At 38.5% G+C, this 72,089-nt stretch overlaps 1 non-coding gene and 1 pseudogene across 1 annotated transcript; both read right to left on the bottom strand.

The window, feature by feature from the left end:
• Positions 1-24,666: 24,666 nt before the first annotated feature.
• LOC123570783 (U5 spliceosomal RNA) lies at positions 24,667-24,784 on the bottom strand. The gene has a single exon (XR_006695028.2). It is a non-coding gene; the product is annotated as a U5 spliceosomal RNA (small nuclear RNA).
• Positions 24,785-36,032: 11,248 nt separating this feature from the next.
• Positions 36,033-37,338, bottom strand: LOC102130664 (nicotinamide/nicotinic acid mononucleotide adenylyltransferase 1 pseudogene; annotated as a pseudogene).
• Positions 37,339-72,089: the final 34,751 nt, after the last annotated feature.

The raw sequence follows: 72,089 nt of genomic DNA, 5'->3' as shown, positions 1-72,089 counted from the left end.
AATTTGGAAAATTGTTCATAATTAGCAGTTTCTTAAATGTCTACTCATAATCCCCAACATGCTGCTTTCCTCCTTCTTTAACATAGCTATCTGTATTTCAACTCAATGTCATAAGAAAGAGCTCTCCAATCAATTTCATTATGCAGTTTAGCTTGAGAATACTATTAATTCTAGGCTTTAGGAAATGTAATATGAATATATGCCCTATTACTATAAGTACTCTTCGATGTAGCTTTTCACAAGGACTGTATTTATATGGCTCTCTTCATCCACAAGAGTTGACTCTTCTTGGCAGCAGTCATTTTCTACACACACACACACACACACACACACACACACGTACACACACATTTTAATTTAATAATAAACATGACAAAATGCACAGATGCTAGGTGTACCATTTAATGACATTTGCTTATTGTGTACACCTCCATCCCAAAATAGACAAGATATTTTCATCAACCCAGGAAATTTCCACACTCCCCTATCTAATCAATCCTGCCCACACCCCAAAATGAGGCAACTGCTTTCTGATCTCTATCACCACAGATTTGTTTCACCTATGTTTTCCCTTTTTTTTTTTTTTTTTTTTTTTTTTTTGAGACGGAGTCTCGCTCTCTCTCCCAGGCTGGAGTGCAGTGGCGCCATCTTGGCTCACTGGAAGCTCCGGCTTCCGGGTTCACGCCATTCTCCTGCCTCAGCCTCCCGCGTACCTGGGACTACAGGCGCCCGCCACCAAGCCCAACAAATTTTTTGTATTTTTAGTAGAGACGGAGTTGCACCCTGTTAGCCAGGATGGTCTCGATCTCCAGACCTCGTGATCCACCCGCTTCGGCCTCTTAAAGTGCTGGGATTACAGGCGTCAGCCGCCGCACCCGGCCTGTCCTTCTTATAAATTCAACCATTTCAAATGTATTCTTTGTTTCCAAACACCTTGGTGCTTTGTGCAGCTTGTTTCTGAGATTAAGCCATATTGTCACATGTATCAGTTGTTTTGTTTCTTTGTATTGTTAAATAATATCCCATTTTGGGAATATATCACATTTTGTTTAATTATTATCCTGTTGAAGAACATTTGGATTTTTTTAAGAGTTTGGGTTTTATGACTAAGATTGCCATAGACATTCTTGAATGAGTGTTTGTTGGCCATTTCTTTTAGATAAATATTTAAGAGTGGAATTACTGGCTCATAGGATAGCTGTATCGTTACCAAATAGTTTTTCAAAGTAGTTTTTTTTTTTTTTTTTTTTTAAATCATTTTACGCTTCACCAACAATGTCTGAGAGTCCCAACTTTTTTACATATTTGCTAGCATTTTCATCATCATTCTTTTAAATTTTGGCCATTTTAGTAAATATGAAGTGACATGACATGGTTATTTTTGTTTGCATTTTCTTAATAATTGACATTGAGCGCCTTCTCATGGGCTTATTGATTATTCCTATGTTTTCTTTTGTGAAGTGTCTGTTTATGCCTTTTGTCCAGTTTTATTGGGTTGTTGCTGTTTTGACTGTAGATTTATAGGTGTTCTTTCTATATTGTAGAAAAAAGCTCTCTGACAGAATATGCACCATAAATATTTCCTCCCAGGCTGTGGCTTGCCTATTCATTTCCTTAATGGGATATTTTGAAGAAGAGAAATTTCAATTTCAATGAAATCTAGTTTATCAATGTTTCCTCTTATGGTACAGGTTGAGTGTTCCTTATCTGAAATGCATGGGACCAAAAGTGTTTTGGATTTAGGGTATTTTCAGCTTTGGGGATGTTTGTGTATACATGATATATTACAGGGATGAGACTCAAGTCTAAACACAAAAATATCACTTATGTATTATATAGACTGTGTACCCATAGGCTGAAGGTAATTTTGTATAATACTTTTAATAATTTTGTTCATGAAACAAAGTTTGCATACACTGAACTACCAGAAAGCAAAAGTGTCATTATCTCAGCCATTTGTGGATTGACCGATTTTGAATATATTCTTTGTTTCCAGCTACCCTGGTGCTTTGTGTAGCTGGTTTTTGAGATTAAGTTAGGTATGCTGACAAAAAAAAATTTGTTTCTTTTTCTGAGAAAAACCTTTTTTTCTTTGGGGATGCTGAATAAACTGTATGTTGTGTGCCTGAATTTTCACTGTGACTTGTCACATGAGGTCATGGCGAATTTTCCACTTGTGGCATCATGTTGGCACTCAAAGATTTTTGGTTTTAGAGCATTTCAGATTTTGGATTTTCAGATTAGAGGTGCTCAACCTGCATTGTTTTATGTCCTATCTATGAAATATTTGCTTACTCAATGATCATGAAAATATACTTTCATCTAAAATCTTTATTCTTCTATCTTTTACATTTGTATTTATTTGTTTTCCATCTCAAATCAATTTGTGTTTATGCAGTGGGATGAGGTTGAGATTTATTTTATTTTTTCCCTGATGGATATCCAGTGGTTCAGCATCTTTTCTTTCTTCAGTGAATTTATTTGGTGCCTCTGGCAATCATGTTTGTATTACATGATTTTATCTTTATGGCTTCTGATGATAGAACAAATTCATTGATTTTGCTAATAATCACAGACCTCTATTCTGAACCAGGCACTGTGCTAATCCCTAAAAACACAGAGCTACAGGATCATGGTTCCTACCCCTAGAGTGGATTGGTTAGGTCTAAGCCACTGAAATGTTACCTCAAAGTAGTTCACAACTCAGGATATCTGTAATCCCGTATAGCTGGGATTCTATGGTATGCAAACTTCAGAGTTGATTAATTCTGAGGTTCAAAAGTGTCATCAAGGTCTCAGACTTTTTTCTATCTCTCTGCTTTGCCATCTTCACTCGGATTGACTCCATTCTTCGACTACAAGCAAAGATGGCTGCTGAAGTTACAAGCATTGAAACAAGCCAGAATTATACTCAGAGGTAGAAGATAACTTACTTTTCTTTTAGCTTCTAATGAGGCACAGTGTAATTTGGGGGATGGCTAGATACCTGAAAAAAATAGAAAATTATTAGTAAGCCAGACAGGGAAATAGATGGGTAGAAAACCTCTAGTGTTATAGTATGCTCCTTATAATCAATTAGGAAAAATGGATATTACCCAAGTAAATACACAAACAGGCAAGGAATCAATGCAATTCCAGTGAGCATTAATATATATTTTAAACAAGATTCTCTGACACAGACTAAATGGGGTGGAAGGGCAAGGAATTTCCACTTAAGATAGAATGCTCAAGGTAGGCTTCTTGGAGGCAATGGCACCTAAGGGGAGATGCAGCGGAGAGGATGAGCCCATTGTAGCCACATCTGGAGGAGGAAGGTTTTTGTTAAAGGGGACAGTGAGTTCAAAGTCTCTGAAGGGAGAAAGCTTGCCATCTTCTAAGAACTGCAAAAGGCCAGTGTGTCAGGAGTCCAGTGAACAAATGGGAGAGGGGTACAACACCAAGTTAGAGAAATAGGAAGGGCTATTTGTCTGGGACCTTGTGGGCCTTGTTGGCTCTGGGGTCCATTTGAACATTTGTATTTTATTCTCTGGGAATTTGGAATAGGAAGTAGCAGAAGGTATTTCAGTCTAGAATGATCTCTTGAGAGGTAGGAATATTAACTGGGGAGCTGGAGTAGGGGTGGGAAGGGTAGGGATAATCTGCCTGGTCCATGAAATGAGAAGCAGGGAAAGTGCAAAGAGAAAGAGAAGAAGCAGATGTGTAGAAAGAATCTGAGGTGAGGCAGACAGGGAGAAAAAAACCCTGATTGCTTTTAGCTTCTTTGTTCCATTGCCTTCCATAAATCCCTGCTCTAATCCTTCCTTTAAATTGCATGAATGAGCTGGATTCATTTAGTCAATTCACCTTTCTTGCTTAAGTTAACTTGAATTGAATTTTATTACTTGCAACTAAAAAACCGTTAATCAATATACATATAATTTCTGTGAGTTTGACAGTCGAAGAAGCAAGTTAACTAAAATCAAGTCATCTATATAAGTCAATCTCAGCTAAGAACTGCTTTTCTAGATTTGGTTTTTATTTTGGAGGAGGAACTAAAACGCTGCAAGAGTTAAAAAAAAAAAAAGAAAAGAAAAAATTGAACAAAAATGGAAATAAAGCCCCTTATGACCATAACTAATCCATAACTAATTCCTTTCATACAAATATGTTTTTCAAATGTCCATAACAACTATTCTGTTTACATTCTCTTTTCTTATGCTTATTTTGCCCACATTTTTGAGATTTTGTCACTTTTTTTCCATAGCATTCCTCTCCCATCTCGACAAGTTATTAATAATTATCAGGAATTTGAGTACATGAAAGATTAACCATTTCTACTGCTGTGACCAGACTAAACATGTCTTAAAAGAACCATAAATTTCCTTTCATTCTTTGTTATTCTTTTCATCACATTAACTGGAGAGCTGGTTCTTTTGTCACACTTGAAAACCCACACTTTTTTTCTCTTTACAGGAAAAGCTTTCATATGTGTTCTTGAATTCGCTTTCCTAATTGTTTCCTTCTTTCCTTTTGAGTCTTTTCTATACCTGTTATTTGGTTAACATGTTGAGAGTTCCACCTCTCTGCATCGCCTCTCCCAATCCTCTGCTTCTTTCAAGGCCTAGTCTGGTTTACTCTTCGGCTGAAAACTTTTGGCTGATTCAACGTACATGGATTTTTGCCTTCTCTGATATTCTCTTGTGCTTCTCGGCAGAACCACAGTTTAGAATGTAACATTTCTCTCTCTCTTTTTTTTTCTCTTTGAATATATGCATATCCCTTGTCTCCTCAGGACAATGATAAATTTGGGAGAATGGTATCTCAGTTTTACTTGTTTGAGTTAGCATTAGGCTTTTCAGTATAAAATAATAAAGCTAAATACGTTGGATTAACAGGGTAGAGGTTGATTACTCACTAATGTAAAAGGAACCTGGAGCTTGCAGTTTTTGGGTGGTATGACCGCTCCCCTGTCTTCAAGGACTCAGATTCCTTGCTTTCTTTTGCTCTACCATCCTTAGTATATGTCTTCCACCCTCAACATTGCTTTATTATTCAAGATGACTATCACATTTCCAGCCATCAATTCAGCATTCCTGGAAGGAGGAAAAAGTAAGAGGAATGGACAAAATGGCTGTTCTAAAAGCCCCCAAGATGACTGTGGTTCTTCTATAGCACTTGGCACAGTGACAAGCATCATGTAGCACTATGTGCCAAGAATTGTGCTTAGTGCTTTACAAATACCATCTTCTATACTCTACCCATTCACTATGTGAGATAGACACTACTGCCCCCACTTTATGCATTGGTCATTTGAGGTTGGAAAGGCTACATGTTCCAAAAGCAGGAATTGATTGAATTAGGATTCCGAACCAGTTTTCCCTAACGCTAAAGATGGTGAGAAGGAACAAACAGTAGCTTTTTCAAATAGGCCAGTGTCTAGAAATAACGGTACACAATCTTCAGAGCTGATAAAACATTTGGGAAAACAATAATTAGAGGAAATATTCCGTAAAGGAGACCGTGCTTCACTTAGAGCTGGTAGACTGGGTCATTGACTCCAGACTCTGTGATCCATTCTAGCTGTGTGAACTAGAGTAAAAATTTAACATCCTTGGGTCATATTCCTTATATTTGCACAGAATAGATAATGGACTGTTGGAAAGACCTGCTGTAGGCTCAGATAAAGCACTAGTTTGTGAACAATCCTGAGCGATGAGAGTCCTGTCCTCTGGGTGCCATATCTGTGCTGATATACATTCTATGTCCCTATACTGTATTGAAATGCTTCCCTCCCCCTCTTTCGTTACTGTCCAGCTGGAACCGGTAAATGTGACCTTATTTGAAAATAGGGTCTTTGCAGATATAATCAACTTAAGATGAGGTCATACTAGATTAGGGTAGGCCTTGAATCTAATGACTTGGTCTCCTTATAAGAAGAGGAAAATTTGAACACAGGCTTTCAGAGAGATATGGGGAAAAAACCATGTGATGAAGGAAGCAGAGATTAGAGTGATGCAGCTGTGAGCAAAGGGCCATTGAAGACTGACAGCAACCACCAGAAACTAGGAAGAGGCAAGGAGGAATGGTTCATCACTTGAGTCTTTTGAGATTTTAAACTTCTAGCCACCAGAACTGTAAAACAAGATCTCTGTTATCTTAAGTCACCCAGTTTGTGGTAATTTGTTATGCCATCCCTAGGGAACTAATATATTCCCCCTGTAGATGCAACATGTGAATCTCTGAACCAAAAGGTGAAAGTAGGATGAACTCGCTCACCATCATCCTCCACTAACTCACTTGTGGAATTTACATCTCCTGCCCAACAGCTTAAGGTTGTACCACATTAGAGATCTTGGTTCCTGGGGTGGGAATGATGTCCCACCAGGGGACCTACTAGTTCCACTTTAAAGCTACAATTTTAAACTTAAAGCTGCAGTTACAACCTATTCTTTTTGGACACTTCATGCCAGAGTACCAATAGGCAAAGAAAACATGGATGATATTGGTGGGATAATTGATCTTGATTATCAGAAGGAGTTACAATTGATGAAACAAGTCAGAAAGGAGCATATCTGGAATGTAAGGAGTCACTATGGCATTAAATGGTTTTCTCTGTCCACTGATAATGATGAACAAGTAACTATTACAAGCAAAGCCTGACAAGGGCAAGGCAATTAGGAATGCATATCCTTTACAGATGAAGGTCTGGTTTACCCTAGTAGGCAAGCAATCTAGATCAGCTGAAGTGGCATCTGATGGTGAGGAAAATATGGGATTGGTTATACTGGCGGGACAGAATGAACATCAATTTTTACTTCAAGACCTGTTTGTTCCACTAACTGTCTTGCATTCATTACATGCAGAGATCGTGGCCATTCACAACCCTAAATAGGACTAAAAGTTTGGACTTAATAAAGATCAAAGTAATAAAAGGAGTGGCCGTATGGGACACCTTTTGTGTGCCATTCAAACCCACTTAGTTCTATCTGTCATTTTAGCCTTTGCTGCAGCAGCATGTTCCACATAATCTTTGACTAGCTTTGCATTGGTGAAACCTGACAACCCTTCTAGTTGGGACTACACTGAATACCTCTTGCTTCCTTTCTTAAGGTTTTGCTGATGCCACAATCTGCGACAGTTGCAGAAGTTGACTTGACATTTATGCCCTTCAGGCCAGTCTTGGCAACGGGCAAGAGACAATGGGTGAATTTGTCTCCCAACCATACCCAAAGTGTACAGCTTTGTGACTCACTTCATAAAACCCTTCAGAAAGTCCCATGAGATTGAATCCCAGTTGCCCCTACCTATGGCCAAATTAATTTGCTGTATTGGCTTTTCCTCTCTCTTTCTCTTTTACTCCCTCTGTAACTTATTTTCTCTCCAAGGCATCACTTCCCAAATAAATTACCTGTGTGTCAGCCTTTTTCTTAGCCTTGGTATTTGGGGAAACACATGCTAAGTAAAACAAGATTTAATATTTATTCTGCCTGAGGCATAAATATCTCACATTGTTTTGATGTTACATTGCTCAGAATACTTGCAGTTTAACGGTGAAAAAAAATCTATATTCAAAAGACTGACTCCTCATATGTGTTTTTAGATATTAGTGACCCCTGATAAGGTACTTTTGCATTGAAAGATTTTTCTTACACTTTTTAACCAAGGCAGGACCTTGAACTAACTTATTTAGTCTTCATTCTGGGTTTTTGACCAGCTTTTATCATCTAAATAATAATAAATCCCAGTAATTTTTTTGTTTTGAAGAGGTCACAGCTTGAAATAAAAATGCCAAAACCATATTCATGTTAGACTGCTCTACTGCCTTTCACAGTAGGTTTTAGAAAAATGTGCTTATATTTAGCAACCTGACCTCTGACTTCATCCCAACAGGGTTTCACCCATTTTCAGTTATATTAGGCCTTCATGGAAGAGAGCAAACTCCTTCCTGGAGTGACCACAGCTGTATCACTAGTTGTATGTTTATTTTATACAGAACTTAAAACACCCCATTAATTTGGTTCATACTGCTTTGAGAGCTAATTTACTACACTTTATCTGACTTACTTCTATTTTTCAGCAGGGAGCAGTGCACCTTTTTAAATAATCCATGAAATTCAGTCTGAGTAGAGTAGTGTCCTGCAGGAGGTAGCATTGCCTGGCAGACAAGTCCCAGCACCCAGCAGCTTGGACTTCCTTCCAAGTACATGTAAAGGCGTCCCTTGGAAACTCTTAAAAATATTTTGTGGGGGGATGGAATACACCAGTATAGAAAGGTTACAGGTCCTGCGTTTGAGGAGGAGTTAAGAATCAGAACAATTTGCTATGCATGTGATTTTTTTTTTTCGATATTGATTCATCTGTTAAGATCTGTGTGAACTCAGTTCACATTATTATTCTCATTTTTAAGTAAAAAGGTTGAGGCACAATCAGGGTAAATTATTTTCTTGAGGGCCAGTCGTGGGAAGGTGGTAAAACAGGAGTAAAACTCACAATCTCCAACACAAAATGCTATGTTAGGCAATATTTGATCCTGAGCAGTGTTCACTGGCTGGAGTTTCAAATCTTCCAGTGTCTTCTTTCCTACCTATTTTGGATAGATTCAATTCTTTGCCAGTCTTTTTTTTTTTAATATTTTTAGGGTTTGTTTTCTCTCTGTTTTTATTTCTGTTTTTCAAAGTTTCTCCCACTCTATCACAAGGCATCCATTCCTACTCATGGAACAGGATAGACTCCAGAGTTTAGCCACATGTGACTGCTGAATATTTACGTATGGCCAATGGGAATTGAGATGAGCATTAAATGTAATATACCTTGGATTTCAAAGGCTAACTATAAAATATTGCAATCATTTTTATATTGATTACATGTGGAAATGACAATTTTTTGGATATATTGGGCTAAGTATATTATTTAAATGAATTTGAACTGTTTCACTTTACTTTTTAAAATGCATCTATCATATTTAAGTCTTTGAGGAATCACCACACTGTCTTCTACAATGGCTGAACTAATTTACACCGCCACCAACAGAAATACCATTCAACCCATTAATCCCATTACTGGGTATATACCCAAAGGAATAGAAATCATTCTGTCATAAAGACACATGCATGCATGTGTTAACTTCAGCACTATTCACAATAGCAAAGACATGTATAGCAAAGACATGTAATCAACCTAAATGTCCATCAATGATAGAATGGATGAAGAAAAGTGGGACATATACACTATGGAATACTATGCAGCTATAAAAAAGAATGAGATCATATCCTTTACAGGGACATGGATGGAGCTGGAGGCCATTATCCTTAGCATACCAACAAGGAACAGAAAACCAAATACCACATCTCCTTACTTATAAGTGGAAGCTAAATGATGTGAACACATAGACACATAGAAGGGAACGACACACACTGGGGCGTATCAGAGGGTGGAGGGTGGGAAAAGGGAGAGGATTAGGAAAAATAACTAATGGTTACGAGGCTTAATACCTGGGTGATGAAATAATCTGTACAACGAACCCCCATGACACAAGCTTACTTATGTAACAAACCTGCACTTGTACCCATGAACTTAAAAGTAAAAGAAAGGCCAGGCACAGTGGCTCATGCTGTAATCCCAGCACTTTGGGAGGCTGAGGCAGGCAGATCATGAGGCCAGGAGATCGAGACCATCTTGGCTAACACAGTGAAACCCCGTCTCTACTAAAAATACAAAAAAATTAGCCAGGTGTGGTGGTAGGCGCCTGTAGTCCCAGCTACTTGGAAGGCTGAGGCAGGAGAATGGTATGAACCCAGGAGGCGGAGCTTGCAGTAAGCCAAGATAGTACCACTGCACTCCAGCCTGGGCGACAAAGCGAGATTCCATCTCAAAAAAAAATAAAGTAAAAGAAAAAAAATTTGTTTAAAAAGTGTGACTACCAGATAATTAAAAATTACATATATATAACTCACACTTGTGACTCAAATTATTTTCTATTTGATAAATAAGCTCTATAGCTTGTCAGTGAGGAGAGAGATATAGGTTAAGGTTATAAAAACTAAGGCCAGTTAGTAGAGCCCTTGAGAGTACTGAAGACTAAATCACTGAATCTCAGAGTCAATGCAAACTCTGGTTTGCATTGCATAGCATTTAAAACCTCCTTTATTCTGTAAACTTCCTGGAGGCAGAATCAAGGCTTGTCCCATTTACAAGTATAAACAGTGGTACTTAGCTCTATACCTGATGTGTGTAGGAAATCATGAATCCAAAATGGTGGTTGCTGAAAAAATTCAAGGACAAGGTCATGTGTGATGTCCATGGCTCTAGTGGTCAGTCATTTCCATGTTTGATGAGGGGCAGAGGCACTGCTTCAGAAGGCAAGGGAAAGGGGGGAACCATTTTGCTCTTGGTTAATTCTCTCATTGTGATGTCTTAAGGCTCTGACTTAAGCTATCCTTATTTTATTTTTAATTTCTCCCTGTGTATCTCTCTCTGTAGCTAGAACTCCTGATATAAGATACCCCGGAGTATTTTATGTTATTGCGTAGATTGAGGCACCACTGTTATCAGCTCTTCAAAATGTGCTGACAACTGCTTTCATTATTCATTCATTCATTCCCTCACTCACATGTTTCATTTAAAATAAATATTTATTTAGTACCTACTTTCCATACAGCACAGTATTAATTATTGTGATCAGATTAAGAAGACAATATCAGAAGTTGACAGTATAAACTCTATTAAGTAGGGCAGTCTCACTTGTGTATATGTTTTCTCAGTGTGACTTTCATAATGCTTTTGCCATTTTGTAAACATATTCTGTATTTACCTTTTTTGTCTTTATCTGTTATGCTCTTTTCATCACCCAAAAGACCCACCATATTATCACTATTTTGAATACTCAATTTAAATTCTTTTGTTTGAAGCCTTTTTTCTTCCTTCCTCCTTCTCATCCCAATAAGATGTGATTTCTCTTCATGGGTGGGAGTTATAATAAAGGGCCCCTAAGTTGCAGTGTTATGGCTACCATTTTAGGTAAAATTAATTGAGACACTGGAGTAATCCAGTCAATGCATGGTCTCAATTGGCTGCTCAGTAGAAAGTGATTTCTCTCATTTAATTTTGATTTATTTTGTTTTGCCTTACTTTAGATATTCATTGAACCTCTCTTGAGTTTCCTCTGCTGTATCTATCCTGCTAATGAGCACACTGAAATGATTTTTTAAAAATTTTGGCTGGGCTCCATGGCTCACTCCTGTAATCCCAGCACTTTGGGAGGCCGAGGCAGGTGAGGAGGTCAGGAGTTTGAGGCCAGCCAGGCCAACATGGAGAAACCCCATCTCTACCAAAAATACAAAAATTAGCCAGGCATGGTGGCACATGCCTGTAATCCTAGTTACTTGGGAGGCTGAGGTGAGAGAATCACTTGAACCCAGGAGGCAGAGGTTGCTGTGAACTGATATGACACCATTGCATTCCAGCCTAGGCAACAGAGCGAGACTCCGTCTCAAAAAAAAAAAAAATTCGGATAAGATTTTGTGTATTTCTAGAATATTTTTGACTACTTTCATAATTCATATATTTCTACTGAAATTCTTCATGTGTTCATGCAACTTTTTCCACTAGATTCTTTAAAATATTTAACATAGATATATTAAAATTTGTGTCTGATACTTCCAACATTTGTCAATTTCTGGTTACCATCTGGTTCTATTCTTAACAGTTTGCCACATTTTCTTGTTTCTTTACATGTCTAGCAATTTATGATTAAATGCCAGACATTATGAGTAAAAGAACCACAGAAACTAAGGTAAATAACATTTAACCTTAGAAAGGTGTGTCAGACTTGTGGGGGTTGGGTGGGAGTTAGTCCCTCTCGTATGTGGTTGACCTGAGTATGCACTTTGTGGTGGCTTTAGTTAGATTCATTTCACTACAAACATCAAATAATTTGAGGGCTGGAACAGAATCTTTCCTTTAGCAGAGAATGTGATCTGAGTTCCTGCAAGTCTCATCTCCATTGTCCTGCTCTGCCTTAATACACTTGTGCCTCTAGGGTAGGGATAAGGGATCTCTTTCAGCTCTTCTGTCTCTCGTCCAGCTACAGGTGGCTACTACTTCACATTCAGTGTAAGGCCTGGAGAATTTAGAGGAATGCTTTGCTCTCAGGCCTCAGTAGGCTCTGTATGCTTTTCTCTCCCTTTCCCAGCTCTTCTATAGCAGCTGCTGCCCAGATTCCATGTGAGGTCAGGAGTCCCTGGAGACTTTCACTTGATCCTCCAGCCCTGTCCTAAGACCTCAGAAGCCTCCCTTTGGACTTCTTTTTTTTTTTTTTTTTTTTTGGACGGAGTCTCGCTCTGTCGCCCAGGCTGGAGTGCAGTGGCACGATCTCGGCTCACTGCCAGCTCCCCTTCCCGGGTTCACGCCATTGTCTTTCCTCAGCCTCCTGAGTAGCTTGGGACTACAGGCGCCCGCCACCACGCCCAGCTAATTTTTCTTTTTCTGTATTTTTAGTAGAGACGGGATTTCACTGTGTTAGCCAGGATGGTCTCGATCTTCTGACCTCGTGATCGGCCTGCCTTGGGATTATAGGTGTGAGCCACCGTGCCCGGCCCCCTTTGGATTTTTAACATTTTGAAACTATTCATTCTGTCTTTACCTTTCTGATATCCTTCAGCACAACTTAACTGCTCCCCATAGTAGCTGCTTACATCATTTATTTTAAAATTGACAAACCATTTCATGTTCTCTCCAAACAGGGCAAGGAGAGTACAGTAAAACTATTTTGAATGTCCTGGGCATTGTGCTGAACACTACACACACACACACATACACACACACACAGACACACACACACACATATCTTGTTTTATTTTTATAATGACAATATTATAATAACTGGTAATATTACCAGTATTGTACTGATAATAATAACAACAGTATTATTTTCATCATTGTGCAGGTTAAAAAAAACTAGGACTCAAAAAGGTGAGTTCATATATTTATTCAAACATAATTTTGAAGGCTTAATACAGTATTTTTAACGCTAAGATGCCCATTTAAACATTTTTTAAAATTGCAACAAATTTCACAAGAGATTTAATGTGGTAGTAGCTCTCCCCTACCAGAATGGTATTATTGAATAATATCTAAACGTTGACTTGGGAGAATAGGATATAGTGGTGAAAATGCCTCATGCAGACTTCTTGTCTTTATGGAGATGCCAGACCAGCTAATCACACAGATCATGGATAGTGGAAAAGGGATGAAAATCTATATGTCTGCTTCCAAAAATTCCATCTTGACAGTAAGCTATGACGCCCCGTTGATGGCAGTACCCCAGTGGCTGCATTGATTACATATCAATAGCTCTGACTTCACGTTGAGTGCTGAGGTACTGAGTAAATTTTTATTAATTTATTGGCTTAAATTTTTTGTCTCAATCTCATCTAGCTTCAACGACTTCAATTATTGACGATTTCTGCTCTTTTTTCTTGCTTCACTATGTTCCTGACTTAGCTTTTCCATCCTTGGGAACCATTCCTCACCCTAGGTACTATTTATTGTCTGTTTTTGGTGCAGTTATGCTCAGATCCTCTCCTTTCTTTCTGGTGGGAGACTGACTGTGACTCTGTGAGCAGGTGCTGTCCATTAAACACTTTTTTAGTCTTTGTTTTTGGCTCATTGACTATTTTGTCCTGGTGGAGCCACTCAGCCCTAATCAGGCTTCTCTTTCGGTATGTGGTTTATACTGGAAAATTTGGCTTGAGCTCTGGCTTCCTGGAAGTTTGCCTAGTTGGCTTTTGGAGGTAGCACCAACCTCCTTGCATGTGATCTGTGCACATGCCTATGATCTCCCTCTTTTGTGTCTTCCCTGTATCTACAATTCTCCTACCATAACAAGTTAGGAGTAATACATATGGTCACAACAACTGTACGATAAATACTCCTAGGTGTTGTCTTTTGGGAGTGGTGTCTTTAATGCATGGTGAAGTCCTGGCAGTTTTTTTTTTTCTTTTTAGAATCTTCCAAAAGAGAAGGTGCAAGATTGTTATTTCACATGTGCTAGAAACACAGTAACTTCAGCCATCATGTGCCTATGATTGTTCTCTTCCACTGCTTTGACTTTCTGCTGTTTTCACCTCCTTTTGTATCTGTGATACCTAACAAGGGTATTTCACAGCTCAGATGCCTGCCACTGATGTCAAAGTTGTACTGTATCAATGACTCATTGAATTCTAATATGGCCAAACACCGTGCTTAAGTTTAAAAGTACTTGACGTGAATAAGGAAATGGTGTCCTTTAAACATGCCCACTGATGAAAGGGAAAATTCTACCTATCTTTGTGCTTTAAAACAAATTACATGACAAGGATGCTAAAGCAGTGCTGTCTTGTAATGCTGTATAATCTGGTGCAGTTCTCATGAAGAAAGTTGCAGTTTCAGCTGTCTTTTTCTGTGACTTGCATGATTCCATTGGCCCAGGCTGAAGGACAAACTAACTGACAGGTATCATGTTGGGCAGAAAATCGTGTCCTCTTAGGTATACCTGGATATCATAATTGTCCCAAATTTAGGTACCTTACTCTCTCCTTTGGGGAAGGTTTTTCCCAGTTGATTTTTTGGGAGCTCATGTACTGCATACAAATTCTAGAAATACTCAATCCTATAGAGAGGCCATGATACGCAGGAATTCCAGACTGAGCATAGGTTAGATACAAAGTGAAACTCTGTCAACCTCCCTCCTCCACCTTTATAACTCTTTTAGTTGGCAACAAGCCAATTAAAGCTTTTGTCTTCAAGTTTTGCCTTTTATCCAATGGGATAAGAATAACATAATATCTTTTTAATGGAAGAAATGAGAAAATCTGCAAAGTAGATCAAAACATTTTTGCTGTAACTTCTTTGTGTCACTCCAAGTTGCTTTGTGGGACTCTTATAACACTGGCTTTGTATGAGGTGATTAGCATTCACATGTAGTAATCTGTACATATTTGGAATTTGTTAGTATCACATTTGGTGTGTCTGTAGTTTGTAGTTGGTCTTTATTTGTGCTATTTTCAGAAGCAGAACATCACTATATCCCCAGCATCTGGTAATGAGTTGCTTGCAAAAAGAAGTGACTTTTTTGTTGTGCATCTTCAAAAAAACCAATTGAGATGGCTCGAATATAGATTAAAAGGATAAAGTCAGAGTTAATGTATTATGAAGCTAATATTTTCAACATTAAATGTAAAAAAGTAACGTATGGCTTGAAAGGCCTTAAATAGTATGAATAAATTGAGATAAGTTTAATGCTCACTGAATCGGAAATGTTTGAAAAATGCATTAACCATATATATATAAAATACATGAAATAAATATATAAAAATAAGGAGACAAATAATGACATGATTTACAAAATCGCATTGCTACACACACTATGGAATACAATGTACTCATTAAACTTTACTAGAGAATAGTCATAATGAAATCTGACATTTTTATTCATAGGCAATAGATTCAATAAGCACCCTTTTTTAAAAAAAATACACTAATGGTCCTATTAAAAATAATGACTTTATCCTTAAGTGCCCATTGATTACTTAAAAACTCACATATAAGCTAGAAGAATAATTAATAGAAGAATCATTTCAAAGTTCAATTTCCCAATTACAAAGTTTGTTTCTACATTTACCATAAGAGACAATATTGTCACAAGCCACCCAGCTGTAATGTTCAATGTTTTCACTACTTCTGCTATTAAGGTCTTCCTGAGGTCACTGCCTCTCGCTGCTTCTGCAGGAGTGTGTTGGGTCCCACATGCCAAAATGGAGCTGTGCCCTGTGACGCCACTGAAAGCCAGACTGTGCAGGACATGCCCTCATGTGCCCTTGGGAATATTTACTTCTCAAATGGAATTAATGTTGCAGAGAGTTGTGGTTAACTCTTCCCAAATATGATCTGCCTTGACAATCTAAAATTATCATTGGGGGGATCCTGGATCATGCCCAACCAACTCATTCCTAGCTATCAAGACTTTCAGAGAAGGTATAAAAATAGAGGCAAACAGTAGCCCTACTAAGCAGTCTGCTGACAGTCAATTTTTACTAAAAGGCCAAATAGTCTGTATCTGTTGTGACCCTTTATCTTGGGTGACAAGAAATGCCTAACATCCCAAAGATTACATTTTGCTACTATGTGCTATGCTGCTAATTTGAGAAAGAGTGAGAATCGAAATGCTTTGGATAATAAAATATCATTGTGTTGGCTTTGCTACTTTAGATTCTGCACTTCCAAGAAATATCAGTCTTCATTTTGCCATTCTAAAAGTAAACAGGGAGATTCTCCCTTTGCAATCTTCCAAATGGAGATTGCATGCCTACATAATAGCTGTGCATGTGCTTCTATTAAAGGATGTTGGCCATGCCTGTGGCACACTGTAAGCCCCATGCTCACCAAGAATCTGTGAACCAGGAAATTTCTTTTACCCTCAGATATCCAAAACACACATCATGAATGAGATTTGTCATCTCTGGTTGTAAACCTAAAGATTGTCAGAAACTATGTGATAGTAACATTTGGGGTGCTCCAAATTCCAATCAAATCTCCCAGGAATCATTTAAGGGAGGCAGGGCTGAATGTAATTACAGTCGGTAAGGAAAGGCCTAATCCATTTTATTGTAGTCAATCTGGAAAAACAAAAGACAGCAACCAGACTTAAAGCCTAAACAGAGAATTCCAGAGCCAGAAATTGGCAACGTTTGCCTGGGATTGTGTAAAGGAGAAAAACACACCATGAAAGACATCAACCTTCTCTTCACTGTAAAGGAGTTCTCTGTTGTGGCATAGGAATGTTTCGTTAGGCCTATGGCTACCTCTAGACGTTACATTCGGCAACTCTTTTTTCTAAAACAAAAGGAACTATATAAATATTATCTCTACCTGTGAAAACCATCTTTTTAAAAAGGTTGATTTGATACAGACTTTCCCATTACAGTAGCAAAAACCAATTATAAAATAAGCCTGTTTTAGAAATAGATACACCTGAAATTATATTGCCAGTAATTCTTTGCTTTGGAACATTGTAAAAATACTTGTGGTTTATACTTCTGTACATACAAATTACATATTTCATAGAGAATATGTAAAAAATATTGTATCTTTTTTTATAACAAATTATCTTTTAATTCAACGAGGCTTTATGAATACTTACCATGTGCCTCTCTGTAAAGCAGTAGAGACAAAGCACTGATCTTAAGAAGCTTAATAGAAATATGTGTTCAAATGGTTACAGGAAAGGTACCATAAAAGAAGGCAGGGATGTGCTACAAGTATGAAGTCTGACACACACACACACACACACTCACACACACACACACACACACATACACACACCACCCAGAGCAGGAATCTCATGAGACATCAGCAGACACTGATCATTTCAGCAGGTGACTGATAGCCAAACAACGTAAACTCTAACAGGAATTCAAGAGGAAAAGGTTCTTTCCTCATTCAATTATTCATCCATTTCCTAATTTATTCATTTATTCAACAAATGTTTTTGATGGCCTACAGTATGTGAGATACCGTGCTCATTTCACTGTTTCTACTGGGTGGTGGACATGCAATTAGTCACACTATCAAGAGGAAGAGAACAATTTTTAAAGGTCTGTTGTTCTCAAACTTCTTTTTGGTCAGTCTGAATTTCTCTCTCATCTTGGTTTTCCTCCCATGAAGATGTTCAGTGAGATGTCTTGAAAGCATCTCATGCTCCAATCAAAAGCTGAGGTGAAGCCTTGTTAACTATTGCTAGCCTGGCCTAACCCCTTAGGGAGGACTGTTTGTTTGTTTGTTTGTTGTTGTTATTCTAGCTCATTTTCTGCTTCCATTATTTCAGTGTCAAGATAAATAAGGTAAGCAATGCAAAGGGCTGGACTAAGAGCAGCCATTTGCTCAGGCTCTAGAAAAAGCCTTCAGCTAAAGGAACAAAGAAACTAGCAGAGCATAGTGAAGACTAGGAAAGGCTACCCCTACAAATGGCATTTAAGTTAAAACTTGTCCAAAGGAAGAACAGAAGAAACTTGGGTAAAGAGTGGGGAAGAGGAAAGGGTATACTGAACAAAAGGATGTTTGAGAAGGGAAAATATGGCACAACTAAAAAACTGAAGGGAAGTTTAATATGCAAGAAACTCAGGATAGGGTGCAGAAGCAGGTGGAAGATTTTAAGGAGGGAAGTGTCATTATCTAATTTTACTTTGCAAAGATCAGATTGGACACAAATAGCTGAAAAAAGGTAAGACAATTTTCTAGGGAGAAATAACAGCTACCTAGCTTAGAGTTGTTGCAGTAGAGATGGAAAGATATGGACTTACTGAAGAGCTACCTCAGAAAATCTACAGAAATTTATATTGTGAATTGTTTTCTTTAAATTTCTCATAAGGCAGAACCAGAATAGGTGTTGGACAAGGAAGGATAATCATTTGTCTACATGTTGTAAGTTAGGCATTCCTAAAGAAATTGTATCCCCGAATATGATACTTGTAATCTGCAGACCAATGCCTGAAACACTATCATTAATGATTTATTTCTTTTGATAATTGCTATATATTATCTGTTGTCAATTAGATATCTTCATCATGCCCTTCTAAGTTTTACGTGCATTGCAGAAACAACTAGAAGTTACAGGTCCCAGAATCCTTTCCCTTCGTAGTTCTAGGTAAGATTCTTTTTTCCAATACGAATAACTCACATGTCATTTAGAAGGTGAAAAAGGAGAAGCCATTATTCTCAGGACACAATTGTGCCAGATGCGAGGGCAAAGGTGAGATTCACAGTGGCTTTTCAGTGAGCTCTTAAGAATCATTCTCATCACTGCTGCAGGCTGACAGTGCAAACTTCTTAGCAGTTTCCTGGCAAGTTTTAAGAGTCACCCACATTGATGCTTGAGTCTAATATCATCAGTGCTGGCTTCCCTGACCTTTGCTCCTGTAACTTTTCCAAAGATCACACAAACCCGTAATTCTGATATTAAACTTTTTATATCCCAGGTACATTAAATGGCTTCTGTTTTTCTGATGGAAGTCTGATTGAAATAGGTTTCTGTACTAGAAGCGTCCCCAAAGGAACAGAACATTTAAAGTGGGAATCTCCAATTAGTTATTTGACCTGATTAGCTTTCGATCATGATTGTCCATGTCATGCAATGACAAAACAGTTGCTTAAATTGTCACCTTCCGCTACCTAAAGTCAAGTGTCTACAGAAGGTGAGGCTTGAAATCACCAAGTTCTTGTACTAATAGAACTTTATGGTGCATAAAGAGTAGTGTAGATGTGACGACTGGTTCTTCCTGAACTGCAGAATTTGGAGAGAGAAAATCACAAGCTTAAAACCTTATTTATTTATTTATTTATTTATATGAGCTTTACTGAGGTATAGTTGACAAATAATTGTATATATTTAAATAAATGTTTAAGATGGTAAAATTTTGTAAGTATATTTTACCTCCATAAAAACGTTTTAACAAATGTATCGAAGATGTACAACATGATGTTTTTACATACATATACATTGTGAAATGATTGCCACAGTCAGACTAATTAACATCTCTCTCTCCTCACATAGTACTTTTTTATTTTTGTGATGAGAATACTTCTTCCTTTTCTTTTCTTTTCTTTTTAATGCCTTTTCTTTTCTTTTCTTATCTATTTAAGATTTACTGTCCTAGGAAATTTTAATTTTATAATACAGTACTATTAACTATAGTCTCCATGCTGTACATTAGATTTCTAGAACTTAGTAATTCTGCATACCTGAAACCTTGTTCCCTTTGACCAATATCTCCCCATTTTCCCTACTCCCAGTTCCTGGCAACCACCATATTATTCTTTGCTTCTGTGATTTGACATTTTTAGATTCCGTACAGAAGTATGATCACGTAGTATTTGTCTTTGTGCTTGGGTTATTTTGTTTAGCGTAATATCCTCCAGGTTCATCCATGTGATCACAACTGACAGATTTTCTTCTTTGTTAAAGCAGAATAGTTTTCTGCTATATATAAATGTGTGTGTATGTGTGTGTGTGTGTGTGTGTGTGTGTGTGTGTGTATGTATTTGCCACATTTTCTTTAATCATTCATCCATTGATAAATATTCAGGTTGATTCTACATTTTGAGTATTGTGAATAATGCTACAATGAACAAGATTGTGCAGCTATTTCTTGAAGGTACTGATTTTATTTCCTTTGAATATATACCCAGAAGTGGGATTGGTGGATTATAGGGTAGTTTTATTTTTAGTTTTTTGAAGAACCTCTGTACTGTTTTTCAAAATGGCTGCACCAATTTATGATACATTCCCACCAACAGTGGATAAGAGTTTCCCTTTCTCCACGTCCTGGCCAACACTTAGTTCTTGTTTTTTTGATAACAGCCATTCTAACAGATGTGAGGTGTTATTTCATTGCACTTTTGATTTGCATTTCCCTGTTGAGTAGTGATATGGAACACTTTTTCATATATCCATAAATGACCGTTTATATGTCTTCTTTTGAGAAATGTCTATCAGGTCCTTTGCTCATTCTTTAATTAGGTTATTTGTCTTTTCGCTATTGAGTTGTTTGAGTTCCTAATATATTTTGAATATTAACTCTTTATCAAATGTATGGTTTGAAAATATCATTTCCCCCTTCCATAGGTTGTCTCTTTAATCCGTTTTTTTTCTTTCCTGTGAAGAAGCTTCTAAAGTTGATGCAATCATATTTATATAATTTTGCTTTTGTCTCCTGTGCTTTTAGGGCTATATATTTTAAAAAAATCATTTCCCAGGTCAATATCAATAAACTTTTCTTCTATGTTTTATTCAAGGAATATTATAGTTTCATGTCTTACATTGAAATCTTTAATGTATTTTGAGTTTATTTTTTTGTACATGATGTGAGATGTGTTTACTTTCATTCTTCTGTATGTGTATATCTAGTTTTCCCAACAACATTTATTGAAGAGACTGTCCTTTCTGTATTGTGCAATCTTGGCATCTTTTTTTTGAAGGTCAATTGACTGTAAATATATGGATTTACTTCTGGGCTCTCTATTCTGTTCTATTGGTGTATATGTCTATTTTTATGTCAGAAGCATAGTGTTTTGATTACTATAACTTTGTACTATATTTTGTAATTAGGTAGTGTGATGCCTCCAGCTGTGTTCTTTTTACTCAAGATTGCCTTGGCTATAACAGTTTTTTTTGTGGTTTCATATGCATTTTAAGATTACTATTTTTTCTATTTCTGTAAAAAATGCCATTTTAAACTTTAATAGGGGTTGCATTAAATCACTTTGGGTATTATGAACATTTTAATAGTATTAATGGTTCCTGTCTATAAATATGGGCACTCTTTTCATTTATTTGTGTCTTCATTATTTTCTTTTGTCAATGTCTTACAGCTTTCACCTTATTAATCAAATTTATACCTAAATATTTTACTCTTTTTGATGCTATTGTAAATGGATTATTTTCTTAATTTCTTTTCTGGGACAGTTCATCATGAGTATATAGAAATGCTACTGGTTTTTGCATGTTGACTTTGTATCCTGCACCTTTACTGAATTTGTTTATAAGTTCTAACTATTTTTTTGGTGGGGTCTTTAGGGTTTTCTATTTATAAAATCTGGTCATCTGTGCACAGAGATAATTTTACTTCTTTCCCAATGGATGTCTTTTCTTTCTTTTTTTCCTCCCCTTCCCCTTCCCCTTCCCCTTTCCCTTTCCCTTTCCCCTCCCTTCCCTTCCTTTCCCTTCCCTTCCCTTCCCTTCTTTTTCTTCTTTTGTTTTCTTTCTTTTCTTTTTTTTCCTGATTGTTCTAGCTAGGACTTCCAGTACTATATTGAATAAAAGTGGTCAGAATATATATCCTTGTCTTGTTTCTGATCTTAGAGAGAAAATATTTAGCTTTTCACCATTGAGTATGATGTTGGCTGTGGGCTTGTCACATGTAGTTTATGGTCTTGTCTCATACAGTTTTTATTATGTCAAAGTGCTTTCCTGGTATACTTAATTTGTTGAGAGTTCTTATTGTGGAAGGATGTTGAATTTTGTCAAATGCTTTTTCTGCATCTATTGAAATGATCATACCGTTTTTATTCTTCCTTCTGTTAGTGTGGTGTATCACATTTATAGATTTGTGTATGTTGAACTATCCTTACATCTCAGGAATAAATCCCACTCAATCATGGTGTATGAACCCTTAAATGTGCTGGTAATTTCAGTTTGGTAGTATTTTGTTTTCCATTTTTGTATTTATGTTCATCAAAGTTATTGGCCTGTAATTTTCTTTTATTATGGTGTCCTTTGGTATCAGGGTAATGCTGGGCTTGTAAAATGAGAAGAATTCCTTTGCTTTAATTTTTTGGAAGAATTTGAGAAAGATTGGCATTAGTTATTCTTTAAACGCTTGGTAGAATTCATTAGTGACACACTCAGTTTCTCATTTTTTTTTTTTGCGGGTGCGGGGGAGGTTTTACACTACTGATTCAATATTCTCACTCGTTATTGATCTGTTTAGATTATATATTTCCTCATGATTCAGTCTTGGTAGGTTTTATGTTTCAAGGAATCTATCCATTTCTCTAGGTTATCCAATTTGGTGGTGTATAATTGATCATAGTAGTCTCTTGTATCCTTTGTATTTATGTGGCATCAGTTGTAATGTCTTCTCTTTCATTTATAATTTTATTTATTTGAGTCTTACCTCTTTTTTCTTAATCTTGCTAAACATTTGTCATTTTTGCTTACTTTTTCAAGAAAACAATTCTTAGTTTCATTTCTATTTTCTTATTTATTTCTGTTTGATCTTCATTCTTCCCTTTTTTTTCTAATAACTCTAGGTTTGTTCTTTTTCATTCTGTGAAATGTAATTTTAGGTTTTCTCATTTGAGAGCTTTCCTTTTCCTTATTGTAGGCACTATTTCTGTAAATTTCCTCTTTAAACTGCTTTTACTGCATCCCCTAAAGTTTATGGTATCTTTCCAATTTTATTTGTCCCAAAATATTTTTTGATTGCCTTCTTGATTTCCTTGTTGAATTATTGGTCGTTTATGAGTGTGCTGTTTAATTTCCACATACTCAAAGATTTGTGAATGTTCCAATTTTTCTCCCATTGCTGAATTTTAGTTCACATTATTGTGGTCAGAAAACATATTTGATATGATTTTTGTTTTTAAAAATTTGTTCAGACTGGTTTTGTGGCCTAACACAAGGTCTGCAAAAAATGTGTAGTCTGCTGTTGTTTAAAGGAATACTCTGTATATGTCTGTTAGGTCGATGTGGTCTATAGTTTTATTCAAATCCTCTGTTTTCTTACTGACTTTTTTCTCTGGATGATTTATCTGATATTGACAGTGGGTACTGAGTGCCCTATTATTATTATATTGCTATCTACTTTCCTCTTACATTCTGCTAATATTTGCTTAATATATTTAGGTGCTACAATATTGGGTGCATGCATATTTACAACTGTTATATCCTCTTGATAAAGTGACTCTTTTATCATTATATAATGACCTCCTTTGTATCAAGTGAATGTTTTTGACTTAAAGTCTATTTTATCTAAGTATAGTCACATGCTTGCTCTCTTTTAGTTACTATTTGAATGAGATGTCTTTTCCCATTCCTTCACTTTCAGCTTGTGTGTACTCTTAAAGCTAAAGTGTTTCTTGTAGGCAACATACATAGTTGAATACTGCTTTCTCATTTGTTCAGCCAGTCTATGCCTTTTGATTGGAGAAATAATCCATTTACATTTAAAGTAATTATTGATGGGTAAGGACTTACTACTGCTGTCTAGTTAATTGTTTTCTGACAGCCATTCCTCTGTTTCTTTCTTCCTTTATTGGCCTCTTTTTGTGATTTAACTTTTTATTTTTGTAATTGTATGCTTTGATTCCTTTTTCTTTGAGTGTGTTTTCTACAGGTTTTCTTTTTGTAGTTGCTGTGGGGTTTACAGAAAATATTTTATAGTTATAGTCTATTTTATGCTGATAACTTTAATTGCATTTAAAAACTCTACACTTTATTTTTCTTTTCCCCATGTTTCATGTCACTGATGTCGTAATTTACATCTTTTTATATTTTGTATCCATTAATAAATTATTATAGCTATACTTCTTAACACTTTTGTCATTTAACTTAGTTAAAAATAATTTACACATGTCAATACAGAATGAGAACATTCTTAATGTGATTATATTCTTAACTTTACAATGAGTTTTATTTTATTTATTTATGTCTAACTTTTAGGTTTAGTGGGTACATGTGCATTTTTGTTACATGAATAAGTTGCATGTCATGGGGATTTTGTGCACAGATAATTTTCTTTGCAATCTTGTCAGCATCTGTTGTTTTTTGACTTTTTAATAATAGCCATTCTGACTGGTATGAGAAGCTATCTAATTGTGGTTTTGATTTGCATTTCTTTAATTATTACTGATGTTGAGCATTTTTTATATGTCTTGTTGGCTGTGCTTATGTCTTCTTTTGAGAAGTATGTGTTTGTGTTCATGTCCTTTGCCCACTTTTTATTGGGGTTGTTTGTTGATTTGTTTAAGTTAAGTTACTTACAGATTCTAGATATTAGACCCTTATCAGATGCACAGTTTGCAAATATTTTCTCCCATTCTTTATGTTGTCTGTTTACTCTGTTAACAGTTTTTTTTTGTTTGTTTAATTTACTTGGCCCTGATCAAAGCAGGACTTCAAAAAATTTGCTTACTAACTCACATCTGTTCCTCTTCATGGAAATCTTTAATAAAAGGCAAAAGATTTATTTGTTCTGAAGAGAAACCATAATGATAGTTTCCTCACTTGTCAGTTTTTGTTTTTGTTGCAATCACTTTTGGTGTATTTGTTATGAAATCTTTGCCAGTTCTTATGTCCAGAATGGTATTTCCTATGTTTTCTTCAAGGGTTTTTATAGTTTTAGGTTTTACATTTGAGTCTTTAATCCATCTTGAGTTGTTTTTTGTACATAGTGAAATAAAGGGGTCCAATTTTAATCTTCTGCATATGCTATTCCAGGATCATGTATTGAATAGGGAATCCTTTCCTTATTGCTTGTTTTTGTCGACTTTGTTGACGATCAGATGATTGTAGTTGTGCAGCTTTATTTCAGGGTTCTCTGACCTATTCCATTGGTCTATGTGTCTGTTTTTGTACCAGTACCATGATGCTTTGGTTACTATAGCCTTGTAGTATAATTTGAAGCTGGGTAGTGTGATGCCTCTGGCTTTTTTTCCCCCTAAAGATTGTTTTGAGTATTTTAACTCTTTTTAGGTTCTGTATATATTTTAGAGTAGTTTTTTCTAATGCTGTGAAAAATAACATTGGTTAGTGTTATAGGAATAGCATTGGATCTATAAGTTGCTTTGGGCATTATGACCGTATTAACAATATTGATTCTTCTATCCATGAGCATAGAATGTTTTTCCATTTGTTTGTGTTATCTCTGATTTCTTTCAGCAGTGTTTTGTAACTCTTGTTGTAAAGATCTTTTGTTGTAAAGATCTTTCGTCTCCCTGGTTAGCTGTATTTCTAGGTAGTTTTTTTTTCCTTTTGTGGTTAATATGAATAGAGTTGTGTTCTTTATTTTGCTCTAAGCTTGAACATTATTAGTATGTAGAAATACTACTGATTTTTGTACATTGATTTTATATCCCACAAGTTTGTTGAAGTTTATCAGATCTAGAAGCTTTTGGACAGACACCACGGGGTTTTCCTAAGTATAGAATCATGTCATATGTGAAGAGAGATAATTTGAATTCCTCTCTTCCTATTTTGATGTTTTTTATTTCTTTCTCTTGCCTGATTGTTCTGGCTAGAACTTCCCAGTACTATGTTGAATGGGAGTGGTGAGAGTAGGTATCCTTGTCCTGTTGTGGTTTTCAAGGGGACTGCTCCCACCTTTTGCCTGCTCAATATGACATTGGTTTGGGTTTTCATAGATGACTTCTATTATTTTGAAGTATATTCCTTTGTAGCCTAATTTTTGTGGGTTTTTAACATGAAGGGATGTTGAATTTTATTGAAAGCCTTTCTGTGTCTGTTGAGATAATCATGTGTCTTTAGTTCTGTTTATGTGATGAATCACATGTATTGATTTGCATACGTTGAACCAACCTTGCTTTCCGGGGCTAAAGCTTACTTGATCATGGTGTGTTTTGATATGTTGCTGGATTTGATTTGCTAGTATTTTTTTGAGGATTTTAGCATGGATGTTCATTAAGGATATTGACCTAAAGTTTTCTGTTTTGTTGTGTCTTTGCCAGGTTTTGGTATCAGAATGATGCTGGCCTCATAGAATGAGTCAGGCATGAGTCCCTCTGCCTCAATTTTTTGGAATAGTTTCAGTAGGATTGGTATCAGCTCTTTTTTGTACATCTGCTAGAATTCAGCTGTGCATCTGTCTGGTCCTGAACTTTTTGGTTGGTAAGCTTTTTATTACTCATTTAATGTCAGAATTCATTATTAATCTGTTCAGGGTTCCCATTTCTTTTCCTGGTTCAATCTTGCGAGGTTGTATGTTTCAAGAAATTTATTAGTTTCTTACAGATTTTCTAGTTTGTGTGCTCAGAGATGCTTACAATAGTTTATAAAGATTTAAAAAATTTCTGTGGGATTGGTGATAGTGTCCCTTTTGTCATTTCTGATTGCATTTTTTTGAATCTTCTCTTTTCCTTTATTAGTCTAGATAGAGGTCTATCAATCTTATTTATTCTTTCAAAAAACAAATTTTGGTTTTATTGATCTTTTGTATGTTTTTTTTTGTGGTCTCAGTTTCATTAAGTTCAGCTGTGGTGTTGGTTATTTCTTTTCTTCTGTTAGTTTTGAGGTTGGTTTCTTCTATTTCTAATTCCTCTAGGTGTGATGTTAGGTTGTTAATTTGAGATCTTTCTAGATTTTTGATATGGGTGCTTAGCACATAAACTTTTATCTGAATGCTACTTTAGTTGTATCATAGAGATTCTGGTATGTTGTATCTTTCTTTTCATTAGTTTCAAGAAATTTCTTGATTTCTGCCTTAATTTCATTGTTTACCCAAAAGTCATTCAGGAGCAGGTTGTTAAACTTCCATGCAATTGTATGATTTTGAGAGATCTTCTTATATTAATTTCTATTTTTATTGTGCTGTGGTCCAAGGGTGTGACTGGCATGATTTTGATTTTTAAAAAATTTGTTGAGAATTGCTTTATGACTGAGCATGTGGTCAATTTTAGAGTATGTACCATGTGCAGATGAGAAGAATCTATCTTCTGCTGTTGTTGGGTAGTATGCTCTGTAGATGTCTGTTAGGTGGATTTGGTCAAATATTGAGTTTAGGTACCAAATGTCATTGTTAGTTTTCTGTTTCAATTATCTGTCTAATACTATCAGTGGGGTGTTGAAGTCTCCCTCCATTATCGTGTGGTTATCTAAGTCTCTTTGTAGGTCTCTAATAACTTGTTTTATGAATCTGGGTGCTCCAGTGTTGGGTGCATATATATTAGGATAGTTAAGTCTTCTTTTTGAATTGAACCCTTTCCCATTATGAAATGCCCTTCTTTGATCTTTTTGATCATTATTGGTTTAAAGTCTGTTTTGTGTGAAATAAAATAGCAACCCCAGCTCTTTGTAGTTTTCTATTTGCTTGGTAGATTTTCTCTATCCCTTTACTTTGAGCCTATGGGTGTCACTGAATACGAGACAGGTTTCTTCAAGACAGTCTACAGTTGGGTCTTGTTTCTTTGTCCAATTTGCCACCCTGTGCCTTTTAAGTGGGTCATTTAGCATGTTTACATTCAAGATTAGTACTAGTGTGTGTAGATTTGATCCTGTAATCATGTTTTCAGGTTTTTTTTCATTTTTTAAAATTTTTATTATACTTTAAGTTCTAGGGTACATGTGCACAATATGCAGGTTTGTTACATATGTATACATGTGCCATGTAGGTGTGATGTACCTGTTAACTCTTCATTTACATTAGGTATATCTCCCAATGCTATTCCCCATTCCTCCCTCTACCACACGACAGGCCCCAGTGTGTGATGTTCCCCACCCTGTGTCCAAGTGTTCTCATTGTTCAATTCCCACCTATGAGTGAGAACATGAGGTGTTTGGTTTCTGTCCTTGTGACAGTTTCTGTCCTGTTTGCTCAGAATGATGGTTTCCAGCTGCATCCATGTCCCTACAAAGGACATGAACTCATCCTTCCTTATGGCTGCATTGTATTCCATGGTGTATATGTGCCACATTTTCTTAATCCAGTCTATCATTGATGTACATTTGGGTTGGTTCCAAGTCTTTGCTATTGTGAATAGTGCCACAATAAACATACCTGTGCATGTGTCTTTATAGCAGCTCTTCGACATGCTGCTGAATTTGGTTTGCCAGTATTTTTTTGAGGATTTTTGCATTGATGTTCATCAGGGATATTGGTCTAAAATTCTGGTTTTTTTTTTTTTTGTGTGTGTCTCTGCCAGGTTTTGGCATCAGGATGATGTTGGCCTCATAAAATGAATTAGGGAGGATTCCCTCTTTTTCTATTGATTGGAATAGTTTCATAAGGAATGGTACCAGCTCCTCTTTGTACCTCTGGTAGAATTCAGCTGTGAATCCATCTGGTCCTGGACTTTTTTTGGTTAGTAGGCTATTAATTATTGCCTCAATTTCAGAACCTGTTATTGGTCTACTCAGGGATTCAGCTTCTTCCTGGTTAAGTCTTGGGAGGGGTGTATGTGTCCAGGAATTCATCTATTTCTTCTAGATTTTCTAGTTTATTTGTGTAGAGGTGTTTATAGTATTCTCTTGTGGTAGTTTGTATTTCTGTAGGATTGGTGGTAATATCCCCTTTATCATTTTTTATTGCATCTATTTGATTCTTCTCTCTTTTCTTCTTTATTAGTCTTTCTAGTGGTCTATAAATTTTGTTGGTCTTTTCAAAAAATAAGATCCTGGCTTCATTGATTTTTGAAGGGTTTTTCGTGTTTCTATCTCCTTCAGTTCTGCTCTGATCTTAGTTATTTCTTGCCTTCTGCTAGCTTTTGAATGTTTTTGCTCTTGCTTCTCCAGTTCTTTTAATTGTGATGTTAGGGTGTCAATTTTAGATCTTTCCTGCTTTCTCTTGTGGGCATTTAGTGCTATAAGTTTCCCTCTACACACTGCTTTAAATGTGTCCCAGAGATTCTGGTATGTTGTGTCTTTGTTCTCATTGGTTTCAAAGAACATCTTTATTTCTGCCTTCATTTTGTTAGGTACCCATTAGTCATTCAGGAGCAGGTTGTTCAGTTTCCATGTAGTTCAGCGGTTTTGATTGAGTTTCTTAGTCCTGAGTTCTAGTTTGATTGCACTGTGGTCTGAGAGTAAGTTTGTTATAATTTCTGTTCTTGTACATTTGCTGAGGAGTGCTTTACTTCCAACTATGTGGTCAATTTCAGAATAAGTGTGATGTGGTGCTGAGAAGAATGTATATTCTGTTGATTTGGGGTGGAGAGTTCTGTAGATGTCTATTAAGTTCACTTGGTGCAGAGCTGAGTTCAATTCCTGGATATCCTTGTTAACTTTCTGTCTCGTTGATCTGTCTAATGTTGACAGTGGGGTGATAAAGTCTCCCATAATTATTGTATGGGAGTCTAAGTCTCTTTGTAGGTCTCTAAAGACTTGTTTTATGAATCTGGGTGCTCCTGTATTGGGTGCATATATATTTAGAATAGTTAGCTCTTCCTGATGAAGTGATCCCTTTACCATTATGTAATGGCCTTCTTTGTCTCTTTTGATCTTTGTTGGTTTAAAGTCTGTTTTATCAGAGACTAAGATTGCAACCCCTGCTTTTTTTTTGTTTTCCATTTGCTTGGTAGATCTTCCTCCATCCCTTTATTTTGAGCCTATGTGTGTCTCTGCATGTGAGATTGGTCTCCTGAATACAGCAAACTGATGAGTCTTGACTCTTTATCCAATTTGCCAGTCTGTCTTTTAATTGGAGCATTGAGCCCATTTACATTTAAGGTTAATATTGTTATGTGTGAATTTGATCCTGTCATTATGGTGTTCGCTAGTTATTTTGCTTGATAGTTGATGCCGTTTCTTCCAAGCATTGAAGGTCTTTACAATTTGGCATGTTTTTGCAGTGGCTGGTACAGGTTGTTCCTTTCCATGTTTAGTGCTTCCTTCAGGAGCTCTTGTAAGGCAGGTCTGGTAGTGACAAAATCTCTCGGCATTTGTTTGTCTATAAAGGATTTTATTTCTCCTGCACTGATGAAGCTTAGTTTGGCTGGATATGAAATTCTGGGTTGAAAATTCTTTTCTTTAAGAATGTTGAATATTGGCCCCCACTCTCTTCTGGCTTGTACAGTTTCTGCCTAGAGATCAACTGTTAGTCTGATGGGCTTCCCTTTGTGGGTAACCTGACCTTTCTTTCTGGCTGCCCTTAACATTGTTCCCTTTATTTCAACTTTGATGAATCTGACAATTACGTGTCTTGGAGTTGCTCCTCTCGAGGAGTATCTTTGTGGTGCTCTCTGTATTTCCCGAATTTGAATGTTGGCCTGCCTTGCTAGGCTGGGGAAGTTCTCCTGGATGATGTCCTGCAGAGTGTTTTCCAACTTGGTTCCATTCTGCCGGTGACTTTCAGGTATACCAATCAGACATAGATTAGGTCTTTTCACATAGTCCCATAAATCTTGGAGGCTTTGTTCATTTCTTTTTACTCTTTTTTTTTCCTAAACTTCTCTTCTTGCTTCATTTCATTCGTTTGATCTTTAATCACAGATACCCTTTCTTCCACCTGATCAAATCAGCTACTGAAGCTTGTGCCTGTGTCATGTAGTTCTTGTGGCATGGTTTTCAGCTCCATCAGGTCATTTAAGGACTTCTCTACACTATTTATTCTAGTTAGACATTCGTCTATTCGTTTTTTAAGGTTTTTGGCTTCTTTGCGATGGGTTCGAACATCCTCCTTTAGCTCAGAGAAGTTTGTTATTACCGATCGTCTGAAGCCTTCTTCTCTCAACTCATCAAAGTCATTCTCTGTCCAACTTGTTCTGTTGCTGGTGAGGAGCTGCGTTCCATTGGAGGAGAAGAGGCATTCTGATTTTTAGAATTTTCAGCTTTTCTACTCTGGTTTCTCCCCATCTTTTTGGTTTTATCTACCTTTGGTCTTTAATGATGGTGATGTACAGATGGGGCTTTGGTGTGGATGTCCTTTCTGTTTGTTAATTTTCCTTCTGACAGTCAGGACCCTCAGCTGCAGGTCTGTTGGAGTTTGTCGGAGGTCCACTCCAGACCCTGTTTACCTGGGTATCACCAGTGGAGGCTGCAGAAGAGAGAATATTGCAGAATGGCAAATGTTGCTATATGATCCTTCTTCTGGAAGCTTCGTCTCAGCGGGGCACCCGGCTGTATAAGGTGTCAGTCGGCCTCTACTGGGAGGTGTCTCACCATTAGGCTACTCGGGGGTCAGGGACCCACTTGAGGAGGCAGTGTGTCTGTTCTCAGATCTCAAACTCCGTGCTGGGAGAAGCACTACTGTCTTCAAAGCTGTCAGACAGGGACATTTAAGTCTGCAGAAGTTTCTGCTGACTTTAATTCAGGTATGCCTTGCCCCCAGAGGTGGAGTCTACAGAGGCAGGCAGGCCCCCTTCAGCTGCAGTGGGCTCCACCGAATTCGAGCTTCCTGACCACTTTGTTTACCTACTCAAGCCTCATCAATGGCGGATGCCCCTCCCCCAGCCTCACTCCCACCTTGCAGTTCGATCTCAGACTGCTGTGCTAGCAGCAAGTGAGGCTTTGTGGGCATGGGACCCTCCAAGCCAGGCACGAGATATAATATCTTGGTGTGCCGTTTGCTAAGAGCGTTGGAAAAGAGCAATGTTTGGGTGGGAATGTCTCGATTTTCCAGGCACTGTCTGTCATGGCTTCCCTTTTCTAGGAAAGGGAATTCCCCGACCTGTTGCAGTTCCTGGGTGAGGTGATGCCCCGCCCTGCTCTGTGGCCTGTGCCCACTGTCTGACAAGCCCCAGCGAGATGAACCTGGTACCTCAGTTGGAAATGCAGAAATCACTCGCCTTCTGTGTCTCTCACGCTGGGAGCTGCAGACTGGAGTTGTTCCTATTCGGCCATCTTGGAACCTCCCTTGTTTTCATGTTTTTAGCTGGTTGTTGTATAGACTTGATTGTGTAGTTGCTTTACAATGTTAATGGTCTGTGTACTTAAGTGTGTTTTTGTGGTTGCTGGTAACAGTCTTTTGTTTCCATGTTTAGCATTCCTTTAAGGACCTCTTGTAAGGCAGTTCAGATGGTAATAAATTCTCTTAACATTTGCTTGTCTAAAAGGAATTTTATTTCTCCTTTGTTTGTGAAGTTTAGTTTGGCTGGATATAACATTCTTGGTTGAAATTTCTTTTCTTTAAGGATGCTGAATATAGGTCCCCAATTTCTTTTGTCTTGTAGGATTTCTTCTGAAAGGTCTGTTGTTAGCCTGATGGTGTTCCCATTTTGGGTGACCTTCCCCTTCAGTCTAGCAGTCTTTAATATTTTTTTCTTTCATTTTGATCTTGGACAACCTGATAACTATGTGTCTTGGGGATGGTTGTCTTATACAGTATCTTGCAGAGGTTCTCTGAATTCTCTGAATTTGAATGTCAACCTTTCTAGTGAGGTTGGGGAAATTTTTTTAACAATATCCTCAAATATGTTTTCCAAGTTGCTTGCTCTCTCTCCCTCTCTTTCAGGTATACCAATGAGTTGTGGGTTTTGTTTCTTTTCATAATCCCATCTTTCTCAAAGTTTTTGTTCATTCTTTTTTATTCTTTTTGTTTGTTTGTTTCCAACTGACTGAATTGATTCAAAATGGTCTTCAAGCTCTGAAATTCTTTCCTTAGCTTCGTCTATTCTGCTTTTAATACTTCTAATTGTATTATGAAAATTCTGGAGTGAGTTTTTCATCTGCATAAGATCAGCTTGGTTCTTTCTTAAAGGGCTATTTTGTCTTTCACTCCTGTATCCTTTTACTGTATGCCCTAGATTCTTTGAATTAGGTTTCAACTTTCTCCTGAATCTGGATGATCTTCATTGCCATTCAGATTTTGAATTCCATGTCTGTCATTTCAGCTATTTTAGCCTGGTTAAAAGCCATTTCTAGGGAGCTAGTGCAGTTATTTGGAGAAAACAAGAGAGTCTGGCTGTTTGAGTTGCCAGAGTTCTTGTACTGATTTTTCCTCTTCTCGGTGGGCTGATGTTCCTTTAATTTTTTTTTTCTGTTGAAAGCTTTATTTGCGCACACTTACGGTAAATGAAAATTTTATGATTTGGGTAAAAGTTCACTCTTTGGAAAGTAATATTTTACACAAGGAGAAGTTAAGGATACTGGCTCCCAAGACAAAGCTTAGATTCAAGCCTGGTTTCACCATTTACACCAATCCTCTGATTTTGCTCAGTTTCCTTATGATATAAGGCACTCAGTAGCACATGCCCAGCACACAGTAAGTGCTCAGTAAGTATTGGCACTATGAAGTTCAAACAGCACCACTGGTAAACTAAGTTCAGATATCAGAGGTAGACACTGTTTATACATCCTCACAGCTGAGGTGATGCCATCGTGAAATTTTTATATCAAGAGGCCTTTGGTAAAAATGATGAGAAGAGCAGAGGAATGGACTTCTTGTAGCACCCAGAAATAAATGTTAAAGGAGCCTATTTAATACTATAGTAACTTCTGGACTTCCAGAACAGTGAAAAAAGAGGCTGGGGTAAGGAAGATAAAAGGTCTCCCACCACCCTGCATGCTGACCTAGGGGATGCTTGCTTCTACTCTGTGGTTAGACCCTCCAGATGGCAAAAAAAAAAAAAAAAAAAAAAAAGCAAAAAAAAGCATTATTCATTCTTTAACCTAAATTATCCCCATGGCTCAATCTCTACACCTTCATCACCAAAGAGAACCCACTTCTCTCTAAAATTTCTGCTGTTCACATAGGTAAACACTACCACAAATGCTCTCCATTCATCTGAATGAAGATGCCAAAGAAGGACTTTCACTGCAGGTTTGTTTGTTGCATTCAAATTATACAATGTAAGGATAAAGTATACAATACACAAAACCCCCAGCATCAAACAAACAAGTGAAACAAAACACCAGAATCACACATTTCCTCTAAATTCACAGTACAAAAGCAAATATGGAAATGATTTGGTAGGGAATAAACCATGGCATATTTTCTTCTTCCTCAAAGAAAGTCACATCAATCATTAATATTTATTTCCCTGTGAAGTTCATTGTTCCAATTTTTCAGGTCTCCTTCAACTCTTTTTTTCCTCTTTTTTGTTTTTTTGAGACAAGATCTGACTATCACCCAGGTTAGAGTGCAGTGGCACAATCAGACCTCACTGCAACCTCTGCCTCTCGGGTTCAAGCAATACTCCAGCCTCAGCCTCCCGAGTAGCTAGGACTACAGGCCCCTGCCACCACACCTGGCTATTTTTTTTTTTTTTTTTGCATTTTTTGGTAGAGAGGGGATTTTACCATGTTGGCGAGGCTGGTCTTGAACTCCTCACCTCAAGTGATCTGCCTGCGTCGGCTTCCCAAAGTGCTGGGATTACAGGTGTGAGCCACTACGCCTGGCTCCTTGCTTCAACTTGTAAACTTCAGAAAGCTAAGGAACAGAAAAATGACTCTCATCCATAGGATTTGACATTCCAACCTTTCATTCACTTGGTGGATGGATACTGAAACCTGCTACATGTCAGGCTTTACACCCTCCCTCTCTTTGAGAGTTGGCCGACGGCTTTAGTAAGAGTAAGTTGGGAACTGTAACACATATGTTTACTTAACTTTATTTAACATTTCCCTTTTTTAAACTATAGATTCAGCTCTGACTATACAACTGTACATTTCTAAGTATTTTTTCTTCAGCAGTTACAAACCCTTCATCCAGGATGGTGTAAGTATAAAATAGAAATTGCAAAAAGGCAAATTATTCTATTTTCATTGGAAATTTAACTTTGGTCCTGTTTCTATCATGGGACTATTTTCACAAACCCTAAAACTAATCTACAAAAAACTATTACTGGTCTTTTTCCTTACCAATTGGTAAAATTTCCACAAAATTTTAATCAGTAGCAAACCATGTAACAAGCTTGTGTTTTAACATAAAACTGTGAGTAACTATTTGAGAATACCTACTTTGGTTAAACTTCATAGAAAAAAAAAAAAGAAGAGAAAAAGTTGAGGAAAACAGCCCCTTTTTCTGCTTAAACTCACGAATGGCAGATTCACAGTGGGCTGGAACAGAAACAGCAGGGCTCTTCAGAAACTCTAGGATTTTTAAAGGTAAGTTCTCACTATTTTTCCCAGGCTGGTCTCAAACTCCTATACTCAAGCTATCCTCCTATTCCTGCCTCCAAAGCAGATGGGATTACAGCGCATGCACCACTGCGCCTCACTCAGGTCTTTTGATTAAACTACCAGTAAAGGCTAAGTGCATTCAGACTTATAAAATCTCTGAATGAGACCCCTCATTCCCTGTGGTTCTCTCAATTCAAGGTAGCATGATGTCATCTCTGAAGTTGTTCCTGAAGATAAAGAGAGGGCGGACGGCCAGGGCTAGAGCATGATCCATAACAAGGCTAAGTAAATGGTTATAAAGTGTAAGGCAGCAGCTCTCTATCTCTGAGGGGCATCAGAAATACCTGCATCTTTCTCTCGCTCTCTCTTTTTTTTTTTTTTTTTTTTTGATATGGAGTGTTGCTCTGTCACCAGGCTGGAGTGCAATGGCGCAATCTTGGCTCACTGCAACCTCCGCCTCCCAGGTTCAAGTGATTCTCCTGCCTCAGCCTCCCAAGTAGCTGGTACCTGCATCTTTCTAAACATATGAGTGCTTGGACCTCACTCCCTACCTCCAAAGGTGGACGTCCAGGCAGGTAGGTCTTGCAAAAGTTTAGTCAGCAATTCTGATGTGTGCCACAGAGAACTAACTATTGGTGCAATGCTTCAGCCATGCATATGCACAACCTTTATTTGGAGTAAGTGAAGGTAATTTATCAATGGTTCATTTTATAAGATCACCACTGTAAGTATTCCTTCATTGTCTACCCTGGTGGCAGATTACTCAGCAACAATCATGGATAAAATGTCAATTCCCTTCATAACCAAAGTTAGAATTTTAGGTGAACAGTTTGCTTTTCACACTTTGTTTCTTTTATGTGGTAGAGCTAGGATGTACTTGTTAACTTCTTATTTGTAGCTAGTTTCACTGAAAATTCTTCTGGTATTAGTGTGCTGCTAAATCTCTTGTTTTAAAGATAAAGAGATTTGTACATTCTAAAAAAAAAAAAAACTTAAGGAAAACATTAATCTCAGCAATTTCTGATAAAAAGAAAAAAAACAACAACAACCCTGTTTCTAACTTACCACTGATTTTTACTAAACTTTAAGCTTTAGTTTATGCAACAGGATCACAATTTATTTCCCCAGTTACTCACACCCAGATTGTTTCAAATCCCCAACAGGGAAGTCCAAATCATCATTCCTATGCCTTAGCTTCTGCAGTGTTTCTCTGCAAAGGGGCCAGAATGATCCCAGCATTCCTGTCTTCACCCTCGGAAGACAGATTATACTTTTTGATAATTACAAATTTTGCTTTTTGATTTATTCTTGGACAAGTTCTCATATCAAGTAGCAAATGCTCTGTCCCCTTCTGAGAGCTCTCCAGATTGTTGTAGATGAGATATCATTAGTGATCCATTCATTCGCTATGTGAATATTGCTCCAGTGTTTTCACAGCATGCCAGATTCGTGGATGAATTCTGAGCATCATTTCCAGCCTGAGCATACATGTGAACTCATATTCTGCCATAATTTGGGTGATGTCTTCTCCCTTCCACAAATTGGGAACACCAAAGGACTCCAATAATCTGTCCCGCACAACAGCTTGACTTTTGTCATACCTTTTGTTTTGGACTCCAGGGATTTCTTTCAACTAGAATCCTGTTTTTGTTCAGTGCACTTCCTCTTTTGTCCAGGCCTTTCTAGTGTACGCACATTCTGCTGGTTATCACCGTTACTAACCTCCAGTTTCTCCTGATGTTGTATAAGCACCTTAACATCTCTATCCGCTCCTTCTGAAGACTTTTCCATGTATCAGCTTCCACCCATTTGGCATTCTTGGTGGCAAGTTTTGACATGATGACCCAGTGATGGGCAGGAATGAGTCCATTCTCCTGGTATTGCCAACAGGAGAGATTAAGTCTTTGACAACTCTGTATCTTCCTGTTCCACTCATGTGGTCCTTGGCCGGCTCAAACAACCTGAGGTGCATGTTGGTGATTGGATTAAAAGAATCACAAGCAAGGAGAACCCACTTCAGTCTTCTCTGAATTTTCCATGGTAAGAACTTGAAGTTGTTGATTTCAGTAGAAAACTGTGATGCCTCCCTTGTCTTTCCCATGCTTCTGGATTTGATGCCTTCCCTCAAGGAATGTCTAGATGCAGGGTTTTCCTTAAAGACCCTCTCGGCTTCACTAGGAAAAAACCTTAGAGAGGCTGCGGTAGGCTCAGTCAAGGGAGAAAATGTTTCCTCAATCTTTACAGTTACTATTCTTTGGATGGGGCCTTTTGCTTTTATTTTCTTTGATGCCCTTGAGAATTTGCCTGTGGTATCAGTTGGGTTCAGCAGACTGGCTTCATTTCTGGATGATTTCAGGGGGACAAGGCTCAACTCAGCACTCCTGAGCCATGTGCTCTAACCCTGGGGGCTGGAACAAGGCCCACAGCTTTGTTCTGTGGCCTATGAAGTGTTAAATACCTGCTGTGCCAGAGGGGCTGAGGTGTTCCTGGTTCGCTGGCAAAACACTCCAATGGGAGTGCTGGCAAAATCACTTCACCGGAGTAGTGGCAGAGCAGTTTGTGCATGTGCACTGGTGGCAGTGGGATGGTAAAGTCCACCCATGCATGCTGGCAAAGCAGTGGGAGGAGGCTTCACTTGGGTGCATACTGACAGGGTCTAGTCTACAGAAGGTCTTCTACAGATAGGCGGGGTCTGCCAGCAAAGGGACTATGACAGTGGTCACTGTGATGCACCCTGGTTGGGCATCCGAGGCTGCACTGCCAGTGGCACAGTGCAGGCAAGTGGGCACAGTCAGGCTGGGACTTCGAGAAAGATTGGCAGACAGGGTGGCACTCAGATCAGAGTGGCTCTGTCTTATGGGCAAGAGAGCTCTGCTCTGTCCAGCTCCAAAAGTCAACAAAGGCCAAACCTTCTTGAGGAATGTGGCAAGCCTTGGGGGATTGGCACTCCTGGTCATGCTCCACTACAGCCATTCCCATGCCAACCTTTCTGGGCTCCACACAGGTTGGAGTCCTGCCCCTGCCAACTCTACAAGCAGCTCTCTCTACCAGCTCAAATGTTTGTGGGGGTCATGGGATCTCCTGCAGCTAGCATTCTGGAGGTCCATGGTGAGAGTAGGCCACTCCATGCCTATTTAACTAATCCCTTCCCCAGGAGCCACTGGGGGCCAGGAATGAGTCCTGGTGCCTGACAACTTCATTTAGAGTTCTCAACTTCCTCCCCCTTCAGCCTAATTTCTGCATCCTCCCTTCACCCACTCTCAATGCCTGCCTTCTAAAGATCTGCTTGGGCTGTTCTGGTCTTCTTGATGGCCTGGTTTTTCAGTGGGAGATACTCTTCCTGGCTGCATCTAATCAGCCATCGTGACTCTCCTCCTTTGCTTACAATGAATTTTATACTTTCATATGTTTTTATGTTGTTAGTGTCCTTTTGTTTCAAGTTGAAAAACTTTCTTTAACATTTTTTTTAAGGGAGGTCTAGTGGTAATGAACTCCCACAGTTTTTGTTGGTCTGGAAAAGTATCTCTCTTTCATGGCTAAAAGATAGTTTCATTGAGTATAGTATTCTTGGTTGACAAAGTCCCTCCCTCACCCGCTAGTCAGCACTTTAAATATATCATCCCAAGCTCTCCTAGCCTACCAGGTTTCTGCTGTGAAATCTGCTGATAGCCTTTGGAGGTTTCCTTGTATATAAATGAGTCACTTTCTTCTTGCTACTTTCAAAATGATCTGAAATTTCAGAATAGAAGCAGTGGGTGCATACTTAAATATCAGAAATAAGGTGGGGAAATTCAGTTTAATGGTCATCAAGGCCCACTATTACTTGAGCTGTATAATAAAATATTAAGCATGAAACCTTCTAGGCCAACCTCTTTGCTAGCTATGGATTTCTTTTCTTTTCTTTTTTTTTGAGATGGAGTTTCTGTTGCCCGGCTGGAGTGCAATGGTGTGATCTTGGCTCAGTGCCACCTCCATTTCCTGGGATCAAGTGATTCTCCTGACTTAGCCTCCTGAGTAGCTGAGATTACAGGTGTCCGCCACCACACCCAGCTAATTTTTGTATTTTTACTAGAGATAAGGTTTCACCATGTTGGCTGGTCGCAAACTCTTGACCTCAGGTGATCCACCTGCCTCGGCCTCCCAAAGTGCTGGGATTACAAGCATGAGTCACTACATCTGGCCTAGCAATGGATTTCTTTTACAGAGTCACTTGTGCTTTGGTTCCAATAATGATTTATAATTTCCCTGTGTTATGAGATATGACAGCGGTTTGCCACACACAGAATTAACATTATTGTCATTTCCATGTCTAGGTTTATGAGCAAGACCCTTTGGCTAGCTCATGGGAGCCTTAAGAAATAAGAATTAGACAAGGCTCAGTGGAAGAGTGAAAGCTGTTGTCACTATGGAACCACATCGTATATTTATTGTTCTTGTTTGCTAATTATTTTTTGTTTTCCTTTTCATAGCCTCTGTGACAAACTCATGAACCTGTTTCTTTGCACTAAAATCTCTGAGCTTTTTTTTGTGTGTGTGGTTCACTGAGTTCACAGGCACTGTCTGAGTGGCACCAAGCATTAAATTTATCTGAGCAATTCATTGGCCTTTTTATCTATGAGACTACCAGAAAATTTAGCAAAGAAAAAAAAAAAGACATTATTAACTGATGCCTACAGACTATTCTCTTGCTCAGTAAATAACATTGAGCTCAAGTCAATATGGCTGCTACAGACCTAGTCCATGATATACCCCATGGCTGAAATTATCAGAGCTAAATGGGCAGAACCTGGATATGAAAATTTGGGGCAGGTACTTGAAGCTGGACTCAACTACTAATGGTAGAAAAAACAGCCAGGCAAGTAAATCTGGGTGTCCAAAAAGCACAGTGATAGATGATTTCTGACTCTTGCCCTTCCTATTGGGAGTACAGGGGCACCTGGTGCTATCTTTATGGGGTGTTGAGTGTCATTGTCTGAGACTAAGAATGCAGAACAATGAGTGTATGAATGCTGAGGAAGTCAGAAAGATTACCAGGTCTTAAAAGCAAGAGGAAAAGCTCATTTGGGATATGGAAGTAGGAGTTCAGAGTTTGAGGGAGAAGGTTCAGCAAGAGCAAAACAAGAAAAATGGAGTGGAGCATGAGAAACTTACATTTAACATCCGGGAAGAGTAGGAGTCATTCCACCACTGTTCTGCTGGAAGCTGGATTAAAGATCAAGGCATTTGAGGGCAGCAGATGAAGAGTAGTTGGTGAGCAGATATTATTGCCTCAACCTTGGGTTCTGTCTTCAGAGGTAGGGCTTTAATTTTTGAAGAGAATTTCTGGGAGCTATGTATAATTTTTTTTGGAGTAAATGAGGGAAATAGGATACTGGAGTAGAGTTTCAATTACAGTGAAATTATGGAAGTTCAAAGCTTGGATACGGGCAGTAACTTTTTCTTTTTCTTTTCAAATTCATGTTTTTGAAAAGCAGAACTGTTTTCATAAGAATCACATATTCTAGATACCAAAACCAGGGTAATAATTTCAATTACAAATTCACTGCTTCATTAAGTCTTCCTGTGGAATAGAATAGATTCCAAGACCTGGGGTATAATTGAACAGAGGCATTCCCAGCAATGAATAGTGGAGAGTGCTACACAGTTCAGAACAGTTTATACAAGAACCATAATCAAATGGGAAACAAATAATTGATGGGTATCCACCATACACAAAGAACTAGTCATTGAAAAAATCAGGTATGTAAATGTGTGTGTGTGTGTGTGCATGTGTGCCTGTATATGCATGTACATTTATGTGTTTGTGTGCATGTGTGTGTTTGCCTTGGAGGTGAGAGATAAGATGCAAAAAATAAGACGTTTAAAACTTGGCACAGCTTTTGTTTAGCTCCAAATCTCGTTGAGAAAATAAGTCATAACATTCACTTAAAAAATAATAAACATTGTGACTGAATAAGTGAAAAGAAGGTCAAGGTCACGGGGACTATGGTGTTCAGAGAAGCACTAACCAGAGAGATATATTTGAAACTCGACTCAGTTGGAAATGTAGGATTTGGGTAGGTAGAGAAGAGGAAAGAGGACATGTGTAGTGAGAGGAAAGGCATTAAAAAAGTGTGTGGAGGTGGAGGTGTGTTGACACGCCAGTGAAGATGCCACTATGAGTGGCATAGAAGGTTTTTATAGGAGAGTAGTGTAGCTTAAGCCAAAAGGAAGACATGGAGTTTGTATTCTGAATTTAAACCATTATTTTTGACTCTTTTTATTACAGTTTGATGTTTGTCCCATCATAGCTACCTTTCTGTTGTTTTTCTGCTCATTTTGACTTCAACTAGGAATTATATGGGATAAGGAGGTTTTAGGCAATAAATAGCTAGCATTTCGGTGTAATTGATTCTTGGAGGTATATTTTAAATTTCTTAATTTTAGTGCTACAAAAAACTGTTTTCTTTGTTTTGTTTGTAGTACAACTAATAAGCTAATAAGAGTTCAAGATTTAAAGCCAGGTGGTCTTTTCTAAATCCTGTATTCTCTCCCATATATGCTGACCCTCTAAATATCCATTCCACCCTGCTTGAACCCCTCTCAGTTGGATATATATATACACATATACGTATATATATATGTGTGTATATATACACACAGACACACACATATATATACACACACACATATATATGTGTGTATATATATACACACAGACACACACACATATATATATGCCATATACTGAACTCTTGGGTGCTTCAAGCACCATGCCAGGTATTTTCTACATTAGAATACACAAAACTACATAAGGAATGTGTGTTTGTTTGACCTGCATTTAATTGTACAAGAGTATAAAGCCTTGTTTTCTTTTGTAAGAAGTCATCAATGAGTGAATGGCATTGTGTGTACACAAACTTCCAGAAGGGTGACAGATGACAGTGATTGACTGTGTGGGTGGGTATTCCAATGAATGCTGACATGGGAATGATGCATGCAGAAAGTGTGTGAGAGGGAATGTGGTTGTCTTTGACCAAAGTCAATTAGTCAGTTGGGTCTACATTAAGGATAACAGCATGGCAGGATATGAGGGCACAGCACTTGGAGGCTTGGTTTCCATTTGGAGGGTAGGGGATTCAATCAGAGTATATAGGCATGGCCTACTATCTTAAAATTATTGCTAAAGGCACAGCAATTACTCTATATGATAAGCTTGGGATAGTCTTCTCTCAGAGGCAAAAAAATCCCTAGTCAAATCTGCAAAAGAGTTGTTATGCTCTTTGTGTGTTGTCTCTGTGTGTGTGTGTGTGTGTGTGTGTGTGTGTGTGTCTTTCAAAGCCAGCAGTGAAAGGCCAAGTAAAGCACTGCAAGGCAACATAAATGATTTAAGACCCAACGATTTTGCCAGGGAAACATTCAAGATGGAGTCTAATCCTTTAATCTAACCCCAGTCCCTTTAAAAGCTTTGAGCTAGGAGTTGACTCAGCATGTCAGTGCCAAGAAGATCCATTGACCCTGAGTTCAGTGCTGAGAAATTGAGAAATGTTCTTTTTAATGTCTATTCAATAAATACAGCATCCACCTTGCAAGGGGCTGCACAATCCTCTTCAAATCCATTATGGGATGTTCTTGTGGGCTGACAAGTTGTCCTGAGACAACAGTGGCCATGAGATGAGGTTAACCCTTCCTGTGGAATGTAAATCATCACAGCCACTGCCATTGCTGGCTCTCCTAAGACCTTGGAAAGAAGATGCTTGAATTGATATGAGAACCCTGTGGTGTTCATTTCCCTTCAGACTAAGGCTATCTTTTACAGAATGCATTACCTCATACACAGAGATCTACATATAACCTGCAAAATAGTATTTTAAAAAACAAAAACAATGACAAAAAAGACATCTTTCCTAGAGTAAAGACATTATTTCTGTCTTTACTTGGAGATAGAGATCAGATTTCTCTCACCCTACTTGGCATGGAAAATCTCTATCATGTTGCTTGTGAATACTGTGGCTATGCTTTATAAATTCCTCATAAAAACATGTGAAAATGATGTGTGATAAAGAATAGTGGTGATGATAACAGGTGAATCGAGAAATCTGAGGAACGTAGTTTGGGTGCTGAGGTAATAGATTTTTGTGCACATTTCAGTGGTTTATGAGACAAATGGGAGACAATATATAAAAATCAGGACAATTCCAAAAAATGTTTAATGGAGGCTAACTGTCCTCCCATGAGGCCATAGGGAAAAGTGACCTAGAAATAAACACACTGACAAATTTCTCCAGAGTTGGACCAAGTCAAGGCTGAGGCTCAGTGCTTTGGATTTTTGGCATTATAATAACACATTCTCTGGCATGAAATTATTCACTTCATAGCAAAGTGTGCATGCGTTGAATAAATATTTGTGGATTGATAGATTAGCTGGTTTGCTGTATGTGTTATCACATTAACCAAGATAGACTAATTGTCTATTGTTTGCCAAATTGCTCATCACTGTGGGATCCATTCATTTAGCAAGTTCTTATTGAACATCTTCTATCTATCAAGGACCCATTAAAACTTAAAGTAGGATAATTGGGATAACAAAGACAATTTGCAAGGTTGCCAAAAGTGCTTTCCTTGAAGCCAGTCTTACAGAATTTGATAGGTATTTTGTGGCAAATGGTTTCTATTGTCAAGTTAGTTTGGGACACACTAATCGAAACACAGAAGTGCTTTTACCAGAATCCCTTTCCAATAATAAGCTTATCTTAACTGTCAGTCTCAAGAAGGGGGGATACAACAAGTAATGTTTAGCCAACTTTTGACCATAAAGTTGTCCTTTTTCAAAAAAAAAATATATATTTCTTAGAAATAGTGTCTGTAGAGCATATCTTGAAGAATGCTTTCCATTGAATTCAAGTGGGATGACTTTCTCAAAGCAACTAGAAGAATTTTGCAGTCAACCTTGATTTTCTCCTTTGTGTCTGAGAAGTTGCTAGCAATTTGCTTCAGTGGACTCTGAGGAGGCCAGATTTATGCCTCCCAACAGAGTAAAGTGACTTCAGTGTACAGATTGCTGGTGTTGAGAAATGTAAGCTCTGGGGATAAGGGAGGGTTTAAGCAGCCAGGGAATATCTCAGCAGAAAAAAATGACTACATGGTTCTGCCCTTCTCCATCCCTGCCATGTTCCCCCTGGGTCTATTTAGATCAGGGACAGAGCACTATGCCCAGAGCTGGGCTGCCTGTTTGCAGGGTTAAGAGTGATTTCTTCTCCCTTTTTGCACTTTCATGTGCCTCTCACTGCACACTCTCACACCCAAGAGTAGAGGTCATATTAATATTGCTTAAACTGACTTTGTCTCCCTTATTGCAGAGGGAAGAGGTATCCCCGTTATCCTAATCAGTATTACCCAGCAAGCAGGTGTGGGAGAGAATGGACACTTATTATATTCCATGGCCCAGGTCGGGTGCTAGCATTTTATACATTGACTGTTGGGGCAGGTATTATTTTCCTCATTTTAGAACCAGGGTTAACATAAGTAACTTACTGGAGGTTATGAAACTAGTGAATGGTAAAAATGGGATTGAATCTGGTTCTGCCCAATTCCAAAGTGCACTGCACTATAAGATAGATGCATGTACAGTGCTTTACAGGAGGCAAAAAGTTCCACATGAGGCATTTCATTTGAATTCTGATCAGTTTTATTAAATCAGCTTGAAGATTAAAATAAAAATAGAAGAGATTCCCACTTACCCAAGGTCACACAGAAAGTCAAAGGCTCAATGAAAAAGATCCCTATCTAAGCGTGGGCTAGACATCCAGTCTTAAAACAGAGGATGACTTAGGTTGCGTTTATTATAATTGTGACTATGATTTATAAATTCATAATGATTCATAAATAACATCCTCCCATTTAATCCTTGAACATTCTCAAAGTAGAATTTTATTATTTTCTGTTTATTTCGAAGAGGAATATAGGGACAGAAAAAGCACTAAGAGATGTGATCATCATCAATGCTAGATACAATGCTAACAATTTGGCAGTTACTATTTTATTTAATCCTCAATGATCTTAATCCCCATTTTACAGAAGAGGAAAGTGATGTTTCAAAAGTTTCAGGCTTCTTCAGATTCTACAGCCTCAGTTGTCACCCACTGCCTGCCTGCCTCCCAAATTAAGACTCATCCTTAAGACTTCTGTTTCTGATTCACACTCTCTTTCCAATATAGTCATAAACTGTCAAAAGATATGGATGTAAAGTGAGAGCAAATCAATAACCCAAGTACCTTCTCTATGAGAGAAATCATGTGTGTGCGTGTCAAAATATGTGCATGCATATGGTCATAAATTGAAACCCAGCACACTGTGTCTTAAACAGTTCATTTGTTTTAGAACTGTGAGTTCAAGGTTCTTTGTATGCCCCATCTCCACGGCTTTTGCTCATGTTTCAGTGAAATCCTGTCATGAGTCAATCTCTATATCCAAGTCCTGGTGAGTTTTCCTGATTGATTAGGATGGAGTATCTGTGGCTCGATCAGAGCTGCATATTGTGAATAGTGTGACAGACCCGTGTATCACCCTGGGACTCCGTCATTGCAGTAGCTGGAGTCCCAGATTGGATTGCGTCGGAGCATTGACAATCCAGTATTGATGTTCATGTGACACTGGGAGCTACTGTAACAATCTTTATTTTATCTGTGGCTTTTGCTCTCGGGCTTGGGTTGAGCCCCCATAGGGCTACCACGATAATCAACACCTCTAATTAGCACTTAGAAATGTCTGGCTCCCAAGGCTGTCATTAGAAGACAAGCTTGGTATGCAAAATACTGAAGCTCTTACATTTCCCAAGCAAAATTTTCCTCCCAGGCCTATGTCATGGATAGTGCTTTCAACACTCTGCCAGCAGGAGAACTCCCTCCTTGCCCTTCTCATTTAGGAAGAGCTGAATTCAGAGGATGAGGTCTGCTTAGGCAATTGGGAGGCTGGAAATTAGACATCATGTCTCATACCTGATTCTTGCGCTCACAAAGGCAGGTCCCTGACTTGGGTCTCCACCAACTCTCCACTGTAGTGATTGGGATGATGATGTGTGCAGTGATCAATGTAAAAGAAAGTAACAAGAAACCTTTTCCTCTGTTCTACCCTCTCTTTTTCCTTTTATGAATGAAATGGTGGAGAAAGAGCTAAGCAGTCTCATACCTCAGTATTCAACAGGCCAAGGGGACTACTACGAAAGATGTTTCCATTCTACTCACTTCCACCCTTCCTCCAGCAGGGAGAGACAGCAAGATAGCTGCACTGAGGAGGTTTTATATGGGGAGGGAAATGATCCATTGGCCAAGGGTACCATGGTGTACTCGAGAAGGGGCTGGCAGTTTATTTTCCACAAGCCATCACCAAGTCAAGTTTAAGCTAATGCTGATAACAATTTATTGCCATTATCATTGTTGCAGAGCAATGAGAGAGCATTAGGACATCCAGCTGCAGCGGATGTCTTTGACTCCCTCCTCTAAATGCATTAGCCTCTCTAATCAGCTGATGTCATATCATGTCGCCCATGCAATTTTTAGAGAGTCATCCTTAGATGACTTCATTTATTTTGAAGGGCAAGTCAAATGTAGGAAATAGTAAAGAAAAGGGAATGAGGGATAGTGAGACTGGCCTAGACCACCATTGAAAGGGCTCTGCTGCCCTTCATTCTTACCTCCATCCCCATCCCCTACCTAGTTCTTGCAACCATGGTGGATGGATTTCTCCAGAACCAGATCCAGGGCGAAGTTTTGTGAATGGAAGAGAGGCTAGAAAAGTCCATTGAACCTTCCAAACATTGCCAGGGATAGATGTAGACTTGCTTTGTGGTCTTCTCTGATCTGCTCACTGGCAAAGTGTTCGGGTCATTATTTTGGTTTCATCTGAAGGAAACAACAGTATTTACTTCCTGAAGGTTGGAGGCAATGACCTCTGAAAACTCCTTCCAATCTAAGGATTTAGGAAAATAGCTTTTGTACCATGTGTTCTTTTTCTTTCTTTCTTTCTTTTTTTTTTTTTTTTTGAGACAGAGTCTTGCTCTGTTGCCCAGGCTGGAGTGTAGTGGTGCCATCTCTGCTCACTGTAACTTCTGCATCCCGAGTTCAAGCAGTTTTCCTGCCTCAGCCTCCTGAGTAGCTGGGATTACAGGTGCATGCCACCATGCCCAGCTAATTTTCGTATTTTTAGTACAGACAGGGTTTCACCATGTTGGCCAGGTTGGTCTCGAACTCCTGACCTCAGGTGATCTGTCCATCTTGGCCTCCCAAAGTGCTGGGATTATAGGCATGAGCCACTGTGCCCAGACCATCTTTTCATATTTTTAAAAACAAATTTGACATCATTACTCTCATTTGCAAAATAATGCTCAGGCTGGTGTCTACTTTCTCTTATGACTATACCTGTGCAGTCCTCATCTAGTTATCAAGATTGAAAAGTGAGCAGGTGCTACTCACAAATAACCAGTTTATTTTGTTACCTTTCCACCCACACACACACACGTCCGCCTGCACAATTTAATTGAGATCTATTACCCTGACAATATTTTAAGTCAAAAAACTGCTTATAGTAGTATTTCAGTTCTCCTCTTATGAAGGAAGTATGATTCCTATTCAAATTCAGTTCTTAAGCACCTAATATTTATTGGGAATGGTTCTAGGCATCTTTTTGCATACACTATCTCTTAAAGCTACTTTAGCACTCAAAATGAAAACTTGAGGTTCTTATTCTTTGTATTTTACACATTAGGAAACTGAATTATGAAGAAAGTGTAATTTACCCAACAAAAAGCAGGCATGGATTTGGGATTGAAATGCCTTTTGATTTTTCTTCAAATTAAACAACATGAAGGTAGGCTATTTTCATTTTCCCACAAGGCTTAATCAGGCGCCACTTTGCTAAGAGCAGAAGAAGCAGTCTGGCAAATGTCTGCTCACTGTGGAGTAGCAGGTGTGGTGTGGTGAGTTGGGGATGCCACCTAATCTTGAGCTCACAGGTAGTGTAACCAGGAACAGGCACCCAACCACTTGAGCCTCAATATTCTCTGTAAAATAGGGATTAGTGTACCTTCCTTAAAATTGATGATGGTAGTTGGTAATGAAGTAAAGCACCTGCCAAAGAGTAGGTACTCAATACAAATGATTTCCCTTCTTTTGGACAATGATAAAATTGTGCTTCTTCTGATAATAACAGCTAGTATTTCTGGAGCGGGTTATATTTTGCCACACACTTTCAGATATTCTTTTTTTTTTTTTTTGAAATGGAGTCCTGCTGTGTCGCCCAGGCTGGAGTGCAGTGGTGCAATGTCGGCTCATTGCAACCTCCATCTCCCAGGTTCAAACGATTCTTCTGCTTCAGCCTTGTGAGTAGCTGGGACTACAGGCACACACCACCATGTCCAGCTAAATTTTTTGTATTTTTAGTAGAGATGGGGTTTCACCATATTGGCAAGGCTGGTCTCGAACTCCTGACCTCGTGATCCACCTGCCTCGGCCTCCCAAAGTGCTGGGATTATAGGCACGAGCCACCTCACCCAGCCCAGATATTCTTTACTCTGTCACCTCACCCCTCTAAACAAGTAAATATCAGAGGTAGTCACAGACTAAGTATTTTTGTATTGTTACCTATCAAGTAGTTTATTCTAAAAGAATAAAAAATAGAACCAGTGGGTAAGGCAGACTTGGAAATGGGGGATGTGATGTTGTTTTCTTGAATGAGTACCTGGGAAAAGTAGGAGGTGGGAAATTAGCTTTCTACTTTTTATATCCAGTTGAAGCATTCATGTTTGTTTCCACACCTGCCTTGTCAATATGACCAGGATGAATCCTGTTTTGTCTGTTTACTTGATATTTACCCAAGTCTGCCATCAACAAGAAAACACATCTCAGCATCTCACTTGGCAAGAGGAAGAATTGAGGCAGCACAGCAGCTGTCATATTTATTTCGGTGGCAAAGCAGGTCAGGAAAATTGATAAAATTAATCATACAAACTAGCAAACATCAGGAGTGAGAACGTGAAGGAACAGATGAGTTCTTGCTTCATTCCAGGCTGCACCTGCCCTTAGTTCTAATGGAATCTGTGCAATCAGCTGATGAAAGCAAGGAAGGAGGGAGTTGTGGCAATGGAAATAAAGGCCTGAAGAGAAATGGGAACATGAGCAATTATTGGGGCAGGTCTTAGTCTGTGGACCTGTGGTGTCTGCGAAACTCTATTAAGTTGTCTGAGGCTGTGGGAAATCCATCTTTAGGTGTCCCATGAAGAGAATAAGTTCAGGACCTAATATTGGCTTGGATCTATGGCAGATGATCCTAACTTATTTGGGCAGCATTTCTTTCCTGTTTAAGAGGAAGCATGGCTATTACTGCAGTAGTTTTTGACTCTAGATGTGCCTTAGTGTCACCTGGAGAGCTTTTAAAACTACTGATGGCCCCCATTCAGCCCCAGGTGAATTGAATCAGGACCCAGGCATTGACGATTTTTATAAACTTTCCAGGTGAATTCTAAGAGGAGGCCAATGCTGAGAGCTCCTGGCCTATAGCCGTGGTCCACAAACATTAGCATTCATCAGAATCATCTGGAAGGCTTGTTAAAACTGAGTTTGCTGGGCCCCGTTTCTGTGGTTTTTGATTCGGTAGGTCTGGTTTAGGGCTTAAGAATTTTTATTTCCAGGTTGGGCGCAGTGGCTCACGTCTGTAATCCCAGCACTTTGGGAGGCTAAGACGGGTGGATCACGAGGTCAGGATATCAAAACCATCCTGACTTACACGGTGAAACCCCGTCTCTATTAAAAATACAAAAATAAAAAAATTAGTCGGGCATAGTGGCGGGCGCCTATAGTCCCAGTTACTCGGGAGGCTGAGGCAGGAGAATGGTGTGAACCTGGGAGGTGGAGGTTGCAGTGAGCCAAGATCACGCCACTGCACTCCAGCCTGGGCTACTGAGCGAGACTCTGTATCAAAAAAAAAAAAAAAAAAAAAATTTATTTCTAATAGACTCTGGGGGATGCTTGCATTGCTGATCAGGGACAATGCCTTTGAGAGCCACTGACTAGAGGAAATGGCATGAGGTGCTTTTTCTGATCCTGTATTAGTCTGTTCTCACACTGCTGATAAAGACATACCCAAGACTGGGTAATTTATAAAGAAAAAGAGGTTTAAAGGACTCACAGTTGCACGTGGCTGGGAGGCCTCACAGTGGAAAGCAAAAGGCATGTCTTACATGGCGGCAGAAAAGAGATAAATGATAGCCAAGTGAAACCCCCTTATACAATCATCAGATCTCCTGAAACTTATTCACTACCGAGAGAACAGCGGAAACCGCCCCCATGATTCAATTATCTCCTACCTGGTTCCTCCCACAACACATGGGAAGTAGGAGAGCTACAATTCAAGATGAGATTTGGGTGGGGATGCAGCAAAACCAACATTTATTGGCTGTATTACCTTAGGAAATCATTTAATTTCTTAAACTCACAATTATGATAATAATCATCTTTCTTATCTCAAGGATTTTGGTAGATCAACTGAGATAATATATATGGTAATACTTTGTAAATTATAAAACGTAGGATAAAAATTAAGTTTTACTAATTTCTATTCAAATTCTCATTATGCTTTGGGCTTATAGATCAAACTATGATTGTGACAACTTAAAGCAAGGGTCATTCATTCACTAAAAAGGTAATTAATAAGTACCATTATGTACCCGGCCCTGGATTGAATGCTGGACATAACAATGACCATGACAAATGGATCTCTTCCCTCATGAAGCTTATTTTCTGGTGCAGGGCCAAATTCACCTCTTTATGTATGGCCCGTGGGCTAGCTGTGGTTTTCACATTTTTATAATTGTTTAAAAAAACTGGAAAATTATTTTTTGATGCACATAAACTATATGGCATTCAAATTTCAGTGTCCATAAGTGAAGTGTTATTGGAACACAGATATGATCATTCATTTTTGTATTTTTAACAGCTGCTTTCATGTTATAATGGCCAAGTAGAGTAATTCAACAAAGACTATATGGCCCACAAGGCCTAAAATATCTACTGTCTGGTCCTTTACAGAAAGTTTGTGAACTCCTCTTCTAGTGGAAGAGTTAAACTCCACTGCAGCAAAAGCTGAATGGCAAGCAAACAAAATGAGGGATAGAATAACAGACAGGGAGCTCTAGAGGGGCCTCCCTGAAGAGATGACCAGGTTTTTAGGTCCTGGTAAAATGAAAGGAGTTAACCAGGCAACACATCAGGGAACAGAATAGCATATATAAAGGGCCCGAACTTGGCTTTTTTGAGGCAGTGTAAGAAGACCAGTGTCACTGAAATCAGATTCAAGGGGGCGTGGTTGTTACTGGTTCAAGATGAAGGCATATACTCTCGGGGACAGATCAGGAAGGACCTTGTATGCCTTATGAGCTTGATTTTATTCTACCTACAATGGGCACTATTTTAAGGAAGGGAAGAAAGTGATGATAAAAATAGCTCACTTTTTTTTTTTTTTTTTTTTTTTTTGAGACAGGGTCTCACTCTGTCGCCCAGGCTGGAGTGCAATCCTGCAATCTTGGCTCACTGCAACCTCTGCCTCTGGAGTTCAAGCCATTCTCCTGCCTCAGCCTCCCAAGTAGCTGGGACTACAGGCATGTGCCACTATGCCTCGCTAATTTTTGTATTTTCAGTAGAGACGGGGTTTCACCATGTTGGCAAATGCATGCAAATATATATTTGTTTCTTACTCCCCTTAGGACTCTGATAACCCTTTGAGAGCAGATATAATGCTGCCTCCATCTATCTCCAGCCTGCAATATAGTGTATGGCATATTGCAGTTGTCCAATATAATTTAAAGAAAATTGAACAAATTTTAGTATTTTATTCATGTTGCATAAATATAGGTTGACTAGGCTAAGCCAAACTAAATTTTGACTAGCACACTGATATTTCAATGTTTGAACGTTAGTATTCAGGTGGATTCATTTATTTTGGGAAATTGTTTTTTGGCTTCATCATGTCTAAAACTTTTGCCTGACCAATTCTTGAAATTCTCTGTGTATTCCTCAAAGTACTTATAACTCTTAAACTTAAAAATAAACATAGGTAAGAAGAGCACATAGAAATGTATGGACCTACAGATCCTTCAATTGCAGCTCACAGATGAGGATCAGGTCCATTTGAAACAATTAATGTAAGATCAGTTGAGACCATTGTGGATCCTCAGTGACCCTTCCTTTCCCTCGATTCTGATGCCATGACCTCTCCCGACTCACTGGACCCCTTCACATTCTCCAAGATGTCACCCATAGGTTGCCAGGCAACGCTAACAAGGCTGGTCTTTACCCTGCAGTTAGGCATCAGCTGCTGTCATCACATTTTAAGTTATTATTACTATTTAACAAAACAATGGCTAAGGCTTGTGTAGCTCTCAGTGGGGTACCCTCTCCGGAGAAAATGCTCATGTAGATTTCCTGGGAAACTAATTTATTTTCTTTTCTTAAAACAGATCACAGTTAAGTCTGTAAAAGATAGAAAAGGTCTAGGATGGGGTGGAATGGAGTGTGCTGCTGGACTGATGAAAAGACACAACACAGGCAGTCTTGAGCAGATAATCAGTATGTGCAAATTATACGTAGGAATGGAGCAGAAGGCACATTTATTTTCTGACAGTTGCTAAGACTACCAGTGTTTTGGTAAATTCCTGAGTATGAGCCTGAACTTGAATTATAGAAACTGTGTACCCGGGAGCCAAGCTTTCCAATATTGAGGATGGGCTCAACAAGCAGTATTTTCGTTTCTTAGAGTTTTAGGGAATTTTTGGTTTTAATTCTTTACCAATGTATGACTAACAAAACCATAACACAATTCCTTGATCATACTCTTTACTTGGTAAATATTTGTGGATTTGGGTTGTGAATATAACAAACTTTTTTCATTGTGCTTAGAGCTTGAATTTATCAGTCAAGCGTGTATTCAAGCTTCTACTATTTGTCCTTCGATATGCCAGAGACTCTAAGATACATAAAGAAGTAGAAGACCTGACTGTGGAATGAAGTGCACAACTTATTTGAGACCATAAATAAAACAATAGTTAACATTTATCGAGCACCTACTATAGGTTCAGGCACAGTGATAAACACTGTTAGCCCCTGTCTCTGGTCTTTACAACAGCCCTCCATGGTAGATGTTGTTGCCTGTGTCATCCTGTCCAAGGTCACACAGCTATTTATTGGGGGAATCAAGTTCTATACCAGGTTGGCCTGGATCCAAAGCCCTCATATTTGTTCCTGTGCCTGTGGCACTAGCACACATGAATATACCTATATATATGTATAAATATAGATATATACACACCTACGAATGTGAATATACCTATATATAGGTATATTCATGTGTGCTAGTGCCACAGGCACAGGAAATATATATACATACACACACACATATATGTGTGTATATATATACACATATATATGTATATATGTATGTATATATACACATATATGTATATATGCATATACGTGTATATATGTATATCTATGTATATATACATAGATACTTATATACATGTATCTATGTATATATATGTATATACGTGTATCTATGTAAATCCAGGTATATATACACATGTATACGTATATATGTGTATATATGTATATCCATGTATATATGTGTATATATGTGTGTATATATGTGTATATATGTATATATGTGTATATATGTATATCCATGTATATATATACATGTATATGTACATGTATATATATGCATGTATATGTGTGTATATATGTGTACATAGATGTATATTCATATATATGTGTACATATGTGTATATATGTATACATATATATGTATATTCATCTGTTCAGTCATTCATCTAATATCTATAAGAGTTTAACATATACCTGCGAGTGTACTCAAAGCATCAAAGAAAGGGAGAGAAAGACATGGTGCACTACTGGACAACACAAAGTTCTTGACTTAATGGAGCTTACATTCCAATGGAAAGGAAGACAAGCAAGTAACCAAGCAAATAAGCACAAGGATGAGCAAGCAAGCAAGAATCTATAATATTTTATAGTAAAATATGCTATGACTAAACTGAAACAGGCTAAGGGGACACGGAGTTAAAATGACCTGCTCCAGTTTTCATATTATAAACCCAGAATTGCTGACTTCTAGTGCAGGGTACTTTCCACTTCAGGATACCCTGGAAAAAACCAAAATCTCAAAGCATTCCAGATCATGGACATGGGATTTAGACTACAAAATTTGCTAATTGTGTTTTCTTTAATATTACAGTATGATATTCCATTTAGAATTAGGACAAATAACTTTGAGATAGAAAGTCAAACCAAAATCATATCTTTGTGATATATGTAACTTGACCATCTGCCTATTATTAGAAGCCCGATTCTTTGCTAATGTTGATAGCTGTGATAATAGTAGTAATGAAACAATAAACATTTTTGAATGCATACTATATGATAGGTCCTGTGCTACTAGTAAAAACAACAAGAAACAAAAAACCTTGCTTTTGCCCAGTGTATTATGACCGAGAAGAGAAGCAGCACTAAAGGTCTTTTAAATTCTGTTGCCTATGCCTTATCTCCCACACCCTGCCAAATAATGCAACATTGAAAGTAATAAAAAATTGCTGCCAAAGCAAAGAGTAATTTTAATATTAAAGAAGAACAACCCAGGAAGACACAATCACTAACAAGCGTTAAAAAAAGGCAGAACAACCCTCGTATAGAATCTTGCTGACAAGTGCTATTAAATATTAATTCTATAGACCGTGGAGACATCATTAAACAAACATATACACCCTGATGCTGAATGTGCACTGGTCCAAGCATTTGTTTTACATGTGGTTGTTGGCTAGGTGTAGTCTTTTGTGTTGCTTTACCAGGCAAAAGACAATTTTCCCCCTACTTCCATTAATTGTATCCTTACACATCACTGAAATTCTCATTGCCTTTTTGGTTATTTGTCTTGTCTTTGCCTTTCATTTAATTGGAAAGACATTTTTTTAGGGAGAATGAAGGGAGTTACCTGTTTTAAGGCTGTCATGCATGGATAAAAACGTTTCATGTTTAGATAGTGATCTAGATTTAAAGAACCAGTGCTACATGCAGGGCATTTAGAGAAATTCGAGCACTGCATGACCTTTGCCAGTTTAATATCTCTTTCCAATATCACCTCAAGACTCTTTAATAAAGATGCTAAATATTAGGGAAGAAATAAATTCTAACCCATAGAAACTAGCAAAGCCTATCTATTCAGTTTATTTCTAAAATAGAAATGTAATTTAAATACCATACATGTGAAGGGATAACTGTACCATATTTGGAATCATAATTGCAGAGCTGCAAAGGGCCTTAGCATTTAGTGCAGTGGTTCTCAAACTTCAGTGACGTCAAAACATCCTTGTTAAGGTACAGTTTGTTACCTCCAACCCCCAGAGTTTCTGATTCAGTAGGATTGGGTGGAGGCTCAAGAATTTATATTTCTAACAACTTTCCAGGTGATGCAGATGCTGCTGGTTCAGGACCACAGTTTGAGTATCACTGATCCAGTGTAACCCTCACTTTTTACAGATCAGAAAACAGACTTGGAGAAGTTGCTACGATTTTCCTAAGGTTACCCTTTAGCTAACAGCTAATTCTCCACTGTAACTTAAGTCTCTGGGCTCTACACCATGCTTTTCCCACTCTGCCGTGGAGAATTTGAGAGCTATTACAGGAAGATCGTAACTATGTTACTCTATCAGGTTTAGTCATTCTACTGAGGAATCTGAGACCCATTCAGGGGAAGCGTGGGAGGCCGTCTAAGGGATCCCCCAGCCTTACTGTTCTCTTGCATGGCAATAACCAAGCTTTGGATGTGACATGTCCAGGGCTGCATCACTATGCAGCGATTGAGATGGAATGAAAATCCAGCTCTCCAGAATCCCAGAGTGGGCTCTCTCTGCCCCTCATCTCACCCGATGAGGCAACCATGGTCAGCCTCTTGTGCCAGACGTTGGGACTACCTCACAAAATGGTGACTATTATCACTCATTTTCAAGGAAGACTTCAAGCAGATCCATAGCCTGGATTTACATTTCAAAACCTAGAGAGTATACCATGAATAGGAGCTCTCCAGGTTGCCTTACAGCCTTCTTGGGCCTTTTGCCTTCATGGACCTCTTTTTCCATGGGAGGCCAAGGCAGGTGGATGACGAGGTCAGGAGTTCAACACCATCCTGTGCCGGGCACGGTGGCTCACGCCTGTAATCCCAGCACTTTGGGAGGAGAGGCTGGCGGATCACCTGAGGTCAGGAGTTCAAGACCAGCCTGGCCAACATGGTGAAACCCCATCTCTACTAAAAATACAAAAATTAGCCGGGCATGGTGGCGGACACCTGTAATCCCAGCTACTCGGGGGGCTGGGACAGGAGAATCGCTTGAACCCTGGTGCCGGAGGTTGCAGTGAGCCAACGTCGCGCTACTGCACTCCAGCCTGGGCAACAAAGAGCGAAACTCCGTCACAAAAAAAAAAAAAAAAAAAAAAAAGGCCAGCCTAGCCACGATGGTGAAACCCCATCTGTACTATAAATACAATAATTAACCTGGCGTGGTGGCGGGCGCCTGTAATCCCAGCTACTAGGGAGGCTGAGGCAGGAGAATCCCATGAACCCCGGAGGAAACAGAGGTTGCAGTAAAGCCGAGATTGCGCCACTGCACTCCAGCCTGAGAGACAGTGAGACTCCATCTCAAAAGAAAAAATAAATAAAAACAAAGTAATAAACATGACCTTTTACGACTGCGTTGGCAGAAAAACACATGCAATCCAAGCTGGCTTCATTATTTTCTATCTACTATTATTTCTTCTGATTTTAACATAAATTAAAACAGAAACATTTGCATGGGCTCCTCCAAGTACTGAAGGCCCCAGGCACGGTGCCACCGGTGCCTAATGGGCAAGTGGGCCCTGGGTTGTTGGCGATTCAGCTCCGGGATTTGCATTGAAGACAAGGGCCTTTGGGTCCGATTCTGAGGGCAGCAGCCACCGCCAGGCCGCCCAGCGCAGCTCTCAAGTGGAGCAGCCCGGGCGCCTGCAGAGTCCGGGAGCAGGGCGGCGGCGGCGCGCAGGGGAGCGGCCGGGCTCCGCAATCCCCGGGCGGCAGGGCGGGCCCCGCCGGCTGCGGGTGGCTGGATCCGCGGCCCCCAGAGCTGACGGCCGCGCCTGCGACCTGCGTAAGCCGAGGAGGCGCGGCCCAGGCCCCCCGAACGCGGCGCAGTTTTTTTTGCATACAATTATAGTGATGGCATCATTTTTTTTGAAACAAACTGTCCATAAATGTCACTGAAAATCCGGGTCTCCTTTTATTAAAACTGAAAAATGTGTATAAATGTAAATAACAAATGACTGATACAGGGATAAGAACACCACAGCGGCTGCTGGCGTCTCTCTTCTTTCTCTCTTTTTTTCTCTCCTCCTCATGTAATTTGCATTAATAAAGAGGCTGTTCCTTGTCGGAATGTGTTTCATCCGGTTTAAAATCCCAGGGCGATCCACTAGGAAGAGCTCTGGGAGAATCCAACTGTCAGAGCCGACAAGACAAATGAATCCCGGTGTCAGGAGCGTGTGGTTCAACGATGACAGATTGAGAAGAACTGTCCCCCTCTCGACAGGCGGGCTTCATTTTCAAATTAATAAATCTGAATAAAATATTTTTCCTTTCATTACGAGCGGAGCCTGTTTGACAGTTCCAGTGACAGGAGGGAGTAGCAGTGTTGATGAGAACAGTTTGCATGAATTCCACCTGGGCTTTTTCTGTTTTATTTTTACCTGCAATCTCTTCCCTGTTTGCCTCTCTCCTTACCCCCTCCCTTACCTCCCATATTTTCCTTTTCCCCTCCCTTCTATTCCATTCTATCTTCTGTTTCCCCTCATATTCTTGTCTCATGATCCTTCCCTACATTCCGTTCCCCTCTTCACTATTCTGGGTCTCTGAAATGTCACCCTCTTCTATTTTTTTTTTTTTTTTTTGCTATTCTTTTTATTCACCCGCAGGCTATTGCCCTGATTAAAGTCCAGAGCATTATTTCACTTTTAAAAATGTCCACAACTAATTATTATGAAATGTTTTCTTTATTCCTGTGTTTGCTTAGTACTGATCGTATGATGATAATAGCTCAAGTCTAAGCTAGAGGAAATAGCCGATTTCTCTAATTTATAATTCCACCTTAGGAAACAATCCTCATCATTTTCTCTTCACACAAAAATAAAAGCAACCCTTCCAAACAGACAAAAACATAAAAAATAAAAAAATCCCTTTGTTGTTGGTTTCCCTCCCCAAGCCAAAGGGATGAGATCGCATATACCTTAGGAATTGTATCTGCATTGGCAAATCTTAATGCATGGGGTGACAGGCTGTTCCTCTTAAATAATTTAGGAGCACTTTCTGGGAAACAATATGTGATCATTAGAGAAATACTATTGAGAAAAGTGACTTCTTGATAACAGAGGGGTTTTTGTTTTTGCATTTGGTAGAGAATCCAGTCACAGCAGGCAACTTTCAATGTCCTGGTTCTGCCGCCTAAGATCCACAGAGTTGGAGGAAAATTAATCTGAGTGCAGCAGTCAGTGACTCCCAAATCCCCCACCTTAAATGCAGAACTCTCTCCTCTCCTCCCTCCTCAACCTGGAAGGAAGGAAGGAGACCTGCCAAAGTTGCCACAAGAAAATGGTAGGGGTGCCAGGAGATCCTGAGGTTTTAGCTCAAGGGTCTGGTCTCTAACCCTGATTTGTTCTCTTCTGCCCATCTGTTGTTCCTACTCCTTCCCATGCCTCCACAAGGTGATGGCTTTGTTGTGCAATTTTATAGGACAAACTTAGGTCCCGGGGTTGTATATCTGATGTATATCATGGAACATCTGCTGTCTTAACTCCCAGTAGTCTCTGAGAACACAGGCCATAAGGATACCAAGCTTGTGTTTGAGAAAATGGATGTAGGTGGACTCTTCAGGCAACAATGTGAGATCGTATAAGCTTACAGGAGAAATATGTGTATTATATATATGTGCATATATATGTATACATATATAAAATATGTAAATATATACCATTTTGGATATGATTCTTAGATTATTCGAGTCATAGGAATTAAAACAAGGGAAAAAATGAGCAGGACTTTCTAATAACCATGTTTAATCAAGTATGGAAAACTGCACTAGATAGGAAGACAGAGTATAATACTCAAATATCTCAGAGAGATGTCGTCTAGCTTTAATCTTGTTGAAATCCTAGCTTAATTACTATGATAAATGGAAGAGCCATCTATACTAAAAGGTCCAAAGCAAGTCATTACTGGTAGGATGGGAAGAAGTTTGATGGTCAGCGTCAAGATTCTAGAAATTCTTATATAAATTGTTATGGTTCTTTATCATTCATTTCCTCATTTGCACTTTTCCCACGTAGATAAAAAATATCATTCTGCTAATACTGTCTAACAGTGACTTCAAAACACAGTTTCAGGCTGGGTATGGTGGCTCACACCTGTAATCCCAGCACTTTGGGAGGCCAAGGTGGGTGGATCACTTGAGGTCAGGAGTTTGAGACCAGCCTGGCCCAAATGGCAAAACCCTGTTTCTACTAAAAATACAAAAGTTAGCCAGGCACGGTGGTGGGCTAACTCAGGAGGCTGACACAGGAGAATCTCTTGAACCTGTGGGGCAGAGATTGAAGTGAGCTGAGGTCACACCACTTCACTCCAGCCTGGGCAAGAGTGAAACTCTGTCTCAAACAAAAAATAAACAAAAAAACGGACCAGGTGTGATGGCTCACGCCTGTAATCCCAGCACTTTGGGAGGCCGAGGCGGGTGGATCATGAGGTCAGGAGGTTGAGACCATCCTGGCTAACATGGTGAAACCCTGTCTCTACTAAAAATACAAAAAATTAGCCGGGTGTGGTGGCGGGTTCCTGTAGTCCCAGCTACTTGGGAGGCTGAGGCAGGAGAATGGCGTGAACCCGGGAGGCGGTGTGCTTGCAGTGAGCCAAGATCATGCCACTGCACTCCAGCATGGGCGACAGAGGGAGACTGTGTCTCAAAAAACAAAAACAAACCGAAAAAAAACCCCTACAGTTTCATATCATCTAGATTTGAATGTTTAAATAGCTGTTATAAAGATATAGAAATGTGAATATTCCAGTATTTTTTACATATATTAATTCATTTGATTTTCACAATAACCTGGGTAGACAAGAGGAGTACTGTAATCTGCATTTTAGAGTTTACAGTTTACAGGAAACTGAGTGTCAGAATTAAGTGACTTAAATGAAATCGTTTGGCCCACAAATAGAAGAGGAGGAACTGATTTTTTTCCCTTACTCCATGTGCTATTACCTTTTCACTAAATTATGCTGCACTCTGCAGTATGTGTATGCAGAGAAGTCTTCATGTATATCACACAATAGTAGAATTGATCACTATTAATTCACCAATGGTCGAAAATTACTGCCCTCGAGTTTTGGCGATCCACATTCCAGTATGCTGATTGATTTGTATCTGCCTCTCAAAATCTTGTTTTTCAGAATTTTTCTTCCATTTTATTTCTGGATAATATTTAGGTGGCTAAGAAATAGTCATATGAAGACTGCCACTTCTCTCAGTCAAGTGTTGTTATTAACTACTGTATAGAAAAAAAGCCTACAACAATGTGAAATCCTTCATCGTATTGAAAGAGGATAAGATCATAATAGATAACAGTGATTTATATATTTATTCTTTTAAGATGTAGTTTACTTTTAAATTGTGTGAGGACAGGGAATTATACCCTATCACTGTGGTGCAGTAAGCTGGTCACTTATTGGGTATTGGATTTTTTTTTTTTTTTTTTTAGCAATCTCACTTGCTTCAGCCTTTATTAATAAAAATGGGTGATAATTACTTTCACAGAAAGACTTGAATATAATATCTTGAATCTTGAATATAATATCTTACATTTACATCTTATAATTTCAGGGCTATCACAAAAGCATTGCTACTTTTTCTTCATGAATCAGGCAGAAAATGAATGAATAAATGAGTGAAAAACACACAGGTAACAAAAGTCTTCAACTCCATGACAGCCCTGTAAGGTAGGCACGATTATTCTTTCACTGCTAAGGACAATCTGAGAGATGAATGGCTTAGAATGGCCAAAGAGCTAACATGAGACAGAGCCAAATTCAAATCCAGGTTGTCTCAGTCTAGGGTTCTTTCTACTATATCATAGGTATGCTTTGAATCAAATTTCTAAAATGACCTCTGTATGCTGGGGTTGGGTCTTTCATGTTACTAGAGCAGACAATCAGCTTGGCTTACTACGGAATGCACTCAAGGAGCAATGGTATTTCGCACTAGCCCATGCTTGGTAATGCAGAGGTAGTGAAAAGATAAAATGGGGTCACATCATTCCATGGGTCCCCTTTCCATTTAGAATTCATTAAATGTAAATCAATTGTTTACTAAGCAGATATGGCCCCAGGCTTAGCATATAGTTGTAACTCCCTGAGCCCAAGGCCGCTATGAACACCAAGGACACCACGAACATAAGAGTTCATGGCAAGCACAAGACAGCCCAGGCCAGTGTAAGACCTTCTTCCTTCCAGGTCTCCTGAGTGGTGCTGCAGAAAGTCAAATGATGACCGCTTCTTTTGCCTCCTTACATAAAGGAAGCACTAAAGGAAGTTGCAAGTGAGGAGCAAGGTCATTCACTTAACAAACATTTTCTGAGCATTGTGCTAGGATATGAGGCTAGAAAGCTCAGCAAGACTCATTCCTGCCCTCATGTAACTGACAGTCACACAAAACTACATAATTCTCTGTGCTAAGTTATTTAACAGAATCATGTTCACTATGCTCTGGGAGCAGAGGATGAAGCAACTAACTTTGGGTGGGCGATTCATGGGATTTCTTTTTGATTGATGCAGAGAAACAGGAGAATTTCATTGTAAGGCACATGTAACATATGGAGGTGTGTAAAGCCTGTATTAACCTTATATTTCCATTATTCTTTTATATACATTCAATTTCCCACTTAAATTGAATTGTTTTCATTTTTGTAGTAATAATAACTGCCATTAGTGTTATCACTATACCATCTATTGGACATCTACTGAGTGCCAGGCACTGTGCTATGCCTTCTATACACTTCTCATTTATCCTGACAATAGCTTTGTAAAAGTATGTTTTTTTTTTTCTTTCTGTTCTATAGATGAGTCAATTGAGATTTAGAAATCAAGGACTTATCCTAGGCTATGTGATTAATATACAGTAGAGCTAAGATTCAAATAATAAATTTCTTAACTTCAAAGTCTGAATCATTGATTACAAGGCATAGTATCACTTATCCCATATACACAATGTCTCAATGCTTTTGTTCATTTGCTTAGAATTGCCTTTCTCTGTATTTCCACTTGTCAAATCTCACTCGGGCTCAGTTCAAATGTTTATTTCACCATGAAATCTTTCCTGATTTTGTATTGCTAGAGTGATGGCTCCACATCAAGGAGATCCTTGAACCTGGAAATCAAGGCAATCATTTTAGAATAACTGCAAATTATGATCTAAGAGCTCGCAGTCCTGCCTTCAGACAGACTTGGTCCATTGTGTCCCTCCCTCAAGAGATGTGAATCACCATTCTTCCTTAAACATCTCCAGGAATAGAACTTCTACAGTCTCTCTAAGTAGTCTATTTCTTTTGGCAAATCAACATTTTCCTTGCTTAATCTAAATGCATTCCCTCTTGTTTGGTATTCTGCGGTGGTAGAGGCTACCTGTTCATAGATAATGCACCATCTGAAAACCATCCCTAGGCTGAAAAACAGTAACCAAGCAACCCTTTGCCTTCTCCTCTCTGACTAACCTTTTGCAATTCTTGTGACCTTTCCTCCAAAGTCTATTTTTCATCCCTTTAATCTTTTTGTCACTGCCCTTTCTCACCTTTAGCGTCAACAGCAAGGAGACCAGGTTCTGACACACAAAAATGCCACTAGCAGGTGGCAGGCAAATTGGCATGCTTAGCACAGCCCCGTGCACCCTCCAGGGATTAATAATAAATACTATTTGATGATGAAATCTGAGTGCATTTTCTTTTCAATGAGACAGTGTCAACTGTTTTCTTCTGAAATAGAAATGAGCAGAATACAAAATTCAACAGCCTTCATTTTTCCCCACTCAGGAGGCTGTTATTACCGATCTGGTTGGCATTCTTCCTGGTTCAGCCCAGACAGGAAGAATCTTAGCGGTGCCATTGCCCGTTCCCTTGATAATTAGCTATGATTTATGAAAAATCAATGATGAGTACTTTGAATACTTTGTTTTCTTTATTTCCTGGTCTGACTGGTATATCTTGAATTTGTTGAAGTAAATGATTTTAAACATAAACTAGACTCCAAGTAGAAAAATCAAAGTTCAAAGATCATATACATGTATATATGTGTGTATGGTGTGTGTGTGTGTGTGTATACACATTTTTTTTTTTAAGGTGGACAACTGTGCCAAGGTTAGCAGGATTTATCCTTTTGACATTTACTGAGCACTTTCTGTATTCTCAGGTTAGAGTAGCTTGGGGAGATGAGTGTGAGGAAAGAAGAGAGGGTAGCTATATCCTCAGGGTAATCTAATCCAAATCCTTTCTTTACCAAATAAGCAATCTGAGGCTCTGAGAGGCTGGGTTACATGTACATAATTACCCAAGTGTTTATTGGTAGAATTTGGGTTAAGATTTCATGTCTCATTATTCTTACTTCAGGTCTATTTCTAGTATTACTCTGCTACCTCTGTTTTCGCTTAAAAAGCACTAAGTCAGTGCTATGGCAGAAAGAAGTATACGATGGTGGTTAAGACATTCAAGGAGTATGAAACCCAAAATATGGATTAAGTCAACTTGGCATTGATCTCTCTAGATTTGGAATGGAGGCCTGGAGTACTGCTCACTGTGCCTCCCCCCCTTTTTTTTTCTCCCTTCTAGAACCTGGGACTTTGAAGAGCAGATAACAAAATTATTTTTTCATTGAGATGCAAAGAAAAATATCATACTCTTTCTTTCTATGTCAAGGAAAGTCCACATTAGTTAATGCTGAATGTCAGAAAAATGCTGAGTTAAATGATAATGCCAGATATAAACAAGCCAATAACATATACACTAAAAGTATGAGCACCTGATTAATTGCCAAATGAATAATACTATACATGCTGTAAGACTGTAGATGTGGGAGAAAAACTCTGGATAAGGAAGAGAGAAATTTTGGCCACCTCTGCAAGAATGTATAATCTGCATATATAAAAAGGAAAGGCAAAAAGCCTTTAGGGAGATATGGGGGAGATTTTGAATCAAGAAAATGTAAAGTGCATTTGGATAATAATGAATAAATCATTTATTCTACTGGAGTTTTGATAAAGTGAGTTGTTAGAGATAATACTGAAAAGGCAAGTTTGGGTCAGACAGTGAAAAGTGCTGAAAGTCAGGCCAAGGAAAATGGAATTTATTTAAACTCCTTAGAAGAGGATTGTTTCAGTATTACACAGTGAGGCAGCCCTTAATAACAAATCCACACAAGCTTCCAGGGTTGACTTTAAATTTTTAAATGACTTTCACACAATCTCTAATTTATGAACCGACAGTGACATCTACCACTTGTTCTGGTTGAGTTTGGCAAGAATTTTTCAAGGGTGTGCCCTTCCCCCTCATCTCATTTCCAAGGCATGGCAGACATTGTTCTCCAATCCTATCACAGCAACTGACCACAAAATACTTCTTTACACTGTGCTGTCTCCACTCACTAGGGAATGACACGTGGCATAAAACCAATTTGTTCATCTGACTTTAGTTGTATAGCCAAAATATGATTTCCTGAGCAATATTAGCTGCATCTTCCTATCTATAAAATGGGGTTGGTACTCAGATTTTATGCTCCTTATTGGTAGGCATGTGGCTATTCTAATTCACAAAATATTAAATGTAAATACCACATGTAAAATAATCAATGGAGATTTTATGGGTCTATTGAAAAATCTAGGACCTTTGGCAATGTGAAAGGAGACTAAAATGTATTACTGCCATGTGATGGGGGTTAACTAACAAACATAAAAAATCAGAAATTGTTAGGAATGTACCTATCAATATAATTAGGGTACACTATTTAGAAAGACAGTCGACTGGAGAATTACTTGGTTCAGAATTATTGATTGTATTTAGCAGTCCATATGACGTTCACGATTGTTATCTGCTTTGTGGTCAAAGATAAAAAACAGTGTTGTCGCTAGACGTAGAGTAAATTATTTTCTAAAGGAGGATCAGTTTCTAATGACGAAAAGCAAGTTATTGGAAGAAACATTAACAATAGGACAGAGAGACAATAAAGGGAATTCGTAGCTACCATCATATTATGGAAATATGGTAAATCTTTGAATAGAATAGCTTAGAAACTTCCCTTATATACTTATCAAAAATGTAAAAAATCCTGGAAAAACATTTTAAGTGCCCATATGAGAGAAATAATGTGCTAAATTTGGGCCCTTTTAGTAAGACTGTGATTTGGAGTAAGTCACTTGCTGAGGACCAAGTGATTTTCTGAAGATGATATAACATGTAATATAAGAAAGGTACTCAATTTACCATATAACACAGAAAAAGTTGTGAAGTGTTTGAGGCTAATCTCAACCTGAACTTTCCAATTTTGTAACTTTGGAATTTCCTGTCACACAAACCAGAGTGTTTTTTTCCCTCAGTAATTCTCCACAGAACCTTTACAAGATGGCCTGCAGGAACTCCTTTTGTGTGGTGGTTTTGATTTTCTACTGCACTGTTCACAAGACAGGTTAGCAGTTTGTCTGTATAGTATATAGTTTTTAAATGATGGCATCTAAATTATATTAACTGACAAATATTTGAATTATTTTACCATTTATCAAATGTTTTCACATACATTTATCATAAATTTAAAAATAAAACTTTATGAGATAAACAATAAATCTATAACCTATCATGGCCATAGCCAGAACTTGAACCTAAATTCTCTGGCTCCAAATTCTATGTGCTTTCTAATCTATCATGCATCCAATGTATCATATATAATTTACCATCCAATGCAAGAAACCTGGAAATTTTTAGTTGAGTTTCTTAGCTTATTTCACTCCCTGAAAGTAGATGAAAAAGAGTCAACACCTAAGTAAAGGTCACAATATTTATACTCAGCTTTAGTGCCAGAAGGTGCCAGAAAAATAAAATATGAAAGTCCCTGAGGAATCAATGATGACAAATTAAAATCAATGACTCCTATGGACAAATCCATGTTAAATAAAAAATATTCTTTGTGTTTTAAAATGCCTAAAACACTTTGTTAAAAAAAGTGTCACCATCATTTATGACTCCTAAGTTGGTTGGGTGACCCTAGCAACGTAGAGATTCAATCTCGCTTTTCCTGTCTGTGAAATGGAGTTAATGGTACCTGCCATCTCTGTTTGCAAAGAGACTGTCAAGATAAGTGATCCTATGGATGCATGGCTCCTTGGAGTAGGGAAGTTGTATAAATCCAAAGTATTATCATCAAGACGCTGACTGATATTTACATAGCTCTCTTCTCCAGGGCATAACAGGCTTTTATTGCTTTACAGAGCTCTAAGAAATAGAACAGTAATGCTCTCCCCAGACTGGAAGCTGACCAATAGAGTGGATAGGTGGCTGACCTCTGCATGGCACAGTGAGGTGATAGCCTTATTGTCGAGTGATGTTGATTAATATTTGTCTGTTCAACAATTAGTCCAGTGAGTCTAGCTTGCTGCTGCCTATCACTACCGTAATGAAAGACCTCCTGTTATAGAAAAGCTCATAGTTTCCAGAACGAAATTTAAACTAAACTTTTTTATTTTCTTGCTGCTCTTAAATTTTCAGATAACTTTCTCCTACACTACTTTCTGGTTTCAATAGAAACAGCGGAAAAATGCTGACTGTGGAATTCCTGGCCATCAGAACAGGAGAGGGCTTGAATGTCGTAAGAAATATTGGTTTCCTTGAGGCTTTCAGACATTTTTTTCTAACTACATAAATAGCTTAGGGGTGAAAGAAAGAGAAGGCAAGTGATGGGGATGGAGTTGACAAGAGGGTAGAAATGTTACATTTTCAAAAGAGAGGTAGGTAGGATAAATGTGCTCTTCCTCATTAAAAAAAAAAAAGGTGTGTGTGTTAAGTAGGAAAAACAGGAATGGTGATGTAAAATAGTGGGTATCAGGAAATTAGCAGATCTGGGTCCTATTCTTAATTCTGCCACTGAATTTGATCTTGAACTAGTTATTTAATCAAACTTGGCTTTCATGTTTGACTCTAAAATTAGGAAGATATACTAGAAGATCTTTAAGTGATGTTTTAGCTCTAAAATTTGCTTTGTTTCCCAAACATCACAAAATCACCTACTGCATTGGCTGAATGTAATTAACTCCACCCTCTCTGCCATGAGAGGACTTTTGCATATGGAAAAGTCACCACGAGAAAAGCTCCAAATCTGGAAGCCCCAAATTCGTCATTTGGCTTTTTTTTTTTTTTTTAATTGTGAACTGTTCCATGAGGCTCCAGTCTCCTTTTTCAAGGTTGAATTTCTCTTGATGACAGAAGGAAGACTCTTATATGGACCTGGGAATCCAAGGGTATCTCTCTGTGAACCAAAGAACTTAGGAGAGAGTTTGTTTTATTCACAGGCTCCAAGAATGAGATCCTATCTCTATCAGCTTTGTATTCCAGTAGCTTCGAATCCCAGGTTTGCTAATTCATTTACATACGTATCTCAGCATTTAACCTCAACACAAAGCTCTGGAAAAACAACAAGAAATACACGAAGAAGAGATAAAACTGCTAATTAATATGCTGAAGTTCTAAGATAATAAGTCAACATAATTGGAAATCTGGATGCCTGAAAATTTTGGTTGACCTAGATAATTTATCTTAAATGACCAGAAATCTTTCAATGAGTGAAAAATTTATCTGATTGGGTCTAGGCAGAAACTGATTCACTGAGTTAAGGTTGTTAGCAAATGGCTCATTATTCATTCAATGCAATTAATTTTAATAATGATAATTCAAATATACACTGTTAGAAAAACAAGGCTCTTGAATCACCCACTTTTGAACCGTGCTCTGTGTCTTCCTAACAGTATGCAGTTCTTGACTAACACACTAAATATTCTTAGGCAAATATCTCAGGTCATTTTCCTGCCAGTAATAGTTGAAATTCTATTTTTCCACCTTAAACAAGTAGTTAATACTTCCACTGTGATGTTGTAATAAAATCCATTGAATTTACAGGTGCTTTTTATTTTACAAATTATGTCAAGAGCAGCCCTGATTCTTGAGAGGGATAAACTGAGCATCAAGAAATTCAAGCCTTCTCTTCTCTCTAGTTGAGACATTTTCCTTTTGACTGTGCCTTGAGATCTTGGTGCTATTTCATAATGCAGTTACCATAGGAAATTTCTCTTGTGATCTTCCTGGTAGTGGCTATAGAGAAATATCAACTAAATATCAATAGTACACCCAAAAGTTTTAATTTGCTTTTTCAGACTACTTTACCTTGGATCGGAATAATTTTTGCTTTCTCAGTGAATTCAATTGCAACCTCCAGTTTATATACACTTCATAGTTTGAACCGAGGTAGGATGACCATAAAAAGTGGAAAATCTCAGCTCTGATTTAAACTAAAGGTTATGTGTAGGTAGTATTTTCATTCTAAAAATGAACAGTTGTTTTAATTTGCTGGATGATTATGGAATTATCCCTCCGTGGCTAGCCAGCTCAGGACCAAAGCTTAGAATATTAATCAAATGGAATTGAACAATTCTCTCATCCAGCTTCACATTTTGAAGCATGGAGACTTTACTTATAGAAGCTGTAGTTGTTCCCCATCCATTTTTATCTGTTAATCCAATGTATTGAACACTGAGCATTCTCACAAATATCCCCAGGTGATGTCACATGTTCCAAGAACCTCTTTGGCCAAACGCTCTCCAGTCCCCTGGGTTGGACTACAAGGAGCCTCAAATTCTCTCTCTCTCTCTCTCTTTTTTTATTTATTTATTTTTTTTGAGAAGGAGTTGAGAAGGAGTCTCACTTTTGCCACCCAGGCTGGAGTACAGTGGCACTATCTTGGCTTGCTGCAACCTCTGCCTCCCAAGTTCAAGTGATTCTCCTGCCTCAGCCTCTCCAGTAGCTGGGATTACAGGCATGTGCCACCATGTCCAGGTAATTTTTATATTTTTAATAGAGACGGGGTTTCTCCATGTTGGCCAGGCTGGTCTTGTACTCCTGACCTCAAGTGATCTGCCTGCCTCGGCCTCCCAAAGTGTTGGGATTGCAGATGTGAGTCAAGGCGTCTGGCTGGGAGGCTCAGATGCTTATATGAGGGACACATGCCATTTGTCCTAGGATAGTGTCTGGTACAATCAAAATGGTAAACAAATTGTTCTTAAATGGTTACATTCAAAGCATTTACACCGGACTAAAGGTAGTAGAGAGGTGGTAGTCAGTTAGAATAGCCAAGACCAGATGCCAACAGGGTGATGCCAGAGTGACTCTGCTGCATAAAGGGCCTAGTTTACCTCAATTCAGTAGGATCATCTGGACCCACAGGAAGCAGAGGACACTGTAGAGCTTTCTCCTTACGTGTCAAAAAGAAAACTTTATGGCTCCGTATAATTTTTATTTTGAGGAAATGCGATATGATATATATAGTCAATGTTGGTTATTAGGGCCTTACCATGTGCCAGTCACTGTACTAATATCCAAGGCAAACAAGACTTCCAAAATCTTTCCTAATAAAAAATGTATCAGGTGGTTATAAACCAAGCAATTATAATGAAATATGACAAGTACACGGACAGGAGAATGGGATGCAATAGGAGTATATAGGAGGAATGTCAGTCCCAGAATATGGAGGGTCAAGGAAGTCTTTTCAGAAAAAAATGGAAAGAGGCATTCAATTTGGATTAGACCTGGGTTTGAAGCCCTGCCCAGTCATTTCATAGTTGTAAGACTGAAGTTGTTTAATCCATCAAAGCTTCAGTTTTCCCATCTATAAAGCAGAGAAAATTAAAACTAACCATTCATATTTATTTCAATGATCATGTGAATTAAAGTACTTAAAATACCAAGCATGGTGCTTGACACAAAACAGATGCTCAAGAAAATATTCATCCTTTCCCCTTTTCCTCATTCCTGTTGTAATACTAACATGCAGTAGTGGCCAGGCTGGCATACAGTACATGTTCAACAAATGTTTCTTGAATTGATTTGAATTTCAGCAAAACCACATAACAGTCAGCTGGTGCCAACTTTTCTGGAATATTTGTATTTGTAACATCATGTAGAGTCTATACTCATGAGGTCATTTCTTAAAGTTATAGCATCCAGATAATACTTCTCATCAATCAAAATATATTCAACTCTTATGAAAATGCAGAATATTATAGAGTTTTAGATAATATCTAGCATGTGTAAATAATTTATGGGTCCTCAGTTTTTCAGAATGGTTGTCCATATTTTGGTAAAATTTACTTCTCTTGGGCATGTGTTCAGGATCTGGAAATACTGAATAGAGGAGTGGGAGAGTTGATGGACTAAAGACAATCCTTCTTAATTTTGCCTTCATAGAAGTTGCATCATAGAGTGAAATAAGAGTAGAAAATTCAGCAGAGATGCTAACAGGAGTACCCTGAAAGTGATTACAATATTTGTATCTCTTTGTTCCAGAAATACGCACAGATTTGGAATGCATACAACTAATATGGTAGCAAAGCAGGCGCAAGTCCCAGTCATGCCATCACTGTGGAGACTTGGCATAAGGGTTTTAGGCTTCTATGCGCAAACCTACAAAACTCTATCCCTCTTGACTTTCACACACCAACAATAACAACAACACAAGGGAGCAACACTTGTGCACTCAGGAGCTCCATGAGAGCTACATTCACTGCTTTCTGGAAGAGACCTCGGGCCCTTTGCAGGATTGGACCACAGCGTCTTCTGAAATGCAATTCTAAAAACACTTAACAATTCCCATTACTTTATGAGAAAAAAGAAAACTCCTGGGGGCATCTGAACTTATTTGGCTCAAAATGTGAAGTGTACCAGTGCCCTATAATTTTTTTCTTGTTTTGTGGCCATGGGGCTCTTTCAAATAGAATGTTTCGTTCATTTCCAAAGGGAAGAACTAGAAATCATGCAGACAGTCCTTGAAGACCAGCATTAGGATAGATGTAACAAGGAGCTATGCAAAAACTGGAGAGGAGAACAGCAGGGTCTGAAATCCAGCTTGGAACCCTTTTCTGAACGGCTGTGAAAATGTTAATGGGAGAATGAGGGCAAGGAGTCCTCAGAGGGTGTATTCCTTCCTCTCTTTACGACATGTCAACTCCTTGGTCGAGGAATGTTGTCCTGAATTGGCTTTGTTTCTCTTCCTGTTACACAGACACTCTTAAGATGTCTGGTTGTATATTTATAACACTTAAGAGTTGTATAAAGTACCTTGTTTCATTTTTCATTTACAAAGAGACCGATACCTTTTTCTCCCACAGAAGGAGAAATAGATATCATGGAATTTTTAGAACAGTGGTAGAATTGGGGTTAGGGACCATTATGCAGCAATCTCTGTCCTGGCTCTCACTGAATTTCAATGTGGGGCCGATTACTCCATTATTGACTAATGGCGTGAGGTTATATCATCAAGAGATGCACATAATGAGATTTCTCTTTCTCTTCCCTCCTGAGTCACAGCAAAGCCATTTGTGCATGCTAGAATC

This window comes from Macaca fascicularis, chromosome 1 (genome assembly GCF_037993035.2).
Source record: "Macaca fascicularis isolate 582-1 chromosome 1, T2T-MFA8v1.1".
Taxonomy (NCBI): domain Eukaryota; kingdom Metazoa; phylum Chordata; class Mammalia; order Primates; family Cercopithecidae; genus Macaca; species Macaca fascicularis.
Note: the sequence above shows the minus strand (reverse complement) of the source record. Positions and strands in the feature narration are given on the sequence as shown.